The sequence below is a fragment of the Melopsittacus undulatus genome, chromosome 4 (assembly GCF_012275295.1).
Source record: "Melopsittacus undulatus isolate bMelUnd1 chromosome 4, bMelUnd1.mat.Z, whole genome shotgun sequence".
Taxonomy (NCBI): Eukaryota; Metazoa; Chordata; class Aves; order Psittaciformes; family Psittaculidae; genus Melopsittacus; species Melopsittacus undulatus.
Window position 1 is genome coordinate 13960268 of NC_047530.1, and position 72089 is coordinate 14032356.

A 72089-nucleotide genomic window follows, 5' to 3' on the forward strand; every position below is an offset into this window, starting at 1 on the left:
CCAAGTCCTTATCAGTCAATTAATGCATACTAAAACTTTAGTGGCAGTCTCAGTTTAACAGACCTAATAGCTACAGCAAGTCCCAAGCATTAGCCAAACAAAACACACTTTCAGCAGCCTTAATATGAGACTGAAAAAAGGTCAAAATAGACAGGCTTTACAGAATAAATCCTGAAGATCCATTCTAATTTCCACTCAAGGATCTTTTAAGCAGTTCTTGGATGCTCTTTATGGTACTTTGATCCAAGCATAGTTTCATTAAAACTTTGTGGCTTGGTATTTTTAAACCTGACAGCTTCACTAAACTAGTTCTCAAAATGTTAGCTAAGCCGCTATGCATAAAACTACTTTACTGTCATGGTTTCTTCTAATATCACCTAAGTACAGGCTGTTGCAATTTGAAAATGAACCTTTTCTACATTCACTAGATCTCAGCTTGGGAATTTTTGCTTTCACACTTGAAGACTGTTTCTCAGTGTAAAGGGAAGGTGCTGCCTTACCTCCTTCTTCTCCCCCTCCTTGAAACCTAAAACTAAAATTAGCTGCTGTACCTTATTTGTTCTGGAAGCAAGTTACACAGTACTTCTATCCACTGTGGTTTCCAATTGCAGGATTAACACTGGATGCTAAAAAAACACCCTCAAAAAATAACAAAACATTAAATGGTGGTTTAAAATTCAGTTTAATGATGGCAGGATAAATTCCCTAAAGACCTAGGAAAACAAATGTTACTTCCCTACTTCATAACATGGCATGTTAATAAATCTGATTTAACTGCCACAGATAAAAAACCCTGGATCTCCAGAGATTGTCCTTTGCTCCCCTGAAAATGAGGATGGCTGAAAGGTTAGGCGACAATTTTCTTCCCTTCACCTGGTGTTCACAAAAGCCTTGATTTCTCAAGGAGCTTTTGTGGTGAGTTTGCATTACAGTAGTAAAAAGAATTACAGAATGATGGCTCCAGAAGAGGCTGGGCTGAGTTTTTGAGAGAAAATATACACAAAGGATTATTTAAAAAAATAATAATGAAATTGAGGAGATGGGATTCACACAGGCACCCTGTCTAGCCCTGCTCCAATCTGAGCCAAGGGCCAAGATCTCACTAACATTCATGGCAGCAATTCGGCCAGTGCTGGGTCTAAAAAACCCATCAAAACTTGCAAGAGAGTCCCAAAAACTTCTCTGGGCTGTCAGGTGGGAGACTACTTCCACGTGTGCTGGACATTGAAGCCCAAGACGGACATTTAAGACCAAAACAGGAGCTTATTTGTGTAATCACACATGGAAGTAGAAAGTCTCTTATCTGCATAGTCACTTCCTGTCCCACATGGGTGTATCATGCTGATATGGGCCTGATGCCTGTTTTAAAAACAACCCAAAGGTCCTCTAAGGCTACCCTTAGTATCTGAGCCCAGAATCTCATCCTCCATCCTCAATTCTGGCCCCAACACCACCAGCAAAGGAGGCAGAAGTGAACATGAAGCCTTTCAGCATCCAAAACCTCATGAGATATTAGTGGATTGGGAAAACAGCTTGTCCCATTGAATATTTCTTGGACAAGGGTTCCTTCCAGTAGCTAAAGGAGGTCTACAAGAAAGCTGGAGAGGGACTTTTGACAAGGACATGCAGTGACAGGACAGTGGGGAATGGCTTTAAATTGAAAGAGTGTAGATTTAGATATGTAAGAACTACTTCATTGTGAAAGTGGTGAGGCACTAGCACAGGGTGCCCAGAGGAGCTCAGGCTGTCCCATCCCTGGCAGTACTCAAGACCAGGTTGGATTGCTCTTTAAGCAACCTGGTCTAGTGAAAGGTGTCCCTGCCCATGGCAGAGGGTTGGAACTGGATGAGCTTTAAGGTACCTTCCAACCCAAACTATTGTTACACAATACTGTGTTACAGGAAAGGCCACTAAATCTTTACTCTTTAATTCCCTTAGATGCTCTCTCAAAAAAAAAACATGCTAATTACTTATTGTGTGAGCAGCCGCTGTTCAGTGGGTTGGGATGAGACTGTTCCACTTCTTCCTTAGTCCCCATCACCTGGCAGAAATGGTTTGGTGGTTATTCACTGCTTCACACACCTCTGACGGGTCAGCAGAAAATCCTGTCAACTGAATGTCTGACAAAAGCGTCCTGATGTCAGGTATAAAGAATGCCACCTACAGCTTAATGTCTGCAAAAATCTCTCCGACTTCGGGCAAACAATGAACGTTTTTGTCTTCTTAATGCCCGGTATGCAATCGAGTGGAAATGCTACTTCCATCCTTAATCTACAAATGAAATTAAAGTTGTTGAAAGACACATGATAAACCAGGATCCTTTGTTTCTTACAGAAGAGGGGAAAAAATTGAAACCACTAAATATTTTAGCAGATTTACTAAATTTCCAATTAAATCTGGAATTATGGAAGAGCCTGTATCTCTCTCTCACTCCATTTTCTGTTTGAATAAAGTAGGTTAGATGTGGTGCTCCCTCCACCCACCCACCAGAGTAGGAATATTAATGAAGCAGATCCATCTCCAGCACACTGGGCCAGCAAGGATGCTCGGGCATCTCTAGGCCCAAGCATGTGGGAAGGGCTGGTTTACAGGGGAACAGCCTCAGCTACCCGGAGGGAGTGGGATATGCTAGGCAAGAGCACCCTCTGCCCGCTGGCAGAAGGGTCTAGCTCTATTAATATGCCCCCCATCCCTCCCCCTTCTTCCCTTTGCTGAGGAAAGGTCACGGGAAGCAGCTTACACAAGCCAGATGAGGTGGAGACCAAATCAGGACCAAGATTATGCGTCAGGGACTTAAAGGCAGGAGCGGAAGAACAGTACACAATACTGGAGCATGCTTTCTGCCCGTTTCTAGCCCTTCCTCTCATCTAGCAGAATGTTGGCCATGTCACATTAACAATAATGGTGTCCCCTCTCAAGGGTTTCCAGGGCATGTGGCCAAGTTGGCTTGGATTTGGCCAAAAAGGTTTGAGACCTGGACAACTCTTTTAAACTGGTCAGGTTCCATTTGAAGCTAAAGGGAAAAAGGATGCAGTAGTTGGCCCTCATGGGAGACACAACCTCACTGTCCCTTTGTCTACTTAGAGGAAAAATGGAATTTTGGAAAATGTTTCCTGTCACCTGGTGAAACCTGAGCTTCAGAGGAGATTCATGCACCCACTTCCAAGTTTCTCTTCATTGTCCACCAGGACTAATCAGAACATGCCACTCACTTCTCCCAGATATTCTGTTGGGTTGTGTGGCTGCCTGCTCAGCACACACCTTCACTGTAAACTTGGGCAGCTATTTGCACACCAAGCCTTCCTCAGAGGGACCAGAAGACAGTCATGGGGCACAGGAGGGACTCACAGAAACTGCCTTTGCCTCATGACTAGTCACAGATCACTTACTTTCCTTATGCATTAGCTAAGACTTTTACTCACTGGACTCTGTGCTTTGTTTCCTTCTGCTTGGTCTCTGCACTGGTGGCTTGTTGCAGTGCTCAGGGCAGGCACTCCCCTCTTTCTTCTACTCTTATGCACCATCTTGAACAGGAGGAGGTAGCTTCTTGGTACCACTAAAGCAAAATAACAGAGGAAAATTCATTTATTGCCTTGTGTAGCAGCTAAAGTTAGTACAAAGCTTTGCCCTGGCACAGAGCAGTTGAGAGTAAGGCCAAAGAAATCATCAATTTTGCTTATTTTCTCCTCTTAAAAACAGCTCAATTGGTCTATTGCAACTTATTCCTGCTGTCTCTATTCATATCTTTTCTTCTAGGCAGCTGCCAATTGATGCTGCACATTTGTTTTGAGTGGAAAATACCAGCAGGCCTGAGGTCTAGCATGTTTTTTTAGTCATATTTCAATATTTAGCTTATATACACATCTGTATTGGGCTTGTTTTTTCACAACCTTGTATACACCAAGAGAGCTAAACAGTGTTATTTGCTTCTGGTCAGAAAATGCAAATTGCAGCTGCAAAAGGGTTTGCCACCTTGTGTGGGATTTCCTACCCTGCAGGTACCCGTTCCTGAGCAGGCAAACTGGGCTCCCTCCAGTGCTGATAGAGAGAAGGGGACCCCCAGCCATGCAATAATCCAGATCTCCCTGGGATCGCTGCCTTGGGATGGGATGAACCACCCAGTGCTGTGCCAACTGAGATGCAGTCTGGTCCCCTTCCAGGAGATGTTTCCCTGGGCTGCTGGGAAGAAAGAAGGTTGACCTGCAAAGGGGGTCCCGCAAGGGGGGATTTGGAGATCTACCTCATGCTCTTCTGCTCCCACCCTGGAGATATAGTCAGGAGGCAGGTCAGGATATGTTCCATTTTTCTGTAAGACATCAGTAAAGCTGAGGAAGTAGAGACAGCTGTAGGAAATACAAGAGAAACTTGCAGAGATGTTAAGTTACTACTGGAGGGGTGTGCTGGCCTTCCAGAATCAACTTCCAACCTGAGCTGTACATGACTGAAAACCATGGAAGGATTTCCATGCAGTGTACCTCAGGATCAGGGCAGGAATGGGAAAGCAGTGACATGGGGCCTTCCCAACAGATGGGAGCTGTAAGGCAGTCTGGGGCAGTGTGGGCTAGCAATGATAGCTCAGAGACAAGCCATGCTAGCAAAATCCTCATCTTCTCCACCATCTCCCAGCATGATGCTCATGATCTTGGAGGAGACCATAAGGCAAGTAACTGATTTTTATTCTTCCTATAATTAGTATGATTTTATATTTTCAGAATTTAGGTCTGAAAATTCAGGGGTGGGTATTTTTAAAAATAAAAGATACGACTTCTCATTTTGAATAGAATTTTAAAATGGACCATAAGGAAAAAGGCTTTGAAACAGAAAGGCTCAAATAATCCTCCAAATGAGGCAAACCATTTCACTGTTGGCTGAGTGGAGCACCACAAGGAAATGTTTCAAGAGCTGAAAAAATGACCTAGTCTAATCTAAACCAACTGCCCTCCAAACCAAATTCCTAGTGGGAATTTCTCCTTGCCAGTGCTATGAGAGCGGTAGAAATATCCACTACCATCAACATGACCTGAATACCTCAGTGGAAAACGGACAGCCCAAGACACTGGCACATTCACCTTGGCTAATGCTGGAGGAAGAGCTGCAGAGAGAAGGTCTTCAATGAAGGATGCAGACAGGCTAACAAGAGTGCTTTGCCAGAGTAATGTCCTCCGTGCCATGAGCTTGTGGAGGGCAAACAGCCTCTTCTTACCAAGGGAAGGGGACACAAAACCTCTTGTAATGGGTTTAGCCAATCTCCATGGCTTTTACTCTCTACGGGGAAAAGAAACTACCTGCTAGTGGGATAGGGAAGCCACTGCTGCGAATTTCCAACATATTGGATGAAGCTTCAACAAAAGGAAAAGGTCTTCCCTCCTCCTCAGACTCTGTACCTCCAGTTCTGGGGGTCCTGGGTCACTCAACCAGGAGCAGCAGCCATTGCTTTCCTGCCTCATTAGAGTTGTGGGTTCCCACTTCTCGCCAGTCTCAAGCTTGGTAGAAGGTGTAGGAGGCATTGGGGTCTGAGGGACAACCTTGCCAACCCAGCAATGATTGCACAATGTCTTGGGATTATGAGAGTTCTTGCCTGGTTTCTCCTTGTAGAGATCTACAAGTAGATCTTGCACCCTACCAGCCTGGATTGGGGGACTAAGTGATGTCTTTCCCTAAGAACAGAGGCAGCAGATGTCCAGGTCAACTTGCTCCTGAAGGTCTTGTGGGCACTACCTATTCTATGATTCTGTGATTACCATGGGTTATGTGATTAAACAGCAGCATTGAGTTTGCAAAGCTGCCAATCCCATACCTTTCACCAGCACTTAATTCACAAAAAAAAAAAAAAAAAAAAGAAAAAAGAAAAAGTGCTATACCAGCCCTTAAAAGCTTTGGAGTGCATTTCTCATGGCTGCAATAATACTTACTTACAATATGGACTCTAACTGCTTTTTATGTAACTGCTTCTCTTAATCAGCTCAGTGTTAGCAGCTCTAACCTGCTCTTGCTTGATTTATTTTATTTCATTTCTAAAACAAACATAGATTTACAATCTCTCTGATTTCCCAGCTTTTATGCCACTCCACTGAGGCACTTTAAATATCTCATTTATCTCCCATACGTTGCAAAATTACAACCCCCTCCTCTCCAAAACAACCAACCAAGCAAAAAACCTCCAGCTAAAACCTACACAGTTGGAAAGTGTTGATTTAAACAATAACCCTGAAACAAGATAGGGAGAGACTAGAACATGAACACAGACTTCTTTTTTTGTTTTCTTGCACAGATTGAGCTCTGAGGTTGTTTGCATCAAATCTTGACGTGTTCCAAGGCAGCATCCATTTATATGTTGTGAAACTGGAAGGAAGCAGTGTGAAATATATATTTTCAGTCATTTGAGAAAGACTGCACTGTTCAATTTGTTCTAGCACACATTTCCCTCTCCTTCCCTTCCTGCCCACTTTATCCGTACTTGTGCAAAGGGAGCTGGAAGCAGCGGGAATAATCTGAATTATTGGGCTTTCCAAAGGAGGTTTGGGTGGGAAGCATGCTAACATTTTTTTCTGATCTATATCTTCTAAGGAGAAAAATTCTTCCGTAATCAGGCAGATGATTTAAGGGTTATGCTTGTCCCCGGTTGATGTGTTTGGTGAATACAAACAAATTTATCTAAGAAGAATATCTACCATTTAGTACTAGTGAAAGTAATGTCCTACTCTGTTTTCCTAATTGTATAAATAATTGAATGCTATAATAGCAGATTTCAGAAAAAATTCCTTGGTTTAGACTTCTTTTACATCTTTCCCCATCTCTCTCCTGAGAGATTCTTTATGCTACAGAATGTGAAACTAATTGGAACTTTGTCTTTCCAGTTACTATTTTGTTATATGTAAAGAAGTAACTCATATTTTACCATAAATAAGAGATAATATTGCTCTACTTATTATTACCTTCAACCTTTCATTTTTTAATTCTGTAATGATGTTTTTATTTACCCACAGAAACCCATGTGAACATATTGCTGGAAGACTACAGTATTACAACATGCATCACCTCCCTATTAGCAGTCAAGGTTTGAATTTTTAGTTCAAGATATCATCCAAACACCGAACCAGTTCACTGTACTTTAAAGAGCAAACCCAGCAATTTAACAGAAGCGGGCAAAACATCAAAGACTCCTATGTATTGATGGTGCAGGGTGGAATAGTTATAAAGCTAAACTCTCCATTCTAGATCACATCCCCAGATGTAAATAAGCACACAAGCATGTTGCTACATATTTTTACAGAAATAATTACAAACAGCCTTACCAGCGCCTGAGAATTGGGCCCCGCACACATCTTTTATCCGTTGTGCCCTCTGCTGGAAAGAGCACACAAGGCAAGCAATATTATTTCCAATTAATTTTTGGCATCATCACTTGGCATCTGCTTTAGGAATGCAAAGCGTGAAATTTGTAGTAGCAGGTTTAATATTTGATCCAGCCAAAAATATTTTTGCTAAAAGGACTTACCTTTGGTAGTGTTTTCCTCCCCGCTTCCCTCCTCCTCCGCTCCGTGTTGTTTCATTGCCACCGAGCCTTGTTTACGGTCCAAACGAAAAAATCTGCCACCTAATGCCATACATGGCAGGAATAATTTCATGCTGTGCAAAATTTGTTTCATTTCACATCCTGTAAGAATAATTACTTAGCATAATGCCACTTAAGCTGTATTTCTAGCTGCAAACATTAAGGAAATGGTAAAAAGCTAGATCCTGGTTGGGAGAAAAAAAGGTATTTAGGGGTCCCCAGGGTTTCTTAAAACTAGTCACTTTTAACACCAGGAACAACAAGAAGAATTAAAATGTTATAAATGATGTCACTGAATTTAAAATCAAAATAAATTCCAGTATTTTCAATGATATTCAAGGTCACCCGTGTACTGGGGACCTTGATAGGACACTGCTTTCAGAAATAGAGACCAAAACACCTGGCCCGTATTGCCCATGTTTCTCATGGTTTCTGCAATTAAATTTATTTGAAGATGACATTTACCAAAACAGTTTTAAATAAAATGGCAAGGGAAGCAGCTGAATCTTCCTCATGTCACCAACCCTAATTTTTATGTGATGGAAAATGGGACTCAGTAGATTTGCAGGAGAGCCAATGTGATGGATGAGCAGGGTGCATTGCCCAAATATCAGGATAAGTTGTGAAAAAATACCTTAGCACTTGAGGGCTGTGTGACACATCCAGCAAAAAGAGACTCCCACAGGAGAGAAAAAAACACATTCTTATCTAGTCAGAATTATTCATGGTTCACTCTTACCTTCTAGCAAATCAGACCAAAGTCTTCAATCATATGCAAGACTGGAGTGGTCTAATTGAAACAGTTCAATTAAGTTTAAAGATCAAAATTACGATTGTGGATTTAAAAAACCCAAACGCACAGTTTTCCAGATGCCAAACCACAACTTGCAATCAAGTAGCGATTTCTTGATTTTTCTTTTCCAGATGTTGGCAGGAAATAACCACTTACAGAGAACTTCCCTTGAGAAGTACCTTATCCCCCTCATTTTTGAATCAGCAATAGCAATGCTTATGTACAGCCAGTATCCAAGCTGACCTTCATCTTCCTTGAGACTACAGTGTCTCTTCCACCCACACCAGCAAAACCCACTTTTGTTGTAGTTTGATGAACAAGGATTTACTGATAAAATTAACTGATAACCGGTATGTTTGTTTTGGGTTTGTACAACACGACAAAAGGCAAAATCTCAGATTTGTTAGAAGCAGGCTGTGAAGGATTGCTGGAGACTGTCAATCACAGTGTACCATCTCCAACCAGCCCTCCACCGGCACAAATTCTCCCAGCTCCACTCATCTGAATAAAGTTATTCCAATTTATACTCATTCCTTGCTTTCACTGTTTTGAAAAAGCCATTATTGAAATGTCAAGTTTGAATATAACAGGAGTGGCAAGAGGCAGCAGGGGAGACATAATAAATTTGAGGGAAAAAATGGCAACAATTTGGGCATGCAAGTCCTTCTGCTGTCCTGAAATAGGCAGCAGATCCTCCCAGGGGAGGCTTTACGAGCAGGGGAGTTCTTGAAATTCAAGAAAAGAAATTAAAATTCAAGAAATTTTGAAATTCACTTTTCAAAGTGGCTTTGCTGCTAAAGCTAAGGACATGATAAAAACAGGTCACACAAACCATCCAAAACCATGCTCTTCTTAGGTGTTTTTACACCAAACTCCAGCAAGCTGCTGTATCTAACCAGCAGCATTATGCTACAACTCTAAAATACCGAGGAGTGTTCAAACACTCCCGTAGAAGGGACTACACATGGACGAGGTGCTAGTGGTGTCCTCCATCCTCACTTCATGGCACTTCATAGCCATGGAGCAACACCTCACAACCACCTGTGAGGGGCAGATCCAAACCAAACAGCCTTTCAGAGGGTACTGACAATGATGTCTTCATTCCCTACTGCTAGCAGTGCAGGAGCTTTAGCTGCCTGTTTGTTCAAGTAGCACTGTGCCAAGCTCCAGGTGCTGGAAGTCCCTGGAAAGATGGTGAGAGCTCTGGCATGGGTGGATTTTGTCAGGGCACACACATTGGCATCCCAGTGGGAGATGCTATCCTTAATATAGGCACCTTGTCTCATGAGTCCTCCACATGCAGAGGCTGAAGAGTAGATCAATAGGATTTTGTCCTCTAAAATCCCCAGCCTGATGTCTTCCAGGCTGAGGTGGCCCATGACACTGTCACCATATATAAGATGGTTTTGCAAACCAAAAGGTTTTTTTATTGATTTAAAATATGCAGTGAGGGACGGAAAGAAGAGAGCACAGTAAGTACGTTCAAATTAATGTAACATTTACCAAAATCAACATTAAAAACAATTCATAAGAGACCATCTAAGAGTCTCCACACTGAAATAGTTCCCATTAATAAATACCACTAGCAAACCCAGGGATGACTAGAGGGCAACCAGAATTGTCCCCAGGAACATGGAAAGCTCAGCACCACTCTGCTTGAACCTTGAGCGGTGGCAAATTGTCAAGAACAATGGTGCGACCTTACAGATCATCTCCCAGGCTGCTTTTGGGAAGCCTAGCCCATGAGCAGGTTTTGGTAACGCACGTGTACACACATGAAGACATGCGTTTCAACTGCATTTCAGGGTGGGTTGCTCTGAGCCTTCTCTGGCTCCCTGACTCTCTTTTAAAGAGCAAATAAAAGTTGCCAACATCGTCATGCAGGACAAGCCTAGCAATTTAGCAGTTGCATCTTTTGATATTTTCCTAATTTTTTTAAACACTGCATTGAATCCCAACAAGATTTGGGGGTTTTGTTTTAATGGCAAGGCAAAAATTTGCTGATCCTCCCCAAGGCAAAGTTACTTTCAAGTCAGTGAAAGTTCTTGGCCCGTGATGAAAAGTCTTTGCCAATTAGCGCTCAACAACTTCAATTCAACCCTCCTGGTTCAAGATGAGTAGGAACCTAATAAGGCTACGATAAAAGGGCAAAAGGCACCAAGTACCCAAAGGGGATTAATGGGCTCTTCCATTTATTTGTCTTCCTAACAGCTGAACTGTTACAAGTATTGACGGTCTTCAAAGGCTTGGGCGCTGGGGTCTCCAATGGCCATCTCCAGCTCCCTGGCCCCGAGGGGTGAGGGCTTCCCCCTGGGCGATGCCAAAACCAACAAAGCCCCGGGGATCAGGTAATGAAACTTCAGCTTCCCCCCTCCCCTCCATTCTTTGAGATTTATTTACTGGCAGCTGACAAGGGGCAAATTCAGCTGGAATTGTGTAGTCAAGGCCCTGTCAAGCCTTCAGAGGCACCCTTATGTCGAATCACCTTCCTGACTGGCATGTAGCTGAAAAGCCCTCGGCGCTGGTCCTTAACAGCTCCCGACAGCACAAAGGACACTCCAGACAGATGCCTACATGGCATCCTGCAGCATTTTAAAAGAGAATTAGTGGTTTTAATTATGGTCGTCGTATGAAAGGAAACCATGCAAGCTCGGCAGGAGACCTTTGATCAAACCCTTTTGCTAGCACAATGCCGCGGAACTGTGACTATTCCTAGCAAGGGGCCTTTTCTTGCTGAATGACTCACCAGTGATCTTTGAATGCAGACAAGTTCCTTGCCCTCCCTCTTCATTAGCGAGCATTTCTATACAGGCCCTATATAGTACGAGGAGTCTTGGAGCTATACAATGGGGGGGGGAAAAGAATCCCTACAGATTCTGGCCTCTACTTAGGAAGTGCTGAAGGACTCTGAGTGACTTTATTCATTAAAACAGGTTGCTATTAATTAACTGTCATAATAAAATAAAGAACTATTATTTGCATTTGTTAGTGTGCTCCCTTTAGTAATATGTATAAAAGATGCTTGTAACAAAAATGAATTTATAAGGGAGAAAAAATCCTCAGAAGTCTATTCCCCTCCTCACTCTTTCCAATTCTCCTTTATTTATTTTTTTTAAGGTCTAGGCAGCAGGAGCCTGACTAATTATTAGGACCAGTTTTGCAAGAGAACAAATAGAGGTAAAACACAAATATGAAAGTAATTAGGAAAATGCAAAATCCTGTTTACTTGGCAACCGATTCATGCAACTGAGACTAACGAAGAGCAAATCAGCTTTACTTGTTTGATAAACTTCAGGGTGCCACCTAAGAGGAGCTGATAAAAATTAAACTTCTGCCAGCATCCCTCAGCATCGCCTTTTAGTGAACCATCTCAGAAACATCCACACAACCGTTCCGTCTACAAGCCCCAGCAAATCTCATGTGAGCAGATTCAGTGGGAGGAATTCTGTAAATTCTATCATTGTTAAATATTCCACCGCTGTTAAATATTAAACCCTTCGTGAGCAGCTGTCACAGGTATCTTTGAGCTGAACACGTAGCACAGACACCCTTATCCCACGTGTACACAATTCATATAGACATGGCACATGTGAATAGCACAGTTGCAACCACTTCCATTTTGCTCCCTAAAAAAGAGTCACATTCTCACTGCTCTTCACACCTGGGAAGGCTTTTGCTCATGGGAAAGTTCTCATAGTTTGCATCACTGGTTATTACAATACATGATGATACATTACTTGACGCGGGCTGCAGGCTGGAATACCTTTGTCCAGCCCCTCTTTTCTCCCAAGTAGATAGTGGAATCCACAAAAGCTTCCAATTATTTCAAGACTATGCAGCTAAGGAGGAGCATCTAATCAAGATAAAGAAAACCCTTAGCTCAGTATATTTGCTTGAATGGATTTTCAATAATGCAGGTAACAAAAGCATTCAAAAATTGTATTCCTAATGCTTTTCTGCTAGGCTGAAGGACTGACTCTGAGAAAGGAGAAGAAAGCCAGCCCTGAGAAAGCTGCCCTGAGGAATGTATGATATTCCTCTGCTCTGTACAAACACTTGTGTGGGGATTGAGAAAAAGGAAGAGATTTAAGTGAGCATGGTCAACCTGAAATGTAGTCAATTACAACACAAAGAGTTAAAATGACACCCCTGAACTGCTCTTCTTCTTTCCCCTCTGCTTTGTGGCTTTGCAACTCCGAAGCTGTGGTTCTGTTTCTTCTTATTGCTCATTTCTTACCTGCTGTTGTACAGGAATCATTTATAGAAGTAGAAGGGGAATTGCTATGGAAATCAAACTAAGAAAATAAATCAGAATGAGAGGGAGAAAAATAAAGGATGTTATTTTGCAATCAGAGTTAGGAGATTCCTAGACGGAAGCTTCAGTTTTATACAGGCAGCATTCCATGAAAAACAGTTTTGGAAAAATCAGTACTTGGAGACAACAGAAGTAGCCTACTTTTAAAAGGATCTATTAGGGTTAGTATCCATGTGAGCCTAAATCTCAACTACATGAACATCAAATTACAGATCAACAGAGCATCCACATGCAACACCCCTTGCTGCTGCACACATGATAATCTGTTCCTCCAAGCCTATGGGAAGCTTTCCAGAGGTGCCACTTGATAACATGACATGTACGGAAGTGCTTCTTCCTTCTCCTAAAATTTTACTATGAATCCTAAAATGAAATCCTGGCCTGGCAGCAATTTGTCTGCTATAAAACACTGGGCTGAGATCTCATATAACCACAGAACAAAGGATGAAAATTTAGATGAACACAACTTTCCAATAATACTAAAGTTTTGGATCTACTTTAAGCATTTGAAGTATATGTTAACTGACAACATTTTGGAAAACATGCTATTTTATGCCTTTTTTTTGTTGTTGTTTAAGTAGCTGAGCTCTTGTTAACCAAGTTGCTTGACTTTTGTGACAGATTAAAAAGCAGGATGGATTTACACTCAATTCTTCTGGTTAAAGCCCCTGACATCTCTAAAATTGCAGTTCTGGCATCCCCAGTACCTGTGAGGATGTGAGAGAGTAAACAAGCAGTACATGCTTGCAGAAGAAGAGGCCACAGCACAAGCGCCATGAGCTCCGGGGAATGCAGCATCCCAGGGGAGCCACTCTTGTGTCCCCATGCAGGGTGGCAGCATCACAGTTTCTCTGCCCAAGGTGGAGGCAGGCACCGCAGATGCCCCACTGCTGTCTAGAGTCATGGTGCTCTGCAAGGGAAAACACACAAATTGATTTCTCACTAATGGAAAACTAGAGCAGTAAAGTCTATTGCAACATAAAATCCCAGTGCAATAAAAATAACCATTCCTGCAAAGCAAGGGAGGCAGAATGAGCTGAGTTGGTATCTACACACCATCCCATGCCAGGAGGACATCATATCTGTAGCACCCCTGGGCAACAGGCACAGACAGGGGACAAAGCACATCTGAAACAACAAACCATCAGGCTCCCATGAAGGATCCCATCCCACACACTTGTCCTGATGGAAACCTACCTAACCAAACTGCCCCATGAGCATGAAAACACACCTATAGAGCACAGCTAAAGAAAAATGGCTCAGTAGCACTTAAAGGCTAAATACATGTTTTGCATCTACAAAAGATGCCACATCCATCAAAAAATTTAAAAGCTTCACAGTACATCAGACTTACAGGTTTCTTTTAAGAAGAAAACACTCCTTTTTGAAACAGAGTAATTTATTTAGTGATGAGCTGTTTTCCCCACACACAGAACAACACAAACAGTTCATTTGGCAACAGCAACCAAAAGACCAAACAACAGTTCCTGCAGAAGCAATCACACTCGATTTCCTCTTCACTGACACCTCTGGCACTTTTTAAAACCATTCTCATGTTGTCAAGGCCTAATTCAGATTTTAAGTCCTGACTTCAAAATTTTGGCACTTCAGCATCCAGGTGGAGTACCGGGTGCTACCCAGCTCCCCGCCTCACATCTTCTTTCATTTTCCTGAGCCCCTGCAGCTCTTTCTTCAGGTGCTTCACAGCCTGCAGAATATCCTGCCGCTGGGGATCATCCTCCGCTTTCTCAGTGTACAGAAGGAAATGTTTCACAGTTTCAGAGAGCAACACTTCAGGATCCACATCCACCTGATGGAGACGCAACATCCTCTCGCAGGCGATGGCATAGTTTTTGTGCCAGTTCACTGGGTGATTTGGATGAGAGTTGACAATTTCTTTGTACGACTGTTAAAGGGACAAAAAAAAAGCCCAGGGGGGACAAATTAATTGAACGAAGGGGACCAACAGCTCTTAACAGTGCTTTAAAACTGCCTGTAAAGGAACAGATGCTATTTATATGTCCAAGTCCAGAGCTGGAGTGCTTCTGTAACTCACTCTGTGTTTGCCATGCAATGTGCGATAGTGTGAATCAGAAATCCAAGGGGGGCTGAAATGTTTCCCTTCCTACGGCAGCTGTTTGTTTTGAAACATTACAGATGATCATGATAACCCCACCGCACATTATGCACTTCCCCGAGAGAGGCATTACACCAGGCTGCGGAAAAAGACAGATCTAATTGCTGTGCCTGCAAAGACATTTACTCAGTATTTCAGGAGATCAGGATGTCTTCCACAGAACTTAAGCAGTCTGTTCACTTGAGTGGGAATATTCATAAACTCAACAGCGGGCACATGCCCAAGGATTTTCAGAACAGCAAAAATCACAGCAAAATGGGCAAGAGTTGAAAGGAAACTATTTGTTGACTCTTTGCTGGGGTATGAAGCACTCCTTCTCTCTGCTAACACACACTGATCATTTTGTGCATCTGTTGGCATCTCAGGCAGTCCAGTATTTCCAGAGGTACATACATCAGTTCATGGGTGCTGCTCTTTGGTGTGAAATGCAGCAGAATTAATTTGCAGCAAGAAGACTGTCAGATTTTACACTTGCTGGCTCACATGTGTGACTGTGTAATGACAGAGGGGATAAGTGCAAAGAGGGGAGTTCAGGACAAGCAATCTCTTGGCATGGGTTTGAAGCCCAGCACAGACAACATATTTATAGCAAAAGCAGGGTGTTGACTGGTTAGCTTTTGGCATCCTCCGTGACCGAAGGGGCAAGTAGGAATGGATAAAATCCCTGAACAAATCTCTTTGAATCTGCTATGCTCCCACTTTGGATGAACAAGAAGGCAGATTACAGGACCTATATGGAAACACAGTATTTCTATGCAGCTCAGAAATTAAAAAAAAGGGGAGGGGAAAAAAGGATGAAGACTGCAAGGAGCATTCCTAGCCAGAATATAGAACTTACGGTGTATGCAAATGTGTAAAGTTGTGATTTAATTTCTGCAGTGACACTGGCAGTTTCAGCAAGTTCAAATATAAAGAAAGCTGTTTTCATCCTAAGAAAAGAAGCAAAATGTCCATATGATAATTGTTTAACATAACTAGCTCACATTACATGGTTATACACATCTTCAACATGCCCCCATGGGACAGTACACCAGCATTTCTGTTTAAGTTGGCAGTGATACAAATTTTTCTCCACAATGTATTTTTTCACCCTACATCCCAACTACCATTTGTTCACTCAAGATACTTCGAGCAGAACCTTTCAGTGAACAAAACCACCACTTTCCTGAAGGACTTGCTGGAGGCCATGCATGCTTCTTCTCATTCTGTCAACCTTTTCCTTCTAAAGCTTGGCAGGTTTAGATCCAAAAAGGCCATGCACTATCAAGCTACCCACTTTGGTGTGTATTTACATCCCAGTGAGTTGGCATTGCCCACCAGCTGTTGGAAGGGAGCAAAGGAGAATTACCTGGCTTGCCACATCTCCTCATTGGCAACAGCTTCCCAGGAAGAAGGCTTGAAACTAAATGGGAATGAGAATAAAATTCAGCCATCAGATTTAAGCCACTGTGTTTCATCCACCACACAATCAACTTGGCAGCTGCAGACCTCCCAGACAGAAGACAACCTGTCATGAAGCCCACGGCTCTGACAGCAGGGAATTCAGCTGATCCTGTCATTCATAAAACTTTATTCCTTCCTTTTCATAGAAGAAGCCTGATATACCATGTGCTTCACAGCATCCTAGCTATCCTCAAAGTGAGAAATACTTTTTACCATCCATCACTGTTCAACCTATGAGATTTAAAGCATTGAATGTCCCAAATCTTCAATTGTTTTTTGTCTCCTAATGAAGTTTTAAGATTGGAATTGGCTAGAAATGTCCTATTTTTAACACTAATAAAAATACCACATGCAGATTCACTGTATGTTCCAGAACATACAACATTATGGTTATTGCACATGTTTAATTTTTCTAACATTGCAATGGATGTGGTTATGCTGCTGGCAGAAGAATGATGAGCAGGAAGTAGCAGAGTTGCCTCTGCTTTGTACCTGCCATAGTCTTCAGTCCAGTTATAGAGATTTCTTGTAAGATGAATCCATTCTGCTGGGTCAAACACAATATTGGAAGGAACCAACTTCTCACATGTACCCCATGGCCAAAGCGAATAGCTCCTTCTCCAGGTTGAGTCACCTTCATGAAGACCTATGCAGACAAACACTTCTTTACTGCCAAAAAAGAACAACAGAGAGAGCAATCGTGAAGCCAAGTCAGAGACCATGGGCCACCTCACGCGCTTTAGCAAACCACACACACCACATCAAAAAGGGTATGTCTTTGTGTCAGTCTGCAAAACAGCAAGCAAATACCCCCCCTTGTGCAGCTAGCACAGAAGACACATCCCCTTCCCTGTGCTGGACCTCACAAACAACCAGAAGCCATAGGAGAAGCCTGTTTCTTCCTGACAGCACCTGGCAATGCTCTTCTGCCTACCCACACTTGCAAGGCTAACCCTGGCTAGTCTAAATGCAGATGCTACTCTTATTCATGGGAGTACTAATCCTTTCTCCACTCTTACTAAGCTATTTTTATATGATGATTATTCCTGGAATACATTCATTCTATACTAATCAGTTGGCCACAACATTCACAAAGGAGAAGCAGCAGCAATTTGCTCTCCAACCACCATCATTTTGAGTAGACAGGAAAGTTCTGTTTTTTGTGATGAACTGTATCAACAACAACAAAAATAATCAGTAAATATTCTCTTCTGATCACCTTCTTATTTTTCCTTCCTAAAACCCAAACCAACCTTAAAACAACATGCAACATTATATCCGGATGGAGTTACTTCTGCATAGATATTTGCTTTAATTGCAAAAATAATCTCACCACCGGGGAGGAAGTCAGTGGAGAAAACTGGTCTTTTGGATGCAATACCAAGCTGTTCTATAAACAATTTCAAGAAAAAAAAGGCTGAAGATTTTAGGAAAGCTGTTACATATGAGAGAAATGCTTACTGCTTATTTACTTGGAGGAAACGATGGAGATTAAAAGCAAGTGTCCCATCAGGTAATACTCCTTCCACAGGATTCCACCGGTTCCCAGGAAAATAAATGCCAGGTAAATGCTTTGCCAGCTTGGGTAAATACCATTCGTAAGTCATCATCTATCAGCAAAAATATTATAATTAAAACAAGTACCAAAGTTTTCATCCATTTTTACACCCAGAAGAAATGGTTTCTGCAGAAGTAATGACAAGCCAGGATCCACCTGACTAGGAAGCACCTCTATGGAAAGGGACCTGGGGGTCCTGGTGAACCAACCTCAATAGGAGGGAACAGTGCAGCTGCGGCAACAGCAAAGACCAACAGGATGCTGGGTTACACCAACAAGGGCTTCACCAGCAGAGATAAAGATGTCATTGTCCTATCTACTCAGTGCTTGTCAGGCCACACCTGGAACATTGTTCGGTTTTGGTTCCCACTACACAAAAAAAGATGTGGACAGGCTGGAGAGGGTCCAGAGAAGGGCCACAAAGATGATCCAAGAACTGGGAAGCCATATAAAGAAAGGCTGAGAGAGCTGGATTTATTCAGCCTAGAGAAAAGAAGGCTCAAGGAGACCTGATCACCATGTTCCAGTATTTAAAGGATGGCTTCAAAGAAGATGGAAACTCCTTTTTACAAGGAGTCACAGGGAAAAGACAAGGTTACAAGTTACTCCTGGGGATACTCTGGTTGGACACAAGAGGAAATTTTTTCTCGATGAGAACAATCAGTCATTGGAATAATCTCCCCAGGCAAGCGGTACATTCCCCAGTACTGGAGACTGCTAAGATTCAGCTGGCCATGGTGCTGGGGCATGTAGTCTAGGTCACGTTTTGCCTAGAAAGGTTAGGCAACATGACTCTTGAGGTTCCTTCCAACCTGGTATTCTATGATTCTGTGACTCTATTTGCTCAGTAAAGTCACCTGTAATTTCAGTGATGGCCTGGAATCACACCACCAGACTAGGTCATTAGTGTTTTCTGATCAGAAGCACATGGTCCTCACCATGGGCAAAACTATAAGAAAACACAAAATAGCTACTGCTGGTAAGACAGACAAGAGGGCTTTGGCTTGGTTAAATATGAGGCACTGGGTTTTGGGTTTCCCAACGAGTTGTGAACCCTTGTTGAAAAGCCAAGTGCAAGAAGTGATGTGGCAGGGGATATGTAGGGGTCTTCTGTAAGTGGGGTTTTTCTTCTCCTATTTCTCAGGAAAAAAAAGAAAGAGTACAAACACCACCCAGGGACACACAGCAGCTATGTTTTAATATAGGAAACAGAGACAGAAATACGCAAAACCACCTTTGGGGAGCCAAGATAACAGAGGGGACACAGCAAATGAACCTCAGCATGGTAAAGCCCATGAAAGAAATCCCAAAGCTGCATTGCTCATGAGGCAACTGCTGCCCTCCAGGCTGCTCCCAGAAGCCTTCTGCTACCCTAACATCTGTATTTCAGGTCCGCTGCAGAAAACAGCCAGGACAATGCCTCCTCATCAAGGCAAACGTAAGCCCTGTGCCACATCTGCATATCTGCTGTGGTGAAGGATTTGGGCTTCTCCTTTCCTTACCTGCTATTGCCTCCTTGTTGGCTTTTTTGAGCTTGAATGGGACTTGCACATCACGCTCCATCCCAGAGCTACCCACAAATGTTTAAAAAAAAAGCCGTTTTACTTATTTCTATATTATGAGTTTTATTTGAACAAAGAGACACCCTCGAGCTGAGAAAGGAGAAAAGTTGAGAACTTTTGCTTCCTATTTTTACATCTGTCTTTTGCCTCTTTTAATATTACTTTCTGTACCTACCTCTTGGTCCACTAGGATGGTATCTGGCCTCATCCCTTCGCAATAATGCATATAACGGAGAGCATTCCCAGGTAAGTCTCCTCTTAGCAAGATGACAGCACCCGTTGGCATTGAAGACAGCACATTCCTTGCAAACTTATCAACAACGTAGTTGTTGCTCTGATCACAAGTGCTTAAGAGAACAGATAAAAAAATATTATCTTAAAACCCAGCTATTTGCATTTTATGCACTAGGCACCCACAGGGGAAATCCGCCCTGGTCAGATCTAGCTGAAAAGCATCATCTCTCTTTGCAAAGAAACTGAAATATAGAAATGAAGCATTTAAATGACAGTTGCCCATAAACCAGCACCAGAGACATGAGCCACTACAGTTTTATCAAAATACATTCATTGCACACTTTCACCTTAATTATGATCTTTTTTCCTTGGGCTAAACCTAGACTTACTAGATGATGCTAGAAGGTGATACCCATTCTTTTCATGCTTCTAATTTAGCATTAAGAAACTAAGTTTTTGTAGCATCAGGCAGAAGTAGATTCAGATTACCTAAGATTAGATCCTTTTTGATACACAGTTCTGTGCATGTACACACTCCAGGTACAGGCCCAAGAAAAGGACACTCCATGACTCCACTCAGGACGTGAACTGTGATTGTTTCACCTACGGACCAGCCTTTGGGAAAAGATTTGTGTGAAGGAAGGATTGATGGGTATGAAGTATATGCTTTGTTGATGCCCTGGGTTCAGCAGTAGCATTCATTTTTTTTCTCCTTCTTAGTAGTTGGTGCAGTGCTGTGGTTTTGACTTTCAGCCTGGGAACAGCTCTGATAACACCGATGGTTTTAGTTGCTGCTTAGTAATGTTTAGTCTGACCAAGGACTTTCTGAGTCTCATGCTCTGCCAGGGAAGAGGGGAAACCGGGAGGAAGCAGAGACAGGACACCTGACCCAAACTAGCCAAAGAGGTATTCCATACCAACATCATGAGCACTATATAAACTTGGGGCAGTTACCTGGAAGGGTGAGATCACTGCTCGGGTCAGGCTGGGTATCAGTTGGTGGGTGTTGAGCAGTTGTATTCTCTTCCCTTGTTATTTCCCTTATCATTATTATTATTGGTGGCAGCAGTACTGATTTATGTTACACTTTAGTTACTGGACTGTTCTTATCTCAACCTGTGGGAGTTGCATTCCTTCGATTCTCCTCCCCATCCCTCTGGGAGTGGGGGGAAGGAAAGGGGAAGGGGGGAGTGAGCGAGCAAGCTGCATGGCTGACTGGGCATAAACCATGACAGTTGGTTAACCCCTACTTCACTCCTCCTCCTTGGCTCCCAAACCACTGCAGTCTTCAGCATGGTTATGGGATAAGGAAGCCCTTATCTACACTACAGATCAAACTCTTAAAAAAGGAAAAAACTTAAGAAAAAGCCCAAGGTGCAAGGAAACCTGAAGCAAAGCAAAGGAAGGAGAAGGTGTTGCTCAGGTCAAATGAATTCTGCAAATCTCCCTAGGAAATAAAGCACAGACTTACGAGGTTTTTTCATTAGGAGATTATGTATCTACAGTTTTCTTCCTTCAACCTACATCACACCCCCATATACAGCCTGCAACTGGTGCTTGGTGATTTTGAGGGAGATCAAACAAGGGAGTCCTGTACGCTACAACCATGCAAGCTTAGACATGATATGAAAAGTGCTTTTCCCACTTCAAGTCAAGGACAAACACCCCAGGAGTAGGGGGTTTACAGCAGCACCCCAACCACTTGGCACCCCATAGCCCTACAAGGCTGCTCCAAGACACGTGCCCAGGGGATTTGTTACCTGTAATTTGCCCAGACTTGGGAAGTGACAAGAGTGAGAGCGGAAAGCCACTCCAGCCATGGCAGCACACGGCTGTTCTCCACCATGGTGCTTCCGACTGAGGCAAGTGTGGCCAGCCCCAGCCCTGCCAGCACAGCCACCACAGCATTGCTTTGCATCCAGAATCGCTCCACCTAGGACACAAAATCCCAGAGAAACTTTCTGTTTTCTCAGCTATAAGGAAACAGAATAAGCAGCTGTATTTCTGCACCTTAGGCAGCTTCAAGAAATGTCCCAGTTAAGTGGTTTTAAGGCATCTTCCAAAAATTAACACACCAGAGCAGTTTTTGGAGTGCAACTTACCACACCCAGAAACAGAGGTTTCGTAATATCCAGATTTGCTCTCCAAGAGAAGAAAAGGGAATAAAGACAGAGCATTCCAGCAAAGAGCCAGATCACGGGTGATTTCTGCTGCTTTGTCCTATTAAACAAAAATAATAAATAAATAGCATTGTAATGACATGATAAAAAAGGAAACTAAAGTTGTATGTGCTTGAAAACCATTCTCTCTGCATACCTAAATGCACTTAATACAAGGAGCTGATGAGCCTTTCTTTACCTTTGCAATTCACGAAACTTCTGTTTCCAAAGCAGAAAACCACCAGGATTTCAAGATTTTTAAGCTTGTCATCTACAAAGCCACAGGGCTACAAGAAGCAGGGATATTTTGATCTTAATTAACAGATGACCACAGCCAATCACTGAAATTTTTGCACCATCAGAAAGCCAAAGAAAGCTGCCAGCAGAACCAGTAAGAAAGTGCACATTGGAGCATATATTCTCCTCCAACTTACGGCAGTGCTGTGTTCACACAGGCCACAAGTGCCAGGGCAAGGATGGGAAGGGAGAGCTCTGACTTCATCTGTGCCAGCTGAAAACTGAAGAGAAATTAGTGCATAGATGCATCATTCCCAAATCACCCCTTGCACTCAAAGTGTCAAAAGAAGCAGGGAATAAGTACAACAACATATTCCCATTCTGCATATGATCAAGCCTAGCAGAAATAGGAACAAGCTTAGTTTACATGTCAGGATTTTGAATAAAACATCACCAGGAAGGGGGATCCAACTATATTCCTTCAATAAGGAAGACAGACGGACATGCACACTGTCCCAGCACCAGACACACATGGCCCAAGCTCTGCACCAAGCAGAGGGAAGGCAGGACAGGAGCCACTTAGGCCAAAATCACAGCAGTGACAACAGGTTTCTCTCCACTACAATGTATAATTGAGATTTTACTCACGTCAGCATCTCTCTCATACTGGATCCTGTCTCAGACTTGGCCTAGATTATAAAGAGAGAAAACCAATGAGAATCACATATGCTGCTTGCTGAATCACTGGCGGAATGGAAAGTCTCTTCATTTGCTGTATGCTGAGCACAGAAGGCTCCTCAAAACCACCTCAGGTGGTACCCCAAGGTGGTCACAGGGAATGGGAATTGTTTAAACAACAAAAAGACAGCAAACTCTACTCAAACCTTCATTGCAAGATTTTCCTCCCATGTCCTTGTTTTACTTTATGTCACTGTGCAGGTTTACCACCTGGATAAGCATTTTTTTCAAGGCACTAAGAGCCCAATAGCTTGTGACTCAAGCACTTCATATGGTCTCCACTATGTCATAGAACCATTTAGGTTGGAAAAGACCTTTAAGATCATTGAGTCCAACCGTTAACCTAATACTGCCAAATCCACTAAACCATGTCCCTAAGTGCCACATCTACACGTCTTTTGAATACCTCTATGGACGGTGACTCCATCACTTCCCTGGGCAGCCTCTTCCACTGCTTGACAACTCTCCTGGTGAAGACATTTTTCCTGATATCTGATCCAAAGATCCCCTGGTGCAACTTGAGGCCATTTACTCTCATCCTTTATCTGCATGGTGCAATTATTTTCTGGGACATCTCCTCACAGCCTGAGACAAGCATGAGGGCTTCAGCTCCTGCTTGCTTACCAGACTTGCCCATGTCTCCTCTGCCCGACAGAGGCAGAGCAGAGTGAGATTTGTATGACATATATAAGAATTTTCATTGCAGACACCTGCAATCCATGGCACAGGTCTGGGGAAGAAGATATGTTCAGTGGTGAGGAATTACCTTCCTAGGTGCTTGTTGGAAAAGTGGTGGTTACCAGGTAAAATATAAGGTAAATGGATACAGGAGGTCTGGAAGGAATATTTAATAAAATAAAAATGCAATAGTTAATTGCATTTAAAATTTAATTTAAAAATAAAAATGAAAGAGAATGGAGAGCCAGCCCACAGCTCCTGAAGCATCTCTCTGCTTCTTGCAAAGCCTCACCTTGCTGGAGGCTGATGGCTTCTGGCCCCAGACACATACCTTGCAGGAGGAGACATTTCTGATCCTTGGCTTACAGGTGGAGCCTTCTCCCACAATCTCTCTGGTTTGGTTTTTTTTTTTACCCTGCTTGCTCTTAAAATGGAGCCATGGGACACAAGGGGTGTCTGTCCATCCAGACAGAGCTCTGGCATCAGCCCAACTGGCACTGGGAGCAAACGCTTGGATTTTGCTGCACTTACTGCTCCTGCTTCAGACAGTTCATCGTAAATGTGATTTGTGGTATAGGATTACACGCAGTCCATCATCCCTAAGCCTCCTGAACATCAACTTGAATTCATCACATTTGATGGAGAAAGGAGTTAAGGGATTTGCATGCCTTGGTATTGCTCTGCCCAATGGAGTCCCATTCTCAGGAGACGGCTGAGAACAGGGCAACAGAGGAAAACTCAGAAGTCCTTCAGAGGGTGGATTTTACCTCTGCAGGAGTTTTGGAAAGATTAAGGTTGCAGCAGTGGGAATTATCAAGTCTTCTGCCTCACAACCTACAGCCACCCAGCTCTCACAGAAGGCTGCAATGGAACAGCAATGGTATTGGATGTGTCACACTGGCTGAATGCAGGGGCTTAATTTCTGAGGATGTGGGGCTTCAGGACACCAAGGTGTGATACAGTATGAAAACAGTATATTTTTTCTCTTTTTTTCTCCCAGCCCTCTGCACTGACTTTTCTGATACAGGAAGGACAGAACGGGTGCTGGGCACTTGCTTTCCCTGGATAGCCAGAGCCAAACATCTAAGGCAGGGCTGGAGGAGGTAGATATTGACTCTATGCTCTGCAAGCAACCATGCAATATATCCCTCCTCTGGCAAGGGCACAGACCTGTCAATAACTCAAATCAGAGGTTTCTGAGACCCCTCAAACCTACCATTCGTTCAAATTCAGTATTAGTGGCAGGAACTTTTTCAAAGTACAGCAACGAAAACTGCTTGTTAAAATAGCTGAGTTTCAAATTATATAATAAAAAAAGGACAATTATTTGTCTTAAAACAATAAAAACACAAAATTGATGTCACCATCTATCTCTAGCAGTCTGCTCTTTGAGGGCCTAAAAATATGAGACTCCTGTAAAGCTCACATTAAATAAAACAGCTCACCCCATGAAGGCAATTATTTTCCCATATTCCCAGAATTTTTTCCATCCATTTGGGAATGGGAATTCCCATTCCATCTGGGAATGGCTTTTCCATCCATTCCCAGAAAAACTGACTTATCAGAAGGTCAAAAATCAGAAATAAATTTTTAAAAAGAAAACATTTTCCATTTTTTCCCCTGCAAGCCATTAATCATCGTAAAGGTTCTGCTATTGCCTAACCTAAAAGCGAGTAATTTAGAAAATGACCCTTATTTACCAGATTGAATGTCCCATATTCTTCCCTGAGAAAGTGGGTCAGAAATCCTTGAAAAGTCGTCTGGTCTCCCCATGTCCAGCGGGCTTGATTGAGGTAGGACGAAACCGGCAGATAGAGATAAGGCAGCAAACCAGCCAAGAAGCATAAACCCAACTTCAGCAAATGGCCTAGGGACAATTCCTGCACCAAAATATGTCATATTGCATAACAATGTTTATTTTAGTTTAATCATACTGGAACTTCAAGAACAGATAAAGAAAAAACATCAAATATATTTACACAGAGCTGATCTCTCAATTTGTAGTAAGTCCCTACAAAATGCTATGTTAAACCTTACGATTTTGTGGATTACTAGGAAAATGCATCAAACTGATCTCCTTTGCATGGCAGGGTGAAATTTAAGTGAAGCAAATAATATTAGCTAGGACTCATGAGTATCATACTCATTGCATCTTTCACATTTAAATCATGGCATGACATGCATAGATGGCTGAAGCACTGCAAGGCTGAGATAACCCACTTTGCAGTGATTAAGAGTTGGCTGGTATTCCATCTAGTAAAAAAAAATGTTGCTCTAGTTCAACTACACACATCATCACCATCATCAGGAGTCAGGTTTGCCATTTACTTTATCACGATTACACTGGCTAAATTGGATAGGCCAACTTTTGGGGTGAGATTTTGAAGACTGCCTAAGGGGTCAGGAAGACAAGACTTTCAAAGGGACTTCTGTGCCTAACTCTTTTAAGTGCTTTGGAAAATCCCACCCTAGAATATTGCATGCTTGCTTTACCATTAGCCACTGCCCTGTCAATCAAAGCACTTCAGCAGCTGGGGTTATGGGGAAGAGGCACCATTCAGAGTGATGATCTACAGAGCAGAAAAAGTAACTTCACAATGGTGGTGGCCAGAGTTGCTTCAGAAGAAAGCTGGCTCTTTTTTTACTTAAAAAGTCACTGTTACCTATCCATTATCCGTCTTATTAGGTGGTTTTCCACAGCAGGCACTGGGCTGCCTAAAGTATTTCCCAGGAATGTTACACTGGCACAGGACTGTACTTGCTGGAAATCACAGAGGTCTCTCTAGACCTCCATGGTTCAAAAAAAAACCCCAAGAACAAAAAAGAAGCTCTGTTTAAAGAACACAAAAATATATCAGAAGTGAGTCTCCACTGTTAGAGGAAGTACCTAGTCTGAACAAGGTCTGCTGGAGACACTGAAGATATATTTGATCAAGCTTGTCTGAGCTGCATCTTTTCTCCTACAGCTTGCATGCTTCACTTCAGACATAGTTACATCCTGTATAACTTGAGAGCAGGACCTCTGATAGGAGATGAAAGGCATGTATTTGACTACATCAGAGGCTCACTGTTTCACCAAAGGTCAGTTTTCCTTTGGTCTTCTCCAGCTGGCATGAGCCAGGCACTCTTCACCTGAGAGCTGATTTCTTCTAGGACTCTCAAGTCTTGGCTGCATTAGAGACGGAGGCCACCAAGCCTGGCACATCCCAACAACATGCTGAAGAGGAGCTTCCCTAGAGACAAAGCCTCTGCACCCTTCTTGCTGTGTTGCTTATTCTGGCTGCATCTGTTATCAACAGCAGTCACAAGATACTCTGCAACAAGTGGATATGGCTTTTGTTTGTTTACAGCAGGGAACCAACATACAGAAATTCATCTCCAGATGAGCTGGTGGCATGAGAAAGCCACTGCCAGCAGCTAGGAGAAGCAGCGCACATAGACTGCACATGCCTGTGACTTCTCACCAACAGATAATTTGTCTGCTTTCCTGTTTGGACATGCTCTTATTTCCTACATGCTGAGCAGCTGTTAGCTCTAAGTACTGGTCTTGTGCTTGCTCACTGGGTGTTTGCAAGCAGTTGGGGCAGAGTACTCCTGTGACAGGAGACACAAGCAGGTCACAGATTGCTAGTGTGAGCAAATCCCCTAAATTGCAATCAGTGGCACTGGCATCAGACAGAGGGACTGCAACTCAGTAGGTCATGACTGACTTGTTTAGACAGACCCATGACTGTCCCTGTTTGCACATCAACATAGAACTAATGCAACTGCCTGGAAAGAAGCTCTACTCACTCCCTTACAAAAATAGAGGTATAGGTCACCAAAATACATACCATCTTTCTGAAAAGCTGTGAGAGAACCCAAGGCACAATGCAAGCGATATAAAGCACTATTGTGTGCTGATTGCACAAACTGAGCCCACAGCAAAAGGCACCAAATTTAGAGATCTGAAAGAAAAAAAACAAACAACAACCCATCCCATTCACAATTACTCTTCACAGTCTGCAAAAATATTCAGAGACCAAAACAGCTTCAGTATAGCCCATAGCACCCTCACAGGAGAAAAGCTAGTGTATCAGTGAGCACTGGTCAATCATAACACAGACAGTATAGGCTATTTTTTGTTATTTGCAGGGAAATTCATGTGTTTAACAGAAAACATTCTTTAAGAATTGTCCAGCTGAACGGTTATGACTCCACACACACAGAGATCCTAGACGGCACCCTCACATCATAAAAATGCAACAGGGTTCAATTCCTGACCCCCTGCTGCACAGCAGTTAACTCTGAATGAGGCAATTTATTTTTTTCAGAAGCCATACACTAAAATAATGCCATTATGTACAGAGACGTCATTTAATGAAATATGAATGACTTTCCCCTTCTTCAGGCATAGATGGCTGAAGTCAGGTCTACACAAACTTTCTTAGCAAACAGAATTAAATGTGATAAACCTCATTAGTCTAAAAGCTCATATTAGAGTGAGACCACAGAAGAGCATGAAGATGCTCAGAGGGCTGGAGCACCTCTCCTATGGAGATAGGCTGGGGTTGTTCAGCCTGGAGAAAGAAAGGCTCCAGGGAAACCTCAGAAAAAGCTTCCAGCACTAAAGGGGCTACAGAAAACCTGGAGAGGGACTTTTGATATGGGCATGTATAGGAAAGATTTAGATCAGATATTAGGAAAAAATTCTTCCCCGTGAGGGTGCTGAGGCACTGGCACAGGGTGCCCAGAGAAGCTGTGGCTGCCCCATCCCTGGCAGTGTCCAAGGCTGGATGGGGCCTGAAGCAACCTGGTCTATTAGAAGGTGTTGCAGCCCACGGCAGGAGGGTTGGAACAAGACGATCATTAAGGCCCCTTCCAATGCAAGCCATTCTATAATTTTCAAGCACCTCTGAAAGGGTTTTCTGATAAAAAAGGTATTATATCCATACTGTGCAACACAGTGCAGGGTATTTCTGATACTCATTGAGGATTATTCACAGGTTCATTATTGGTACCATGGCCCTCCCTGGCTGATGCTAAGGAAAGCCTCTCTCTGCCCCATTCTGCCACATGCTCTGTCTGTCCCACCACAAGACCAGTGCTGAGTCCTCTTCATTCACAGGAGGAAGACAAAGCTACAAGAGCAACTCCATACAGAAATCTTGGGTCAGTGCCACATACACCCCTGGCCACTACTCCTCCTTTGAATACGCCTTCTCCTCCACAGTCACTGGCCACTTGGTCCATGTTACAACCTGAATTCATGCTCAGGGCAGCTCCTTGGTGGGCTAAAGCCACCAGAGTACCACAGACACTATTGGACCAGAGCTGACAACACATCCTCATCTCCCCAGCCATCCCCAAGGAGGATGGCACTTCCATCTATCATCAGAGCATCACCCCCACTTATTTCACTCACTGGTGAGGATGGTATGTGAGATGCAAACACTTGCCTTAGCATGTTGATGAGATCACCTTGTAATTTTCTAACAACTGCATAGCCTTCAATGTTGGATGCTGCCTTGCTGTGGAAACACCTGCCATAACTTCATAAAAACATTAATGGGCTTCAGAGCTGCCCTGCAGGACTCAGAACCTCAGCAATTTTTCAAGTCTAGTGACAGACTCCAAGCACACCCTTGAAGATGTCTGCATGACCATCTGATTTCTGAAAAGCACTATAAGCTTGATGTTGGCAGCCTGGATTCTTCAAGGCTAAAAACATTTAAACAAGCTCATTAACTGCTTCTGAAAATCTCATCTGAAAATCCCATTGGAAACTGGGCATGTGAAACGTGGGAACAGACTGGAAAATGCCCAATTCCATCTCCATGGAGTTCAGGTATAGAGATCTTGGGACAGTACTCACCAGAAAATAAAAAACATCCAGTGGTGAAACAAGGTCCCTACAACCACCAATTAAACATGGTCTTTGAGAACTCACAAAGCTGAGTAAAATACCACTGTGGAGTCCAGAAATTCTAGCCTGGCCTGACAGAAATCCTTTCATTCACACAATTTACAGGAGTCACAGCCGGCAAGCCTGTTGAAGAAGAGATCAGATGCTCAGGCAAAGAAAAGTTGAAAGAATAAGACTGCTGAGTAAACATGCCATTTGGTTGCGTAGCCTGTACAACAATAGAGAATACAGCATGAAATTTAAAGTCTCTGTATTTAATAATGCCATTATTTTAGGGGCACATTTAATTTCAAAAGAAGAACTCATTGAAAAGTTGGTCATTTCTGTTTTTCAGTAGAAACCTGGGTTTCTGACTGCATGAAGCTTTCTGTAAAATATGTTTATTTATCCTCCCCCCAAAAAAATCAGTTCTGAAAACAAACATTTGAACACCCACAGCCTAGTCTGAGTCTTTGATGCAGGAAATCAAACTTTGCATTAAAACATTTAGATGAAAGCAATTCTGATTTTCCTGTTTCCAACCTGTGTGTATTATGTGAACCAATCCCAAACCCACTCAACAGGTCCCAGCTCAACCTTTAAGCCAAGTGGATAGGTTTTACAATATTTGGCACTTCTGAACAGCCAGGTAGGTCAAAGGATAGACACCACCCAAGCACAGGTGCTGATACAAGTCCCAAAATTTGGCCTTTTTTATTTAAACAAAACTAAATGAGCATTAAATAAATAGGAAGTTAAACAGACATGTGACAACTAATTAAAAAAAAAAGAATTATTCACTTTGCTTGAGATGTTTTACCTTTGATCTCTCTCTTGCAGTGGATGCCTCCTCAAAATGAGCGGTGAGAGCCATCAGCAGCCCCACAAACAGATTGTTTAAGCTAAAAACCTCTGCTGTGATGGACCACTGCCATGTTAGACGAGAAAATGAAAACACCCCCGCAGCAAGGATTCCTCCAGCATATGAGCCAGAAAGCCTGCAAACACAGATAACATGAAATCTTCTTTTCCAACAAAAAAGCCTACTTTATTGTCCTTTTTTTAAATTTCTTTTTTAAAAACATACCATAGAAGCAGAAATGATGACTGCCACCCAGCACCCTGCCAAAACATTATATGGTTAATATCTTCCTAATAATTTCTTTGCAAAGAATTGCAATTAAGAAGAGGAGGCATTAGCCAACCTCTCTATTTGTAAGCTACCCAACACTAAAGAGTCAGCTTCCTCCACAAATGCCATGAAAACTTTGAATTTGGTTCAGAAACCTCAACGAGTGATGGCCCAGAGGGTCATGGTATGCCGAGCCAGGGAGTCACGCCTATAATGGGATACTCTCTGCTGGAGGAGATGCCAGCAAGGGTGCAGCCTTAAATTCATCAAGGCGATGAATAAAGAATGGATTAGAGCTATTCATGATGGACAGCATTAGCAGAGCTGTCCTACGGGGGTATTTAGTGTCTCAGGGGTGGGTGAGGATTGTGATACCTATAGTCCCAGCAGGGAGAGGTGCCTGCCGGGGTCACACACAGGGAAAATGGGTGTCAGCTCCAGCAAGCAGGAGGGAGCAGAGGAGCAGGTGAAGTTTCTGCCATTGGGATGGCTGTGAAAGCTGGGCACCTCTGTGACCCCTGGATGGGATTATGGCACACACTCCCCACAGAGCCACTTGCCGAACTTGGCTGGATGCTGCAGCTGGCGCAGGGAGCCCACAGGGTGGGACTTTGCCCAGGAAACATATTATGCCCATTTTGAATACTGGCTCTGCCTGTTTGGAAGGTCTCCCGTTCAGGAAGTCACCCTGAAAAGATGCCTCTTAGGGCACCAGAACCAGCTCAATTAAGTGTTAACCGAAGACAGAAATAGCTGTGGCTATGGCCAAAGCTCCTCTCCAGAAATTCACTATCCAACCGTAAGACTAAGCTAGGCTGTACTGCAAATTGAGTATTTTTTCTGGTTCTAGTATCCAGGCACACACACTTCCATTTAGACCTGACATTTCCAGCAGGTTTAAACCAAAAATTATAAATCAGCCAACTTCATCAAGCTACATGTGTAATTTACTCCTAAATACTGTCCATATCCTCTAGCACAGACAAGGTCCCCAGGTGGATTGTTCTGTCCATTAGGGATCAGAGAGTGGATGTTCACATAGGACTTATTTATTGGATTCCTCATGTAACTCTCAGATAAACAGCGACCAAAGAAACAAAACCTTCAGGCCCTACAGAGATGAGGGAGCTGCTTGCAGAGTACTCTCCAGCAAGGGTTCCTCTTACTGGTTATACTTTCTTTCCACCTTCCCAAAATGACCTCAGTACAACCAACCTGTTTCTGTAGATGTCAAAAAAAAAAGACTTGTGCTGTCAGAACAGGAATTTTTAATCCATTAAAAATGGGAAGCAGGGTCCATGGGGAGAAGAGGACAGCGATAAGGATTCAGGAAGACTATGTCTCTATTCATCCTTCTGCCACTGATATCAGACAGTCTGGGGCAAGCCACATCACTGCTGCTGCCCTAGGCATCTGCAAAATGGGACTAAGGATTTTTATCTCCTTTGTAAAGCATTTTGAGATGTGCAGCTGCAGGAGAAGGTAGCTAGAGGGCAAGAAGTAATGTTGTTCAGTTAACACTGGAAAAAAAGAAAACCACCCTCAGGTGTCCAAGGCCAGACAGAGACAAGCACAGAATGACACAGAGCTTCAGCATCTAGATGGTAGGAAAGTGTCTTGAAAAATCAGTGGAAGGGGAAAATCAGTCTGAAAATTCCCAACTGACAGAAGGTGGAACTATTTCAGACTGAATCTGTGTCTGCAAAGTACCCTATAAGCTTTTGAAGAAAGGTGATGTGGAACCTCTTCTGTAGGAAATCAGGCAAACCACTAGAATCTGTCATTGTGCTCACTGATGCATGTCACCGTGGGAGAGTCTTCCAGCCTCTAAACTTCACTGTGGTTCAACACAGGTCCAGGTATTTGGCACAAAATTCTCCATGGCAAGACCTGACCCTCACTGCATTAATATAATGTTTCAAAACCCACACAATTGCCTATAGAAAAGGCATTTGCAGGTATGAATGCTGCTCCATTGCTTTTGCCACCAAGCCAGCTTTGAGTCTGTATCCTCCAAGGGAGAGATAGGACACATATGACCTGTCTGGCAAGGTTCTCAAGCCTCAAGGGCTATGATTGTGCTCTCCTCCTCTCTGTTGTGAGAAAGATGTGGTATCTAAGCAGGAAAAAGGAAAGATGCAATGGAGTTTGCAGGAATTAAGTCAGAAGTGGTTTCTGCTCCTAAATTAAAAAAAAGCAGGAAAGGGCAGGATGGCCATGTGTATTTAAAAACCAAGAGATCCCCTGACACACAAACCCCACTACACAACATCCCCATTTGACTAAACCCTTTTAGACAGCATGAACTTTTAGTTATAATGAAACAACTTTGTAAATCCCTTTGAAATTCTTGCAAGGAAATAAGGTAAAAAAAAAGGTAAAACAACCTTCCCAAAAACCTTCAGATGAAAAGCAGCATTTTAGGCAAACATCCCAATCATTTACCAGTTCTCCTTGTCTTTCCCAGAAAAGACTGTAGCATATCATTAGGGTTCAAATGAGATGAAAGAAATACCATCCTCTCAATAAAAATGTCTCAAACCTGCGATTCAAGTTCTATGAAATAAGGCTTAAGCAAAAGCTACTAAACCCAAAGCTTAAAGCCTTATCCCAGCTATGTGGCATAGAGGACACCTCCACTCACTGAGCAGTGAGGGTCGGGATCCAGCACTAAGAACAATCCACAGATCTGTTTGTCAACAGAGCTGGCACTGCCTTTGGTTTCCTGTGAAACCTGTGGGAAAGCCAGGCTGCTAGGGTTACTTTGTTAAAGCATGTTGCATGCATGGAGCATTAAGCTCCTAAAGTATCCTAGATGTTAAAAAACCAAATGGAAATGTGTTGCATTCTTGAAGAACATCAAGACAGTAGCTTTGGAAATACAAGCTGGAGACCAAGAGATTTTTGCAGATTCTGCGACCAGCAATGGAAAGTATGAGTTTATGAGTTTGCTGATTCAGAAAGAAACACTCTTTGAAGTGATGGGAAAAGGTATATCCAGATAAGGATGAAGATTAGCTGGCAAAAAAAACCTCACATCCATCAGGTTCATCCAATGCAACAGCTCACAGTGTAAAGTAACACTGGCAGGAAAAGAAAAAACGAATCCTATGCAATGACGTCAACGTCATGCTGCAGCTAAATTAAATCTACTCTACCTTGGAGCTGCGCTAACATGTTTATACTGCTCATTTTGATGGACATGAGGATCTCCATGCACTACTGAACTCTGATACCTGTCTGCTTCTTGGATTTCTCCAGCAGTCACACCATGCTGCATCTCTCTTGCCTTAGCATCAAAATGGCACAAACGTACACAGTCCAAGGAGATGACAGCAACTCAGGCATGGACAACAGAGGTTACCCTCCTATAACACTTCATCTATACTACAACATCTAGGAGGGCTTTATTCCATTGCTTCTGGGGAGCAGGAAGAGTAGCATGCTCCCTTCAGTCTTGGAACTGGTATGAGAAACAGGGGTTGCCAACAATGAAGCCATGGCAGTGGTAATAACCATACAGTGTTCATCTGTCAATACAGTGTAGGCACAAAGCTACCCTGCAGTGACTCCCTCAAAACCAGAGCCTTTACAAAGAGCAAAACGTTGGCAAAACCCTGCTATAAGGCTCCGTCCAGTGGAGGGAGGATCCTGGGAAAGTGGGGTCACCTAGAAGAAAGCACTCAAAATAGTACCCTGCCCTTGGAACAGCTTCAGGATGCAGAAATCGGCTCATGAAAGAAAATAACTGCAGCCAATGCAACAATGGAAAAGTCTTCCTAACTTCTCCCAGGGTATTACAGGTACCACCAGCATGCCCACTTCGAGAAGGACTGAAGCACCGAGCTTGAATAAAAGCTGCCTTGCAGGCTTGTTTATCTTAAAATACAAACCAAGGGAACAGGTTGTTTGCAAAATCATTAGTTTGGGACAAGATCTGCTCAAAGCATGTGGAGCACTTTATCAAGCAGAAAGAAGGTCCCTTACTATCAGTCAGCCAGCTTCTGAACATAAGCAGAAATCCCCATCATCTTAAAATGCACTCAGAAGGGATAGAAACAGCAAAGGAAAGGCCACACAGTCACAGAATCACAGAATCCCAAGGGCTGGAAGGGACCTCGAAAGATCATCTAGTCCAACCCCCTTGCAAGAGCAGGGTAACCTAGAGTACATCACATAGGAACTTGTTCAGGCGGGACTTGAATATCTCCAATGCCTTTGTGAGGAATATTTTCCCATGGCATCCCTAAACATAACAGGAAAAGACATAAAAAAAATAAAATTATTTTGCTTTCCTTTTCAGACACCCAAGTAGAAAAAATGTGTGGCTGGGCCTGAGCTCCAAAGACACAAGCATTTGAAACTTGCCTTAATCAGAAATATTTTAGCTGCAGGCTTTTATTAAGAGTTTACAGGAATAATCAGGAAAACTGAAATTAGGTATTTTAATCTGGTTTTGCAATTACAGCTTTTAGCTTCTTATTGCTGGCATCATAGAATTATAGAATAGTTAGGGTTAGAAAGGACCTTAAGATCATCTAATTCCAACCCCCCTGCCATGGGCAGGGACACTAAACCACACTAAATCACTAAAACACGTCAGTTTGCGATCTACAATTTATCCTCTCCTTAAGTCTGGTAAAACTATCTGTTAGCTCAGAGCACAGGTTATATCTATATGTATTTAACAAATAACTTGATCAGCATTTTTACTTTTTATTTAGAAAATCATGGCAGACATTTATATTTAATAATTTGCAAAATTGTTGGTATAAAGCTAAAAATGGCTTGAAATTGGAATTTAGTTAGGATGTTTTCATTAAATGCAGTATTTGATGCACTGGATTCATAAAGTAATAAGGTAACTGTAACTCTTTATATTTGAAGCTGATGTATTAAACACTGGAAACATCTATCTGTACCTAGTGAAATAAGCTGGTTATTTCTGCCTTCTGTTCTCTCAAAAACTTTACTGCTAGCTGATCTCAGACTCACATCTTTTATTTTTAGTCAGTGGAATAAGAAAAAACTCTCCTGCTATTTAAAATCTCCTCTAATATACTAACTAATGGAGTCTTTTAATTTAAGTCTCTCCCTGCACCTGCAGATAATGACCCTGATGTTGGCAGCTCCCTGTACAAGTGCACAGGCTCCAGTGACATAACCAACAACTTCTGCTTCTGTCATGCTGGGACTTCCCTTTGCAGTAGCAAAGATATATTCCTTCAATGCATTTTTATTCCATGCTGTAAAAGACTAGCGCATTAAAGATATAACACTTTGAATTTAGCTTAAGAGGTTTCACTTACTTGATCTATAAAAACCACCAGATTTTTGACGTACACTTAAGAAGAATGGGACTCAGAAGATTCAACAGCTTTCTACAGATAAATTTTAAGTGTGCATGTGGATTGGTGGTGAAATAGAATTACTATTTAAAAAATAAAACACAAAAATCCAAACATGAGTTTAGGACCTAAGTAATAACAATTATCCCCCAAAACCTCAATTCCTCTAGGTTTGCCTGCCTCTTAGTCACACTCAATGGACAAAAGTTCTCTTACTGTCAGTGCTGAAGAGCCTGACACAGTACAGGTACTATGAGGAATAGCAAACCAGATTTTATTCTTCATCAAGGACCTAGAGCTGAATAGCCACTGAAGCCCTGCATGCAGCCTCCACTCCAGAGCTGGAGGAGGAGGTAGGAGAGCATAGCTTGGTTCACTGGTGCCAGCTGAGTCTTCAAAGCTATAAGGAAAAAATAGAAACCAAGCAAATGGGCAGGACCTTCACATCAAACAAGACTTCAGTATCACGCAACTTCAGCATTCCCATGGACCTGCAATACCTCGGGGTGGGAGTGAGCAGGTAACATCCTCACTACTCACCACATTCACCAAATGTTACTTTTGCTCAATACACTCTCATATCCAACTAGGGACTGACACAACTTATTCACCTTTTTCAACTTCTAGTTATTTTAATGAAACACCATAACTTCAAGAGGGGATGGTTCAGCCTGGTTAAGGAGTCATGAACTAGTGAGGAGTTTGGCTAAGGGGAGCTGGTTGCACCCACTTGCATATGTCCTGCTGGAATGGACATATCCAGTAAGGACACCACCTCTGTAGGACACTATTGAGTCCCTGCCTGTCCCATTGTAAATACGGGCCTGTGAATGTCACCAAGATGTGCAGAAGGCATCCTGCACGCCACCTCTTGTGTCCTCCTGCTGCAAGAATCAAGCTGCCCCTGCAGCAAGGTGCCCTGGGATGGCACTGGGGACCTTAGTAGGTCTGGACACCTGGGATAGGAAGAGCCCCCCTGTGAGGGCTCAGAAGGAGAATGAGGAACAGGCCTTCCCAACCTCAAACCTTGCATGCTCCTGGATTCCTACCACCACCACGTCAGAGCAGAGCCTGCCTGCAGCAGCCTCTTCCCAATAAAGTCTGGTAATTAAATTCAATGCCTCCCTGTCAAGCTATTCCAAAGCAGTTCAATGAGTGGAACAACTCATGACAGATTGATAAAATGCATAAACTGCTGCGCTGCTGTAATAAGTATCACTGCATACTCACACCTTTCTAAATAGTGAGTTGTAAAAACTGTGCTTCCAGCCATTAAAAAATGAGAACTTCTCTCCCGGTGTCATTGCAAGCAGAAAGGATATATTAGTTAGACCCATTATTTGATTCACAATCCTTAGAAAATAGGTACGCCTTTATCCCGGGTGCCTGTAATAACCAGTGCCTACTTCCAGCAGCCAAAAAACCCTAACCCTCAGAAGGAACTGAATTTAGCTATTTAAATGTTTTATAAGTTTTTTTTTTTTGTAATTGCAGAAACTTTTCCTAATCTGACATTTGTTAAAACCCCTTATTAGAAATTATACAGCTGCAGAAAAAAAAAAAGGAAAAAAATAGAATATAAAATAAAATAAAAATGAGCTGGCTTCACAATTACCAAGTCAGCCCATGCAGCCCTTCGCTATTGTACGGAGTGGCATAAACCCCCCGGCGGCCTATCAGCTCCCTGGCAGGCAGGGGGCTGCGCTATTCAAAGCGAGAGATACAAGCTGCAGGGCAAAAACCTGGCAGCTCCCATCTGACCCCCCAATCCCCGGCTGGTGACAGCTCCAAGCTCCATGGCAAATTAGCCCTTCTCACATTACAATTGCAGGAGACAGATTCCATTAGCGGTATCTGAAATTGAGTGGAGAGCTGCTCCGTTATCAGACTTGACTCATAAGCGCCACTATTAATCAGAGCTATGATAGCATTTATATATTTCAAGCTATCTGCCGCCACTGTGATATTCTGCTACAAAGGGTTGATGGGACTTAGGGAAGGGAACAATGGAGCTTTCTGGGAAAAGCAGAGTAAATCAAGAAAGTCTGTGACTTCCGCACATTCTGAAGGGATTGCGGTTTACATAAATTTTCTCCCAATTGGAGATTGAGCTCTTCCTCATCTTACACATGGGATTTAGTTGTCACTCAATGGTAACAGCTGTGAAAAGGTGAAGCGGCCCACCGCTCAGAATATTGCCTCCGCTTTTAAAGCAATTAACCCATGAACAGGAGGATACCTGGTGATATCAAAGGGATTAAGCCAGGCAGTGCATTATTAACATTTCCTTGAACTAATTCTAACTCTGACTAGCTGTCAGAAAAGACTCTTCAGTCTTTAAAAAAAAAAAGAGTTTTTTTGCCCTGCTTTCCCCCCCTTCAAAATGAAGAGTTATTGCAGCCTAATGTGCCTCCTTTAGAGCAAAATGCAAATTAACAGATTTGGTAACGTCTTCAAACAGACTGAACTCAGTGCCAGTTTATTATGGGGACAAGGGGGGAAAAATATAAAATATATACAATCAGTTATCCAGAGATCACGGTAGATATTCTTCTAACAGGAAATTAACACTTGAGTACCTTCCTTTCTTTTCTTCCTCCTAAAACTTGGGAACTACTTGTTACTAAGCACAGCTGCTTCTGAAACAGCCGAGATCTTCACACTGCTACAGAGCTGATAATCTGTAATCAGGAAAAATCCAAATATGTCCTGTAAGGATATTCCTCCTTCCCCAAAGCCTGACTTGAAATTTCTCGCTACAGTCAAGTGGGCACCATCATGCCAGGCAGGAGCGCTCCTCTCTCATCCCTCCATATTCCCCAAACCGTCACCCAAAAAAAGGTGCCAAACTGTTTGGGGATGGCTCCTGCTCCAACAAACTCACAAACCCCACAGAATACGGAATACTCCTCCACCTGCTGCAGGCAGCAGACCCACTGGGGAAGGTCATGAAGGTGACACATCCTCCCGGTGCCCCAACATGCCTGGTCCTTCTAAGGGACCTTCCCATGAGAGCTCCAGGACACACATCACTGGAGCAAGAAACTTCAGAGCCATCAGAATGGTCAATTGCTGTTTCCAAAACATTTTGATGACTTCAAAATTATTAAGTCATTTTAACGATTTCGTTACACAACACACTTAACATTTGCTTTTGTTGGCACTGGGAGAAGAGTTGGCACTAGTCTTCACATACATCCACAGTGTGTTGCTTGGAAGGTCTGGGGGGACAGGGAATATATACATATATAAATATATATATATTAGTCCAAAACTCCACATGATACCCAGAACAGCAACCGAAGAGATATGAACAGCTTAACTTAGTGCAACAACTTCCTCCCTCTCAAAACCCCATGTGCAACTCAGCCAGAATAAAGCTGGCAAAAACTTACTGCAAGTATGAGCAATGACACTACTGCCCCTGCAATAAATTAGCTTTGTGTATTTAGATACGGCAAAACAGCCAAGCTACAAAAGGTATACATTGAGAAAAAACCCCAGCACATTAAAGATGGGGAAAACGTCCTAGTTCTCTTTGCAACGGAGAATGCGAAGAATGCATCTGTGCAGAAAATGACACCTTGGCAATCATATTACAAGTAGATAATTGGTTTACTTTGTAAACTTGCTATGCTTTGCCTCCCACAGTAAAACAAATAAATAGTTGTTTAAAGAAACAATCCTATAGCAGCACTTGCTGTGTCCTAAAAACATAAAGCAGCTTCCCCCTCTCTCAAAGCAAAGATGAGTTATTTGCCTCAGTTACAAGCAGTCCGAGAAAACTCTTTGTAAATGCCATTTTACGATAATTACAAGCAATTTATTAAGACTGGGTGGAGGGGGGGGGGGGGAAACCCATATCTGAGAACTAATTCAAAGAAGTAAATCGCTCGTTCAGTGATAGTCTGGATTACTGATAAAAGGGCTTTTTGCATCAATGCCGTTAGACATAACTTTGTTTTAAGAAGCACAATCCAGGCTTAAAAAATAATATAATGAAATCAATAATATAATAAAATTAATAAACAAATAAGATACTGGGGTTGTTTCCTATCAACTCCAGCAGTGCCTATACAGAGCATCCCACCAGCGATCACCTGGCAGAGAAGAAATCTGTTTAAGGAATAAATTTGATCCTAATCTCACACACACACCATAACATCCCAAACATCACCCAGCCTTGGAGGAAACTGCGACTTTTTCCTTACACAGCAAAGAAATTGTCCTGACCTACCAAGGAATAAACTCAGGAAATGCCTCTTAAACAAAAAGAGTCAAAGGGGGGGGAAAAAGGGGAAGAGATTTACTGTACGGGGATGCTGGGATGCCCAGAAAAAGCCTTGAGAGGGTAAACAGCAACCCTACCCGGCTGGTGGGGAGAAAAGAAAGGTTTTAGAGGTTAAGTTCAGGTCAGACGACAAATGAAATTGTAACAACCTAACTGACATTGTACAATGTCTTCTTCCACTAGATCAATAGGGCAGCGTCAGCCCCATTACCATAGAGATGGCTTCCTCCCGGCTGAAGGGTGGCTATTGTTTGAAGAGAAAGATTTGCCACTTGAACCGTGTTGCTCCCAAAGGATGTGTACTTCATCAATTATTTGTATTCCTAACATCTACATATTTTCATATTAGCATCCACATTTCATATGGCAAGAGGAGCAGGTGCTTATTTTTCCTTTGGTACCTCGTGAGAGTCATCCCATCAGCTAAATTTTAATTAAAACACAAAAATGTAGGGGAGATTTCACAGACCAGTTTAGATTCTTTGCGAGTACGCACAAGCCCGGTTAAAATCAAAACATATCGTTTTCAGACAGTTGCAGCTTTCACACAGACGGTGCCAAGTAAGGACTTTCGGAGAGATTTTTTTTTTTAAGTAGACGGCAATAGAAAGAGAATATTTTTTTCTGCATGAAGTGACACAAAAATCAATTTTAAGGTGTATAAAAGAATAAAATAAGGTGTAAAAAAAGAATAAAATTGTAATTTGGAAATAAAACCGGCCCACAATAACTTACAATTTATTTAAAAAAAATAAAATAAATTGCTGCTAGGCTGATCTTGTCACTGCCTTCTATCTATGAAATAATTTTCTGTAAGTCCTAATAGTTTCTATCATCTCTCAGCTCCCAGTTTTCCGCTCTTTCGTGCATGTTTCAAATTTGACGGAAGTCACATCTTCCAAATCCAATTAAACAATAACAAAAAAAACCCCTGAACCTCTGGAAGTGTAAAAATAATTCCCCAACTTAGCCCATCATTTCTCTCCTGTATTCTTGTTTCTCTAATGCGATGACTGCTTAATTTCACAGGCACAAAATGGGCATGTAACGAACAGTCACACACACTGCAGCTAAATCTAAAAAGCAGGGAAGATCTTCACGGTAACTGTAATAACGTGAATAACTATCATTAAAAAAAATTAATAAACAGAACACAATATTCAAAACCTTTAGCAATTCCTTGAGGGAGTTTTTAATATAATCAAAAGGAGTTGTGATCCGAAGCTGCGCCTGGCACTGTGAATGGGAGGGCAGCACCACTTCCCGCTCCCCAAACACACTGTAAAATACAGGATATTAAATTAAATAACACTGACTTAATTACATGTATTACCCAACAGTAAAAGCAATCACTTTAAATGCCTATAGAAATATCTAGGAATTAAGTAATTCCAATAGGTGTGCTTTGGAGCTGATGTAGTGCTACGTGAAAGGAGATGAGCAAAAAGCAACTTCTCATCAGTAGAGAAAAATGCACCCAGACGGATGCACACTGTGAACCAAGTGTTCACAGTGAACACCCTGAGTGAGCTCAGGGTTCTCAGGCTGGGCAGGATCTGGCCCCCCAATTTGTTCCTGCTTTTATTTCCAGGTTGCTCTCACTCTCTCAGAAGCTTTCCCCAATGGGTGATGCAGCTCTGGAAACGGGTGGGAGAAAAGGGCTTCTGTCAAAATAATCTCAGTAAGGAAGCGTCCCGTCTCATCCCAAAGCACCCTGATAACATTTCAGATTTCACTGTTTGCTGCTTCAAAATGTGCACTATTTTCCCTGCAAAAGAACATCAGAAATTGTTTTTACGGGTTGTGATAATCCTCTCAAATATGGGTCAGGCTGAGGTTAAGAGCAGCCAGAACTTGCACATCAAAGACAAGCGGGGTTAACAAAACCCCCAACCACGTGCACATCCCGATTGTTCCCTTTTTTCCCAAGGTTAGAGGTCCGGAGAATACAGATGGGCTCTGGCCAGTCCCCTACTATGCTGCACCTATGCCAGAGGAAAGCGGCTGGCACTGATACTCGCCCTGGTCCTTGGGTACCACTGGCAGGCAACTGCCCATCCACTTCCGCCAGGAGCTGCAATTAAACCAAGTTCACAGTATCCCGATAGGTGAAGTTCATCCTGTTAATTTAAACAGACCATCTGCATCTTTCGAGAACGACAAACTTCATTAGTTCTGGTTAGTTAAACCGAGCGGTGATTTGTGATAATGAGCCTGAACAACCTGTCATGTCTGTGTAAGGGAAAGGGCGCACTTTTTATTATTACTATTATTATTATTTAACAGAAAGAAAAGAAAGAGGGACCTTTTGTGAAGGAAAGAAGGTCAGATTCAGATTAAACTGCTGTTAGGTTGATCAGAGGAACCAATTGCAGCTGGAAAGGGAGGAGGGGAAATGCTAGTCTGAAGACCAGAGGGGAACACAGGGAGCCTTTGGAAACATCCCGAGCCGACTGGAAAGCACCCTGACAGCATCACACCAACAAATAAACATCCTCAATGACTTTACCTGAAAACCGTGTAAAAAAGCAAAGAGGCGGCAGCTGCTCCCAACAAGCTGCAGAGGAGATTGACTTGGAAGGCAGAGGAGCCGACAGGCAGCAGCCCCATCGCCAGCTTGGCTAGCAGCGTGAACAGGGGGTAGCCGGGAGGGTGGGCGACCTATGGACAGATCGGACAAAGGGTTGAAAAGGGGTGAAATGCCACGAAATCAAAAGGAGAGCAGCACACTGGGGTCCAGCGGCAGGAGCTAGGGATCTCCGAGTGCTGTCTCTCCCTGACCCATCCTCTTGTACCAATTTTACTCCACAAATATTTTTCCTTAGTGGATTTGGCTCCACGCCTCACCCATAATAATGAGGAAGCGAGAAAAGGAGGTGCCACGTTTCATTAGCGTGCCTTAAAGGGCTCCTTGTTTGGGTTCACAGTATATTAGGGTCATTCAAAAGGCAGCTGTTTTTTTCCCTTTTTTCTTATTTTTTCTTTTTTTTTTTCCTCTTCAAAAAAAGCAGCTTCTCAACTATTTTATTGGTTAGCAAGTTGAAAGACCACACTGCTATCGGATTACCACCACACTGACAGTCCTAAGGTCTTGCCTAAAGGGATCATGCACCATAATAAAGTTTATTAAATAATAAAACTTATTAAAATTGTTAACCCGATTTATTTTATTCTCCCCAGCTTATACAAAATTTGGGTTGATAATAAGCCAGCTACTGTATATACAGTAAAGCCTTTGCTTTATAATTTAGTTTAATTGGATTTAAAACTTGAAGTAAATTGTCGCGTGCTGTACTTATAAGTTAGTAAAAACTGTGGTTTGAAAATAAATTAATCTACTTTACTCCATGCTTAATTAAACTTCCTTAATTCCTAAAACTGTTAATGAGAGCATTGATTAAACAATAAAACTAATACTTACTCCAAGCTCATATGCGGCTGTGATCAGCTCCCCTGTGAAAAAATAATGTAAAACCAATAATTACTATTAGGAAATGACACTCCTCCAAAGTTTTCAAAATCCAAATGCTTGCATTGGGGTTTTGCATTAATTTGACTGGATAAAACTGTAAATCTGTAGAGATTTAACAGCATGAAATTTTCTAAGAATATTTTCTCCCTCTGATGTCATTGCACAAAATATCTTTTGTATGTTTTCGCGAGACTTTCATGAACAGATAAGTGAACGTATAGGTAGGCTTGGGTAAAGAATGGCCTGAGATACTCAAAAGGCAGACATTTGTGCGTATGTATTTTTTAAATTAAAACCAATTGACTCAGTAACTTTCAAGCACTACAGTTTGCAACGCTTAAGAAAACCCCCACAGCTTTATAGTTTCCAAGAGGGAAAATGTCATCATTGATCGTGTAAATCTGCATCTGTGTATTTGGGAACGCTGCTTTCCCTTGATGCTAAAAGCAATTCTTGCAGCTTCTGCTTCACAAGTAACTCTTTTACCTGTCAGTAGCTACTGCATCCAGCAGCTGCTCCCATTAGAAACACCACTGAGGTTTTGCATTTCGTTTGTATTTTATAGCAAGACAGATAATTGCTACAAAAAGACCTATGACAGCATAACAGTTAATAATACTTGGCATTTTTAGAGCACTTGACATTGAAGCATTTTGCAACACTCCTGAACAGCGTATATGAAATATATTCAATAAGCACAACACATTCAGGGATGAACCAAAAGGCAAAAAAAAAAATTACTGCTGGTTTTGCTACTTTCCCTCACATTTCATGATCCTATTTTGCAGAGCCTGGCCTTACTGGTCCTGCCAATTTTGCAAGTGTCAAGGTTGTGGTAGCTCTGTCCCATTGTCAGGTAGTAAATATACAAAGCGAAGGGTGCCTTGGCTTTAAATGCTAAATTAAAAATACTTTAAATTTGTACACATTATTATGTCATTACCATCCAACGAAAAGGAGGAGGATTGTACAAATGGCAGCTTTAAATCTTGGCATTACAGCAAACATATTTTAGAAAGAAGATGCAAGTCAACCTTCTACTGCTGTTGGCAAATTACAGCTACTGCCCCGCACAATGCCCTGCAGCGTTCTGCACAAAAGCCTTTCGGATGTGGATTTTACCACACTTCTAAATGCCACCTATTTTTATTGCTACTTTATTTGAGGAAACTTTCAACCTACTGCAAGATGGCCCTGAAAAAGTGAATGCAACGGAAAAAACATCCATCCCTAACTGAGCCTTTTAGTGTTCAGCAATTCCAATGTTCCTAGGGCATGGTGAGGTTGGGAAGCCATCAATACCCCTGCACACAGCAGAAGATGATGCTAGCAAAGGAAACCCTAAACTCAGCATTGTTGGGTTTTCCTGGCATGCCAGCATGCACTACTCTGTGAGCAGCTCATGGTGTATGTCATCACATTGTGAGGATGCTGCTCCCAAGCTAGGCATGGCTTCACCTTCATTTAAGTCCTCCTGGGATATAGCTGCATGTACAGCTAAAATGGATAAAGAGTAAATTCAACTTCATGCATGTTGCTATGATATTGGCTCATATCACAGGCAAGAATAACTCCAAAGCAACACATACCAACCAGAAAGCTGCAGGAAAAAAGCAATACTGGTGGATGCCATTGCCAGGTTTTGAAAGCCAACAGCACAATTTTGCCTCCCAAGCATTAAGGGGAAAAAAGTAAGAAAGCCTGAAAAAATAAGCTCCCAGACTGTAAGCCTGTTGAATTCCACTGGGAAAACCAAAAGGAGCTCAACACCCACCACTTCAGATAAGGTTAATTCTTCATATCCCACCCACATACCTGGGTATCACTTACAGCCTCCACAGGCTGTGTAAGTACAGAGTGCTATTATTAAATGACAAAAATAAATTAAATTATTAAATTGCTCAGAGAAGCTGCGGCTGCCCCATCCCTGGCAGTGTTGAAGGCCAGGCTGAATGGAGCTTGGAGCAACCCTGGTCTAGTGGAAGATGTCTCTGCCCATGGCAGGGGGTTGGAACTGGATGGTCTTTAAGGTCCTGTCCAACCCAAACCATTCTATGATTGTATGACAAAACACACAGAGGAAGACTACAGCATCCACAAATTTGATTTCAGTGTATTTCTTGTGAGAGAAAATGACTGTCAGCATCTTTACATGCCGGTTTAAATTGGAGAGTTTATTCCTGCATAATCTTGGTGTAACTACGTTTCAGACTGTCCAGCTTGACTCCACAATAAAGGTGTTCAACAGGCCCAACACTGCCTGAAAACTGATTTAACCTCAGCAAGGTTGGCAGCTGATGTCTAAAACATCAGAGAGAAATTTTAGCCTTTTTTTTCTTTTATTTGATCCCTCTATAAGCTGTTTAAACACCTGCAGATGTTTCTGAACTAGAATTCATTCTCTCGTTTCTTTGTTACAACACTAAGATGAGAAAGCTGCCAATGAAAATATCTATTGCCTTTACACTTTTGGATTACTGCAAACTTCAGGAACAATTAAAAAGATAGCTTAAAAAGAAAATAAAATAATAGGCTCCTTGCCTGAAAGCTGATAGACCAAATCCTTAAGCACCTCTTTACTCACACAAGTAGCTTCAGGGCTTTTGAAGGTGCAAGTTTGAGCTCCATGCTCAGGCACAGGCAAGTTAATCACCTTGAGCAGGGCTGCGCAGAGTACTTCCAGGGGACTCCAGCCAGGTAGCAGTGCTGGAGCATCCCATGGACGATGAGGAACCAGGGGAAAAAAAAACGAAAAAAGCCTTAACACAATTCAACAGGGTGGCTGCTGGCTGAGACAAGCACAGGAGGACAGTGGGGATGAGTCTGTCTGTTCAGCTCCAGTAAAGACATAAACTCAGGCAGCTGAATTAGGAGAAAATGTGGAGGAAAAAAAAACCTACAAAAATAAGGAGAGACAGAGAGTGAGGTCATGGGGCTAACTGGGGACACCATCCTGAGAAGTTTCCTTTAATATAATTCCCAATAACATGAGTTGCTGGAAGCCTGTGAAAGCATCCAGTCCCCAGTCTGGGCACTCCCAGGGCATCTCTCTGCTGTGCCCGTTTGCAGCACACATCTAGTCTGTGTCCTTGATACCTCTGACAAAAGTTAGTAACAGAGGGGTACAGCAAGCTGCACATATATACACTGCTTTCTATACATACGGCTGCTGTGTGAGGAAGAACCAGGATGCCTTCGGAAATAAGGGAAAGAGCCATCCTCGTTCTGCCTCCAAAATGAGATAAAATAACCACAATAAACTAGGGAAAGCAGGGTGAACCCATGCCTGCCCTGCTTGGCTGCTCACTGTATATACCAGGACAACTCACATTAACCAAGGCACAAATCCTAGCATTGATTCATCACCTCATAAGGAGAACCCACATCTCACTTTGTAAAGGGTGCTAATGGTTATTTGCATCCTGGAGGCAAAACCCAAGCTCAAGGACAATTAAAACCAAGGTTCCCGAGGCTTCACAAAGCACAAACAGTTCAGAGCACTCACACCCTGCACATTCATAAACACGGCTTTCCCATCAGAGAGTACTTTAAAAGATAAAATGAAACTAACTGTAAATATATTCATCATTGCATATTAACCGATAAAAGCAGGAGGATTAAAGCCAGCCCTTTTACAAACTCAGGAGCTGAAATAAAAGCCATTGGGGTGCATACCAGCCAGACTAAGCAACTGTGCTTGCACACCGCATCTGGAACACGGGACACAAGCTCTGTGGAGAAAAGCTTTAGAAATAAATTCTTTTAACACAGCTCTGACAACAGGGTCCCTCTGATCCAAACACGGGAACAGGGAAAATGGATAAGGCTGCACCTTCAAGAGCCAAATAACCAGGACAAGCTTGGTGTAATGCAAACACAGCCCTGTTACCCTTAAGTCAAATAACCCCCAATTGAATCACTGCTCAAATTTACATGTGTTTAAAGAGCTACGCTGAATACACACTGCCTTAAACCTAGCTAGACAAAACCACTCTGTGCTTACCATGTAGTAGTGTCTTCCATATAGCTCTAAACAAAAACTAACAGCAGATTTTAAAAGCTGCAGTTAAAATATGGGCTCTCTCTCTCTTCACACATACCAAAGCTGTAAAATATATGCAGCCAGTAAAAGCCCACTTATTTATATGGAATTTTATGTGCAGCTTGGGTCTGAAATCAGTGCTGGCCAAGAGGCAAGAGTTAAACCAGGCCCACTCAGTGCTCTTCTGGGATACAAAACAAAAGTACCAGGTACCTACTCCATTAAAAAGAGAAAGCTGCAGCCTGAGCAGAGATAGATCTGGCAGGATGGCACATGTGCCTTCTGACACCACCAGCTGTGCCCAGGGCCCTGACTCTAACGCCTTTGCTGTAAGGCTCAAATTCATCTAACTATTTGCTGCAAATGGCGAGGTCTACATGGGGTGGCCAGAGAGCACCAGTCCCCCAGGGTGTGCCCCCCGAAGTGTGACTGCGATGCACCAGCCTCGGTGGGAGGTGCACCCCATGAGGGAAGTGGCAATGCCTCAGCCCCTAGGGCTGTGCCCTCCACTATAGGGTGCCCATAATGCACCAGCCCCTGTAGTGCATCCTGGCTCAAATGCACCAACCCTCATAGGCTAAGCACCCCACAGAGTGACTGCAACTGACCAGTGCCTATGAGGGGATGCAACCTTATAGGATGAACAATCCTATGGGGTGACGACACAGCAGCCCCCATGGTGAGAAACCCTACGGAATGACAGCAACCCTATATGCTAACAGCGATGCACCAGCCCCTGTGGAGTGACCAACCCTATGTGTTGACAGCGATGCGCTAGCCCCTAAGAGCTCAGGCCTCCCATACATCCAAAGCGTGACCGCGATGCACCAGCCCCTATGGGGGCGAGGGTCCCCATGGCGCCACCTCCCCGCTGGGTACGTTACCCGCATCCCCGCCGGGCAGGGCAGGCGGCAGCGTGGCCATGTAGAGAGCAGCCACAGCAGCGCCCAGCGCACCGGCGGCAGCACCGCCTGCCCCGGCACCGACCCCCATGTGCACCACAGAGCCTTCCGGGTTCAGCGGCGCGGGACTGGCGGGCCATGCCATTCCACCGACCCGCGGGGGGAGCAGCCCCGCCCCGCTCGCCTTCCCACTCCTCTCGGGCTGCTTCCCGGGAGCTCCCGCCATCAATGACGCTCAGATAGGGCCGTGGGCTCGATGGGGCGATTCAACGCCACCTCTCGCCCTGTCCCTGCACTCCCTCCGCTGTGAGCAGTTGGTACAGCCGAAGAAGGCGAGGCGGAGGAGTGCACCCCTCGGTAACTGCAGCCGGGCGGGACCACTGCGCGGGGTGGGTCGGGGCGAAACCACCGCGCAGCGGCGGGGGAGCGGGTTTCCCCGCCTGTCCGAGGTAGTCTCTCCAGCGGGACCTGGGGATGATGTCTCTTCTGAGCCTTCTTTTCTCCAGGCTGAACAAACCCAGCCCTCTCAGCCTTTCTTCACATGGCTTCCCAGTCCTTGGGTCATCTTCGTGGTCTGGACTCTCTCCAGCCTGTCCTCACCTTTTTATATAGTGGGGACCAAAACTGAACACAATGTTCCATGTGTGTCCAGAAAAGCACTGAGTAGATGGGACAGTGACGTCTTTATCTCTGCTGGTGAAGCCCTTGTTGATGTAACCCAACATCCTGCTAGATTTCTTTGCCACAGCTGCACACTGTGCACTCTTACTGAGTTTGTTGTCTATCAGGACCCCCAGGTACCTTTTCACAGAGCTGTTCCCCAGCTGGCTAGATCCCAGCGTGTGCTGCACTCCTGGATTATGTTTACCCGGGTGCAAGATTTACACTTGTCCTTGTTGAACTTCATAAGGTTCTTGTTAGCCCACTCTTCCAACCTGCCCAGGTTGTCTTGCTGGGTGAAACTCCCTTCCAAAGCATCAATTTCCCACTTAGTTTGGTATCATTTGCAAACTTCATCCAGAGTACATTTGATCCCATCATCCAGATCACTTATGAAGACATAGAATCATAGAAGCATAGAATAGTTAGGGTTGGAAAGGACCTTGAGATCATCTAGTTCCAACCCCCCTGCCATGGGCAGGGACACCTCACACTAAACCGTATTACCCAAGGCTTCGTCCAACCTGGCCTTGAACACTGCCAGGGATGGAACATTCACAATTTCCCTGGGCAACCCATTCCAGTACCTCACCACCCTCACAATAAAGAACTTCTTCCTTATATCCAATCTAAACTTCCCCTGTTTAAGTTTTAACCCATTACCCCTTGTCCTGTCATTACAGTGCCTGATGAAGAGTCCCTCCCCAGCATCCCTGTAGGCCCCCTTCAGATACTGGAAGGCTGCTATGAGGTCTCCACACAGCCTTCTCTTCACCAGGCTGAACAGCCCCAACTTTCTCAGCCTGTCTTCATACAGGAGGTGCTCCAGTCCCCTGATCATCCTCGTGGCCTCCTCTGGACTTGTTCTAACAGTTCCATGTCCTTTTTATGTTGAGGACACCAGAACTGCACACAATAGTCCAAGTGAGGTCTCACAAGAGCAGAATAGAGGGGCAGGATCACCTCCTTCAACCTGCTGGTCACGATCCTCTTGATGCAGCCAGGATACAGTTGGCTTTCTGGGCTGCAAGCACACACTGCTGGCTCATGTTCGTTTTCTCATCGACCAACACCCCCAAGTCCTTCCCCACAGGGCTGCTCTGAATCTCTTCTCTGTCCAACCTGTAGCTGTGCCTGGGATTGCTCCAACCCATGCAATGTTGTGAAATGTATTTTAACTACGATTCTCCCAACTGGGCTTAGTGCCTTTTGCTCGCTCTCGGCCAGGTGAGCAGCTCCTTTTCAGCTGCTGGAGCCAGTGCCAGCAGGGTGGGCGCTGTGTGGGGTGCAAGGCCCACCCAAGGGCACAGGCTGCAGCCACCTCGACATGCTCTGCTGCCTCACAGCTCCATGTGCAGACGTGGCAGTACACAGATAATACAGGTTAATGCCCTGAAAGGGGTTACACAAGATGCTGGGGAGAAAAAGGATTGAAGGTGTCAGTGTTTAGAATATTAAAAGCGGCGATTCCCGCTGTGGGAGTAGTTAAGGAAGGCAAATAGCATCCTGAGACCTATCGATAGAAGACTAAAACACTTCCATGGAAATCATTATGGGATTGTACAAAAGAGCGGAGAGGCCGTACCTGGAGAATTGAGACAGATTATAGAAAGGCTTTTGAATACAAATGAAAAAGGTATAGAAGAGGGTAACTAGGATAATAAACAGCCTTATGGATTAGATCTAAGTGGAGACGTTAGAAAATTAGGTTTGCATTTATTAAAAAAAGAGCACGATTAAGGGTTGAGATGACTGAAAAAGTGCACATCATATAGTGGGGACTGGAGAAGCTGGTGCTGAAGGAACATTTTGAAACAGCTGGCACAAAAATCCTGACAGACCATGAGCCAAACCCAAGAAAGGTATTAAGGGAATTTAGGGAAGGTCTTTTTACATGCTCCAGCCAGTATGTACAGAGACGGTAAAAGAAGCTGAAGTTGCGACCCGCTCAGAAGTTAAGCGGGTTGCTTGAAGGAACTGGTGTTTGAGGGTATAAACACCGGCTGAATACCAGCTGGGTGCACGTGGCTGCCTTCCATCCAGAAGGCAACCACTTGGCTCTGTGGTGATCAACTGAGCTTCAATGACTTCAACTCATTGGCAGGTTTCTGCCGTTACTGGCTGAGGTTCATTGGGGAGAAGAAAAAGATATGTTGCAATCCTCCTCCAGCCATTGTCACTATGGTAATGAGAGGGGTCATTGTTCCCTGCACCCATTGGGGATGGTAAAATGTAATTTTAGCAGCAAAGTGCGCAGTCTGTATGTGAAAGCAGGCTGGGGGCAAGGCTCTTTATCCGACGTGTGGCTTTCTTCTTTGCAGTATTTTTCTTTCTTTGTATTTAACTTGGAAAAAGCATCCAAAGACAAATGTTAACCATGACTAATTACAATTATATTGATGGGGGAGGTAGCGATTTAAAGGCAAATATCGAAATGTGGAAGAATGGCTGGTAATAATATGGTGAGGACAAACTGTTCTTTAGTTGTCCTGCAAGTTGTTTTATATCTTTGTCATGCAGAAACTGAAACTTTTAGGGTGCCAGTGACAAAGTACTTTTCTGTAATATGGTAGGGCAGGCTCACAACAGCCTTTATATTACTGAATAACTACCACTGGTTTCAAAGGCCAGGATTACAGACACACTTTATGTCAGCACAAATGCTTTGGAGAGTGTATTTACATTTTTCTTCCATAAGCAGAAATCTATTAATTCATGAGATTTGACTCCCCTTTCTTCTCCAGCCATGACCTGGGGGTCTGACCAACACAAGAAGGACATGTAGAACCTCTTATTTTGGTTTTACCATAGCCAGGCAGATATTTTTTTCACTGTTTTCATTCCTGCTCTGAAAGTTTATAGTGGTCTGAACCCAAGTTAGATTCACCTCACCACAGAGCAATGCACAGTGACCCTCTGGATTCTCTCAAAACCTTCAGGAGGGGCTCAATAGTAATAAAGTATTGCTTAGTAAGGATGAAAACACACTAGGGCAAGTGGAAGGTGTTTGAAAGATGGCCTTGTGCTACACATTGATTTACTGAAAAAAATCATATCTGGAACTGGTAGCACGAGAGCATACTCTAGTGGCAACTGAGCAAAGAAAGTGCTCATGGTTTGTGCAATGTTTGGCTGGTGAGACGCCTCCCACCTTTCAACGGGAGGCTTATTCTCTCCTATCTCCTCCGACTCCATGCCCTACGCTCAGCCTGACAGGAAATACCCAAGGCAGGTAGAGAAAATAAACAGGAACTTCTAAAGTAATTTAAAAAACACAGCTTGAGAACATATCTCTCCAAAATGGCTGTGTACTCAGAGTCGTCTTTTCACCAGGCTCTCTTGCAGATTTTCTCCTGAGAGACACAGTTTAGAGGAGGCAGGAGATAGGAAAAAGGAGAATAATACTTAAAGCAAATTCTATTCACCCATGGCAGTGTCATTACAAACTTGAATGAGCACAGTTATTGCAAATAAATAAAAACAATAGACCAGAACCAGTTTTACATAAGAAAATACTGAAATACTGTTCAATTAGTCCTAAGCTTCAGTTAAACCTTTTCTTTTGCCCATCAGGTGATAAGGTTAATACAGAAAGCACTCAACTGCTGTACTTGTGTAACAACAGTCAGCATCCATTTAATGAACTTACATGTATACACATTTAGCAAAGCTTCAATATTGTCAGCTTTGGGCTGGCACAGAATTTTAATGGCAAAGTAGCCAGCCCAGTCTTCTCATAAACAATATCCCCATGTAAAGAAAGGAGGTCTTTGTGGGGATCATTAACAATACAAATAAGCACCACTTCTATATTTAAATAAGAACTTTGGCAGTATTTCCACTGACAATATATGCCTGCCTGTGAAGCATAGAAAGGAAGATTACACTACTTTTATTTGTTCTTAAGTGGCTTGAATAAGCTGCATTTTATGACTTCTAGAGGGTTTTTTCTGGGGGGAAAGGGGGAAGACCAAGCTTATATCTCACATTTACAGCAACATAAGTGCAGTACCTAGACATGGTACAGGGGGAATTTCCAGGTGGGATAAAGTGCACTTGGTCTAGCAAGCATCCTTCTGCCCATGGTCATGGGGCTCTCACTGCCTACCCTATGAATGCAGAGCTTCAGGTGATTGAACTGTATGTTTGCTGTGATAACCCAGCACCTTGTAAATCATCAAAATTCAAAAGACAGGTAAAGGTCTCCCAGTGTTATCACAGTCATGGCCATTTTGTGCAAAACAGGACTGAGGGGAGAAGCCCAAATCAGACTGTGCAGTGGGAGGAAGGAGGAACATGCTAGCTATTGTCTAGTGTGGGAAAGGGGCCCCAGGGGTGGTTGTGGTCGGAGTGCTGGGAGAATCTGGGGGCTCAGGTTCATAGGAAAATAGGCTCGATTCCACTGCTTACAGGACAACTTGTTCATTAATGCAAAAATCAGTTTCATTTTCTTCCCCAAATAAGAAAATAGACGGAACTAATCTCCCCATTAGATCTTGTTTCCCACGATTTTGTAACTTTCTAAGACAGATTTTAATGTCTTTCAGAAGACCTCCAGTCGCTGCCTCCACCAGTCTTAGCAGCCTTCCAGCTGATTTTCTGACACACTGAGCAGCCACAGATCCCATTTGTCTCAGCTGTTTTTTCCAGAACTCTGTCAATAAACTGTATGTTTTCACACCTGATTTCCTCAAGCTAATATTATTTATCTGCATGCCTTACTGGTGGACTCAGGTCTGGTGTCTAATCCACATCGTGACTCCATAGTTCTGTTAGACTATCTTCTCATGAGTGCAGCTGATGCACCACAGGAGGGCCCTGTTCCCTTCATCCACAAACTGCTGCATTGCTCTTACATTAGGATTCACAAGAAGGGAACCCTTTTTGCTGCCTCAAAACACATTTAAATGTTTTCCCTCCTTGTTTTAATTATAGGTGTAGGACACCGATTGCCATCTTGTGCCTTAGAGGCCAAACTCACAGCCTGACCTGAGAAATGCCCAAACATGGCTTGTAGCTGAAGACCTGCAACAGCAGACAGTGCTGAAGCAGTGTCCAGTGGTTCAAACTCTGCTTTCTTCATCTACACTTGCAGTTCCAGTAAAACTCAAATAACTTGTTTAGGAAAGAAGCTTTCACATTATATCCAGTCCTCTCTGTTTCATTTCCATTTTTCAAGCTGTGATCAGATTGTATCAGCTGTGGGTCATGTTCAAGGAATTTGCACAAAGGATGAATATGAAGCAGGACAAGAATTGCAGCCTCTAAAATTGCTCTCTTTACCTGGAGAAGGTGTCTTCCTACCTGGACGTGCTATCTTCACTGCATTCTTATACTAAACAAATCCCCAGTGCTGCTACTGGTGATTAAGCTGCCACAGGTTGTCTTTTATTCTAGTTGAAAACTGATGGAGATTCATGTGTTCTTTCATAAGGCTGTTGTATTAGTTTCATCATTAAAATGATTTGATTAGATTCATTGGTAAGATTATAGTAGGAAGCTTTTCTCCTCCAAACTACTCTGTGTGGATGAGGTTACTGGCCAGGACTGATGTGTTGATATATGGCCAAAATTAACTTGTGAAGATGCTCAACAACATCAGGTAGTATAGAACAGCAGCAGAGAAGGTGATGTAGGGTAAACTTCAGCCAAGGACTCCCTTCTTTTCGTCAATAGACTGCTCCACAAAGAAGAGGTTCATGTCTCATTGCCAGGCATGTGCTTCCTAGGAGGAAGGCAGTGAGAAGCCTTATATATATATAGGGCAGAGCTAGGACTGTGCTTATAACCCATTTTTGGAGGCATATAGCCCTGACTGCTCCTACAATTGCAAGTTAGGTCTGCTGCAGTTTTGAACTCTGGGGAGATAATGCTGCTAAATCTTCAAGAGAATGGTCCTGCAAGGGACCCTCATTTACCCATATACAAGCAGACCTGCTGATGTAAGGTCTGTTAGAGGTGTGTTAGCATACAGGACATGCCATTTCTGAGATAGTTCACGTTACCTGGAGAGCTGTAACGTAATAAACCCAGATTGGGAGATGGAGGCTTAGCTTCAAAAAGCAAAATTTTGCCAAACCTCACCCATGTTTCCTTCAACATGCCGATGGCCGAGTGGAGTATGTCCAAACTCAGCAGCTACATATCTGTGGGTGGCAGCAGCATCTGCAAGCCCAGATGGACCTCTACCCTCTCCTGATCATGCTCCACTTGTTTAGGGTCCTTTCAGATCCTGCACTTGCTCTCCTTAGAAGCCAGGAAGCACAAAAACAGAATCAAGATATTTTGGTTCTGTCACATTTCCTGTAGAAGGCCAGGCTAGGAAACAGATTAAATGGATTACATTAAATCCAGATTAAATCCTGGCATATACCCAGACCTGATTTGCCCATCACATCACCAGTTTCTCAGCACCCATGTGGCCAGAGCATTACATGACCACTGCATTCAAGCTAGGTGCCTTATGGAAGATGTTGTAGGAAGGACCCCAAATACAACTGTGGGATATCACCACAAGAAGCTGTGGCCCAATAGTAAGATATTAGGTGAAGGAAGCACACTCTGCCCAAGCTGTCTACATCACAAGGAAGGGCACAACTGAACACATGTTAAAACACAGCCAGGTCTCTCCTGGTGTGCCCCAAAGCTTGCTCAAGCTTGCATCTGAGCATCAGCTGGTAACCTTATATGATGGCCAAAAAGTATTCTGGGCTATGGGCCCAGGTTTCAAACACAACCTAGATCACAAGTGCAATCAGAGCTTTTCCTGCTGAGGTGGAAGCAGACGAACACAGCAGTTACTGTATGTCAAGCTCTCAAGAGAAATAAATGAGGGAAAATTTTCATAATCAAAAGAAACTAATGAAGATGCTGGGGGCTCTAAGGTGGGTGAGGCAAGGGGCTACAGACTATAACAAATGAAAGCGGAACAAAGGCAGCATCCCAGTAAATTGTCATGTGAATAAGGCTTTCCAGGGAGCAAAGTGGGAGATTGGACTAGTCCCATTAAGACAGAAAACTTCCAGTCTGGCACTGCCCTAATCTTGGATTTGAGGTAGAGTGATCTTACCCTGAGCATCTAATGTCAAATAGGTGTTGACCATATCACGAAAACACCATTTAACATAAAGCAAGAGGCCAAGGTCTTTGCAGTGTAATGATGTTACCTATAATTGTTATTTCAAGGGTAAATAGAAAACAATATATATGTAGGGCAGTTCTTGAGACCTTCAAAATCTTCATGTTACATTAACTGAAGGGGAACAGTTTCCACAGCTGCCTCCTCCCCTCTCTTGCATCTAAGAGCCCAGGACAGGTGACTGTTATGTGGTCACTAGCCACTGCAATAACCTGCTTTTATGTTAACGTGTCTGATGTTGCAACTGCTTATAGTTCAGAAACCTCAGACTTCTCTTCCTTTGCTTTCTGTGGCCTGGTATTTTCAGGCTTCTCACAAGTCAGAATGAGAAAAATGCATCCAATTTTTCAAAGGCCAGAACTGCTGGTGCAGAAAATATCCATGTGCTAGGGACTGAGCTCTGCTTCTGCCTTCACTGGGATAAATCCAGCATCCTGCACTGCCTGCAGCTGCTTTACTCCCCGTTTGGTGTAACCAAAAGCAGAGTTTACCTCTTGCTGTTTTTCTATGGCATTAAGGCCTGTAAAGAAAATCCTACAAAAAGATTTAAGTGCAAACAAAATCTCCTGCTTTCCACAAATCTGGCTGAACTTACACTGCAAAGGGAAACACGGAGGAATTGAAGCCTCTTGCAGGGGATGGGGGACTCTCTAGCAGGGTCAGCTGTGCATATATTTACACATTATATTAGCAGGAGAAAAGACAAAATGGGTGCATCGTGACCCAAGGTGGTCCAAATGTTCTGCACTATCATTACTGCTGGGGTCAAAGGCATTGCCAGTTGGTGAGTTGATAAGCGTGAGCTAATGAGCGACAGCTTAATCAGCACAGATAATTCTTCTGCAATATATGAGATAATGGTACCCTCTTTTCTGATTTTTAGGAACCTTGTGGATTTTTTCACTCGTAAATATGAGATAACACTGTAGAACTTGACCTTACCAAACAAAGCTTTTGCAGAAAGCAGTGTTATATTCACCAGTTGTCCAGGAATATGGCTATCAGCTTATCTAGGCTGGGGTTTTATCCACTGCAGCTGACCAACTGGAAAGAACACAAGGAAAACTACAAGAAAAGCTTTAGAATTCATTTAATTTCTGTAGACATGGATTAAACCCATCAGGTTCTGAGTTCAGGGCATTGCTCCTGTTATTTTCTGAGGGACACAAAGGGCAAGAGGGAGGCATCTGCAGGCTCCCATCTTTCATCTTCTGAGAAAGGACCCAGCTCCACAGCACTTCTGGGGAATGAGGCTGTCTGCTAAACATCAAAAGCCTTGTATGACCCATCCCTTCACCTGGCACTTCCTTTCTCTGCTCTGGCCAAACTCACACCTCTGAGAGGCTGCCAGTAGGGTCCCCTGAAACAGGCATTCTGCCTATGGGCTGGAGATGAAGAGACACCTTTCAGACAGCCCCTCAGTGTTAAAAAGGGCCATAGCAGAGCAGGAGGAAGGCAGGACAGTCTGTGGACTCCAGGGTGGCCTCCTTGAGCTGCTGTGTTATTCCTACACTCCAGACAAGATACGTCAGGAGTCCAGATTGGAGGGTGGGGAATATCCTGTCTCCCACCTCCTTTGGCTTGCTTGGAATTCTCCCTTCATGGGCCGGCTGGAATTAAAATAAGAAGTCAGCACCACGCGCTGCCAAATTCCCTCGGTTGTGGTCAAACAAGAGTGGCTGCCCATCTCCGCCTCTCGCTCATTTGTCTGGGCCTGTAATAACTGGATTTCCCAGCTGGTCTCCCAGCCCAGGACCTGCTTAACTCCAGTCAGCAAACACGAGTAGGGGAATTCAGTCCAAGCAGGCAGGTGCAGTGGCTGGATAGCTTGTGGATTTCCCTTCTGCCACAAAACAACAGTTACTGCACACATGTTGCAAAGATAAGCATTGTTTGCCATCAATAGAGAAAAAGCCAGAGGCTCACTGCAATTTGGTAGTCTTGCTGTCAAAGAGATGCGAGAGCAAAAACTGCATGTGAAAATAAGGGAGGATGTGCTCACAGCAGCTGAAGAATAAAAGATGAAGCATTTCGGCTTCAGCTTCTTGCAAACAGGGAATGCATCTCCCCTGGAGATAGTGGGTGTGGAGTTACATCTGTGGCCAACACTGACAGGAGCATTTCTGGAGTATTAGACTCAGGTTAGGCTTCCCAAGGAGACTTCTTAAAACATAGGAGAGATCTACAATTGCTGTAAGCACCAGTAGGGGTACAAAAAAACCCTTCAAAGTTCCATTTAGCAATCTACAGCTTAGCAGAGAGGAGGGTAGGCAGTAACTTGACTGTGGTCTGTAAGTACCCCATGAGGAGAAGATTTCTGACACTGGAAGCCTGATTAATTGAGCGGACAAAACTGTAGTGAGCCTGAAGTGCTAAAAGCTGCAATTAGATGAACTACACCTAGAAGTAAGGTGAATGGTCCTGGTTGAAGGAAATTAAATGCTGGAGAAATATGCTGGGGGTGGCATCCACAGAGTGGATGGCCATACAGACCACATTCTTCTCTTCACGTTCGCCATTTCTTTTCAAAGCTCCCTTTTGTTTTTCCCAGGGGATACAGAAGACATTAGGGATTGAGATGATTTAAATGTTCCCTCAAAACATGGATAGAGACAAAGACAATAACAAGAGAGCCCAAAAGAAGGTGCAGGCCAGCACAATTCAGTGTTTACCTGCCAGGATACCCCAATTCCCTGACCAGCGGGGATCACTTGGCTTTCCATTAAAACATTTGCTTCAGTGGAGGAGACTCCAGATTTCTTCCCCTATCCCATGCAATGTTTTTGAAGGACTAAGAGAGAGTGGCCCAGCCCCATGTATAATAGATGGTCAGTATGTATGAACAGTACCACCAGCAGAACTGTCCTTATTCCACCCCATAAAGCAGCACCCATTCCTGAACTCCGTGAAGTTCCAGGAGGCCAAGGCTGGGAGGAGAATAAGACCTCCTGTTTCTAACAGCTTCTAATCCCTGCCCTCCATAATCAGTTTTAAAATGGCCATCAAATCTTCCCTCTGCCTCTAATTGAAAAAGTGATGTCAGTAATCTGCTGCCCCAATTTATCCCCATGTATTTGGGCAGTTTGAGCTAATGCATTGTTTCATAAACATTTGTTTTAATGTAGTTGTGCGCTTGCGCACACAAGCAGAAAGCTCTGAGCACGCTGCACTGGTTACAGAGACTAATGCCTTAAATATTACTTTTAATACTAATGTCAGATTATTAAAAACATAATCCATTCTCCTGATTGGACCTAATGTAAGCAAGAGGATAAGAGGGCTTCTATCCATGCATTAACACATTTCATGGAGTGTAAAGCCACTTTCTTCCTCTTAAAACATAAGGTCAGGAACTAATAGAATATGTACTTCAAGTGGGTTTTAAAAACGTATTACATAGAAAGTTTAGTGAAAGTTAATCTGTTGATAGGTGTTGGCTGGAGCTGTGTGGGTAAACAAGAAATAAATGTAATTCACATGCATTTTTTTCCTGTTAAAAACCTATCTGTGCACTTTAAAACATTTATGTTTAAATAGAGCAGAGACCAGCACTAAGAAGCACTCAGCCCAAAGCAGCTTTATGTAAATGTGTTGTAAAGGACTAAAATAAAGTAAGCTACCCAAATCTCCCAAAGATAAAGGGAGAAGGGCTCTGTCCCTCTGTGAATTCTCTCCTCATCCTAACCATGTGCCATTCCTGAGCCTCATTCCTATTGCATACCTCTCCATGGCAGCATTCCCTGTCTCCCTCCAGGCTCCCCCACAAATCTGCTTCATGCCTGGACAGCGCTGGCGCTTGGGGACAGTTTGGCAGTGACAACATGACATTCCTGGCACCCTACTCCTCATCAGTGGGTCTGTCACCTCTCCATCATGTTTTGCCAGCTTCCTCCTTGCCAACTGTAGGACCTCCTCTGCCACACATTCCCACTGTGGTGGACTGTGTTGTTTTCAAACCCAGCCCCCTTTGCCCATTTCCTTTGCCCAGCCTCCGGAGAGCAGTTTGGAAAGCCCAAGCCAGGGGCTGAAGCAGACAATATCCACAAGAGGCTGACCTTTGCACAGGACCTGCAAATTTGGCAAAACCATAATTTTTAAGCAGCCTCAGCTCACTGACATTGGTGGAGGCCAGGTGGCTGACTCGGCTGCAACTGAATTTATTGCTTATCTGGAGGTGCTAGAGGACTGGCAGGCAATTCAGAAAGCAGGCTTTGGAGCACAGAGCCAGGGTGATGGTCCTCCCTGGGGGGAAGCATGCAGCCAGATGCCCAGCTCTACCTCTTCTTTGCTCAACCAGCACATCTTCTGGGCTGCTCCACCACCACCCTGTTTAAAGCAGAAACCATTTGGTTCCCCTGAAATGGAACTAAGAGTTGCTGCAAGGGGTGCTGGCTGCCAAGGGAGGGAGATGAGAAGGCAGTGAGAAAAGGGAGATGCAAGCTTGAGCTGGCAGGCACTGGGACTTGGCCCCTGTGCTCCCAGCCACATGCCAGAGATTTAAGCTTCATAAACAGTCTCCAGTCGCCAGCAAGAGAATGATGACATATGGATTTCATACATTCATTACATTCAAATGAAAAAAAAGCTTCTTATGACTGCATGCAATTAGCAGAATTTATGTGCTGTTACTTATACAGGGGTCCTGGAGGAGATGAGATGACAGCAAGGGAGCGCATTCAAATCCTTGCAACATCACTATGAGTAATCTATGGCCATGCTCATCTTGATGACACTGGAGAGGGCACACTCCTTCAAAGTGCCAGGCAAGAGACCTAGGAAGGGCGTTGTATGACTGGGGCCACCCATGGGAAAGCAACAGGTATAGGACCTAGAGCGAATTCACATCCAGGTGGGCCCAGACCCTCCTATAGTGGAGACAAGAAATTCCCCTCCTTCTCTGTCTTTTCAGTGGCACATGTTGCGACAAGTCTTTTAGGCAGCTGCCCAAAGATGGCATGGGTCCCTTACTACAACTACAGGAATACTTGCACCCTAAGGGTTATCTGACACTCCATTGCCAATATGAAGGTGACACCTTGTTAGTAAAGGCAGAGCGTTTACTTGTGTGGCTGCAAGCTGTGCTGGGACTCAGGGGATTCAGGGTATCCCACTGACTCTCTCCTTCATAGGATCCTGCTGTCCCATCCCTACTTAGCATCACACAAAAGCATAGGGAGGTGGCTATCCATGCACGTGGGTGGGGCTAGAATCTGTGTGGTTGAAGCAAAGAGAGGAAGTCCACCCAGTCTGGCACAGACTGCTCCACTGAGGGCTTAGAGACACTCCATAAAGCCTAGAGAAGAAATAGTTGTGCAGAGTATTGGAGGAAAGGACAGATAAGTGTCAAAAGTTTGCCTATCATCAGTTCCAGGGAAATGTGAAACAATGATTTGGCATTTCCCATGCTGTCATACAATACATGGGCAACATAGGCAACACTTGCCAGTGTAGAAATAAGTTGCTGATGCTGTCTTCAATCCAGAAACCTTGTACTGCTACAAATCCTTTGTCCAGTTAGTCTAGGATCATCAAAATACCTTAGGAGAGCAGATAATGGCTTTATGTCTCATTTGGTTTGGCAAGAGTTTCACAGCAAAGGGATGAAGTGGGGGCATGGTGAGACTTGGCATCCTTGCAACAGAGCATTCTTTCCCTAGGCAGGCAGGGGGGAACATACGAGGGAACATATTGCCCACCTGAAGGGAATGTAAGGGGTTTTATGAATAAAACCATGCCTGGCTCCTGAGCAGCAAAGGGTATAGGAGTGGGTATGTAGAAGGAAAAACTCAGCACTTGACCCTTCAGGGAAGACCAGCAACAGCTTGGCCATGTTTGAGCCCTTTAATCTATGTCATTTTAATTTACAGGCCATAGAGAGAAGCTGATTAAAATATGTTTTCATTGAAATGTAGCTAGGTGCATTGAAATGTTACTCTCTTACTCAAGGACCAGTTCCTGAATTCTTCATTTAGTTTGTGTTTAGCCTTTCTTTGCTTGCCTCTGGTTTGGTTTGCTCCCTGGCTGTTGCATCAATTAATGTGTAGAATCCTGTAAAGACTTGGCTAAAGCATTAATCAGGGTAGCCTGGATGGAAATGGTAGCTGAAAGATGAATGACTTACAGGAGGCCAAGGTGGGATGGAAAGAAGGGAGGTGAGGGCAGGGTGAGCCCATGCCCTGTGCAAGAAGGTGGTGTAAAGTAATACACCTTTGTTTTGAGCTCTGTATAAAAGGAGAGCAGCGAACCGTGTAAGCCTTGTACTGACCCAGCAAGGTCTGCATGTCCTTGTACAGAAGCAGAGCTGTAAACATCTTGTCCTGTGGGTAAGTAGGGTGCCAGGTCCAGGTCCTGTAAAGAGGGAGGCTGGCTGCGTGGCTGCCATCCCACAAGGTGTGTGGCTGGTGTTTAGGAGGCAATTAGACTTGCATTGGGTTCATTGGTGCATTCATCAACCTGGAGGTCTCTGAGGTGGCACCAGTGGAACCTACCACAGAAGCAGCCCTGTGACTGTACTGTACCTCCCAGGATTGTGGCAATGGCCCCAGCCACTGTGTTGTCCCCAGGGCCAATTCACTTTTTGCTTGTGGTCCTTCAGAAGTGTCCTCACCATGTCTCTTTTCCTTCCATGACCTCCGCCAGCAGACATCTAGATCTTACCAGCTTTCATGACCCAGCTCCCTAACGTACCTTTTCTGCATGGAAGGTCTTCCCCACCTGCCCCTATCACAGTAGGAATGAAAAGAAGAGAAGCAAAGACTCTATCCATGAGAGGAGGCATTTTTTTAAGATTATCAGGTGGGTCAGAAGGTGAATTTTGCATTGAGTGTTCTGTGTGACCATAACACAACTAAATTATGCCAACTTGTTTGTACGTGGCATAGGGAAGGAGGGCAATCAAGCATGGGAGCAGCATGCTGGCCAATACAAGAAGAAGAGGCTAAAAATCACCTGAAAATAGGCAGCTGAAGTTTAAAACAGTAACAAACTTGGTAACGTCTCCTGTATAGAAGATGAGTGAGTACTGAAACAAAATGGGGCCACAAGCTAATAATACGGAAATATTTCTATTTGCACATTTTACTGGAAGGCAAAGCATAGAGTATAACTAATATATCCCCACAACTGACAGGAATATTAAGTTTTCTGTAATTTTGCTACCACAGCTACCTTTCTCAGCATGCATTCTGTCCTAGTTCCTATTAAGGTGAGAGCAGAATCAAATTCATTAATTGTCTGCATTTTAGATATGATAAGAATTTAGTGGTTGGTGCTAATTAAACTACAAAACAACTCTTCTTGCTGCGGTGTGCATTCCAAGTTGGAGCAATTAATTCACTCACTTAAACTGATCAAGATTTAATTACCATCACTCTGTGCAATTACTCCATAATTAAAGTAATTTGGTTCATTCGACTTGCTGACAGTGTCATTGAACAGCCATTCATAGTACCAAAAGAAGTGATAATTAACTTAAAGAACAGCTCAAGGCAGTTTTACACAGACTTTTAGTTATTCCTGAACATACCTATGTGGAAGAAAGCAGACTATCACATAATACAGGTGCTTCCCTAGTAAAGAGTTTCAGATGTTTTGTGTTTCTTCTTTTTTTTTCAGCCAGTGAACTGCAGCAAACCAAATTTTGGATAAAGTTCTGTAGTTGTCACACAATGCCATTTTGTACAGGCAAGCACAATAAAAACTGGATCCCTCCAGCAGCACAGATGTTCCCTGCCTGTTCCTGGAGACTCCTCATTAGGAAAAAAACAAAATTCCTCAATAAAAAGCTCTCTCCATTCAGATAACACTGCCAGCAATTGGATCTTACCAAGTATCTTGTGACAGAGCAAGTCCCTGGTTGCTGGAATCGGGAAGGCAGAGTAGTCCCAGGGGTTTTAACAGTCAGTGTTCTTGATGCCCAGGTTTGTTGACAATAGCTTGAAAGCTTGATGCAAACACGCTGCAAAAACTGAGACAAGTGGAGACAAGATAAAACAAAACAAAATAAAATAAAATGCAATTAAAATAAAATAGCATGTGATTCTGAAGCTAATCTCATGTTTGGAGAGTGGTGGGGTCTGGTTCAAGAGGGTTTTCTTAACTTGGAGGGTTGAAGACACTACAAATAAAGCGTGATGGCTTTAATGCTCTCCAAGAGCATTTCCACAAAACCTGACCTATCACTGTTACCATCTATCATCCCACTTGCTTCCCCCTCTGTCTGTGCAGCATTATTACCTTCCATAGCGTGTCAGTACTTACAGCAGCTACAAGCACAGGCTGTAGGGGTGCTTCACTGGCTGCCCTTGGTCCTGTTGTGGGAAAACTGATGGTGGATATAATGGCTAAATCACTTAACATATTTTCAATGGAAACTACAGTCGATGCTTTCTTTACCTTTTGTAAGGCACTGAACTTAGAACAGATGAAAGGCTGGAAACCTCAGGAATATTTTTGTATATACCAATGTCGTGTTTAAAATCAAAGAATCATAGAATCATAGAATAGTTAGGGATGGAAAGGACCTTAAGATCATCTAGTTCCACCCCCCCTGCCATGGGCAGGGACACCTCACACTAAACGCTTTGCACAAGTCCAGGTAGATGACATCGGCTGCTCTACCCCTGTCCATCAGCTCCATAGCCCCATCATAGAAGGCCACCAAATTGATCAGGCAGGATCTCCCCTTAGTGAAGCCATGCTGGCTGCCACAAAGCACCTTGTTGTTTTTCATGTGCCTTACCATGCCTTCTAGGAGAATCTGCTCCAAGATTTTGCCAGGCGCAGTGTTGAGACTGGCTGGTCTGTAGTTCCCTGAGAAGCTGTTAAATATCTGGTTTTGGTGTTCATGGCACATTTATTCAGAATTCACTTTTGTTAAAGAAAATTATTTTGCTGGTCAAATTATCACTCAAGGATTGAAAGTAAATATTGCTCTACAGGATGGACAGAGAAAGAGGCAGACATATCCATCTGTTATGTCTTTTGAAGGATGTTGGGCCTGGAGGGGCAAAGAAGACCTTCAACAGATTGTCCACCCATTTCAAAGTTAAGCCTTCTCAAGCTCTCACACAGAAATTCGAAACATGAGCTGTCACAACCATTTGGACATGAAGTGTGCAATGTTTGTGCTGATTTTTTTTTTCTGACTGCCAAAGAGATACTGTTCTAGGGAATCATCTCAAATAAGTGGAAGAAGCCTACTAGCTATCCAGGGAATCATTCATGAGTATCAAATCAGTTGCTAAAATCAACTTTTGCCAGATTCTGTATCATCTCCATCCAGGCAGACATAGAGGATGGATATAAGTTAATTTGAGCTTTATAGGAATTAGGGTCCAGTTTTTTGTTAAAAGTACAGATTTCATCTCCTGGAAAGAGTGATACACCTCTGGACAGCATCTCCTGCTGTTCTGAGTGAGGCTTACGGGTAGCTGGGATGTGTTATCTCCTTGAAGAGCCCATCTTTCCTCACCAGCATCACAGGGAAGCCAGGAAAGCTTGAACTGGCCAAGACAAATCCACCCCAAGCTTCAATAGGATTGTCCATGCTTAGCTTAATCCTACAACAAACACATCCTCCTGGGTGCCCTTCACTGAGTGCAGGGATTGGTGTTGAGGTGAATGGGTTTTGTGGTGCTATGAGATGTGCATCACAAGAAACATGACCAGCAGGTGAAGGGAGGTGATTCATCCCCTCTACTCTGCTCTCATGAGACCTCCTCAAAAGGCTGAGCTGTGCCATGAATTATTCCTACACCTGCAGCATCCATAAAGTGTAGCCTTTTGGTTGGGCTCCCAAATGCTTGTTAGCCTTCTGTGACTCAGCAGTGGCTAAGTTAATGTCAGCTCTACCCAGGGGAAAATCTTCAATATTTCTTTTTACTTAAGAAAGAAAAAAACCCCAATCCCAAACGTTATTTTTAAGCTCCTAAAACAGCATTACAAAAGAATGAAGAGGAAGAAAAAAGACTGTGTAAAGATTGCTTACCAGAGTCCTTTTACAATAGTCAGCCACACAACAGAAATAGGTGGACATTAATTCATGCTAACCTTGCACACCTAAATACCATTAATTCATCAAAACTAATAACATTAATTCCTTCAAAAATGAGATTAAAGACAGGCACCCCTGGCAGTCATAATCTGTGGCTGATGACACTAAAATGAAACCTCCAATATACAAAGCTACCAACAGAGCTTGCAGATCTCATAAATTGCAGCTCGCAACACATAAATCCTCAAGACAATATACATTATTTTTCAGGATGTTTGCATGCCAGTCACCAGGCAAAAAGGAAAGCAAAGCTGTATAACTTCTCTCCCAACACAGGAGTTGCTGTCAGAGAAGCATGATGCTGTTTGGAGCAATGCTTACCTAAATCTGTCAGGCTACAGCAGGATTTAGGACATGTATCTTGGGAACAACATTTGTTTTAAATTTGCAAACCCAGCTTGCATAAACAAAGTGTAACTAAGAGCTGGATGTGCCCTGATCTTCTAGCAGTGGCTATTTGACTTTGGGTACATCATCTACCCTTACTGGGGGATATTGGAAGACCTGGAAAAGGTCTTCAGGGGAACCTGCTGATGCCTCTAATGGGTGTTTAGATGGTGCTAAGGTGTATAAGGGTTCAACTAGACATTGCTTTCTCCCTGGAGTTGCATCCAAAGGCAACTGTAAGTCAGCTAAAAGCTTTCCTTTTGATTTTGGTGGGTTCAGAGTTTCAGCTCCTATAATCAGGGTTAAAGGTAACACCAGGATTGCCTCTGCTTGCTTTCCATGTCTTGTCCTCTGCTTCATCCTGTCCCCAGAGGCATGGAGAAATTAATATGCTCTGCAGGCAGCAGCCATGTCCTGCCTGTCCCTTTCTCCCTCCTTTTCTTACTCCTTGGTGGAGACATCCCTTTGTTTTTCAAGGGAAGTGCTGACCAGAGCTTAATAAGGACTTCAGAGATGGGAGAACCCCTCATCTGTTCCTGAAACATTCTTTTGTTACTTCTACTATCCATATTTCAAGTGTACGTATCTGATCCTGGTATCTTTCTGAGCTCTGTTTAGTTGGCTGTGGTCTGTCACCCATCCTTCCTATTCTCCCTGTTGTACTCATCACATTTCTATTTTCTTCCAGATTTGGGCAGAGGATTTTACCTACATCCAGCAACATGGGCTACTAGATCATAGCCTTTCCCCAGGGCTGCATTTGCCTGTGACAGCAATGTGATCTGCTGCCAAGAGAGGAACCCTGTCAGTCAGCATGTGCCATGTCCAGCACACCTCTTGGTGCTACACCCACAGCTGTGTGGTACTACAGCTGCATCTGCATTGCTTTAGGACTTTCACTGACTCCACCTGGAAATAACAGAATTATGAGCAGGCCTGGGAGGTGTTCACAAACTTGCAAAGCCACAAATTCCTGTGTATTGCACTCAGAGGTCTCCAGCCTACAGATCACAGCCAGGTGGGAAAAAAATATCACCTACTATTGCTGGTGGCCATAGAGATTCAGAGATGTTTGTAGGAGTCAGCAGGATGCTGCTTGCACACCAGCTTGCCGAGCCCCACTATTGAGGGCTTGTGAAGGACAGTGGCTGTTACCATTGACCCTTTGAGGCAGTGCCTATGCATCCAAAACACCGGAGGTATTATTTCAGATTAAGCCCAGATAAGACCCATTTAATTTTAACTCAGATTAAACCCCTATTTAGAACCTGGCCCTGTTTCTGATGCAGCTGGGCTAACCTCTCCCCCCCCCCCCCCACAAGGGCTGTGAATCACTACGACAGGGTGTTGGGTACCACCCAGCCTCTCCCCCCACTTAATACAGACAAGGTAAAACATTGAGTTACCAAAATAAGGCTCAGCTTGTGAAAACTCATTTTAAAGATAGAGTCACACATGGCTTTTGGGATGGGGTTTAATGCTGCATGGCTTCAGGAGGGACCCTAAAGCCTGCTACAGCCCACAGGGGCTTTGGGCATACGTGAGCACCAAGGAGCTGTGTCGGTTTAATCTCTAAATAACGATGGAAGTGCCAGTGTATGTATTACTCCAAATGAATATATCACCCATACATGCTACACTCTCTGCATATTTAATTACACAACACTTTCTTCTGCCCTGCTTTTTAAGAAATACTCCACAATCCATCAGTGCCTTTCAAAGAATAACTCATTTCAATGAAATCTAGGGAAAGAAGAGTTTTGAACCCATTCAGACTAGCTGGAAAAGAGCAGTAGGGAGAACATAATCAGTCTCAATCATTTTTAATTCCTATTTGTGTTACCAGGGTATCTGAAGGGTCCTAGTCCAGACCAGACCTGGCTGTGTGAGGAGATACACAACCCACAAGGTGAGAAAAAAATGTGTTTCTGAGATGTAACCGTGAAGCAGAGCACACGAGGGATGCACACAAGCATGCACAGATTAAAAAAAGATGCTTTTCCTTTGCTTGAGAGTAACAAGTCTTCAAGATTTCTTAAAATTAGGTGCCACATCAGGCACTTGGTTTTTATGTGACAGATTTCTGGAGTAGCTTTTATTCTAACTTGCCCAACACAGCCTTCATCCTAACCCTAACACAGCCTAATATCACTGGGCTGTGATATTAGGTGACTGTGTGGTGTGTTTTCACTTCCTATTGACTGGTTGTGTACTTCCCTCATGCTAATCCCTTGTTAATGGACACTTTCTTTGAACCAGCTGAAATCTGAGTTATGTTGTTTTTGTGCTTCTTGCAGATTTTATTATTACTTGGATATCTTTGTTTTCATTATTTTGAGATTTGGGGACTTTGTCTCTTTCCTTCAGACTGATTCACTTGGTCAGAGACGGGCTGGCTTCCCACAGCTTCTGTTTGCATTTGATACAGGAGCGGAGGAAGAGCAGCTTCTCTGCTGCAAATAGTGCAGTCCCACACTTCAGCCACCAAAGCCAAGGGAAAACCCACTTTTGGCATTCACTGGAAAGTACCTCTTGTTTGCAAAACAAAAATCAAAGCAATTCTGCTGGTCCCCTGATGCACTGGTTTTATCTGGGCTCTGCTTGGAGGTTCACAAAGTAAAATCCACCTGAAGCAGCAGGGAGGTGGCAGCTTGAGCAAGCAGGAGGGGGGACCCCACAACTGTGGCCCCAGGATGCCAGTGGGAGCTTCCAAAATGTGGAGTCCAGTGCTGACAGAGCATGCCTGGGTACAAGCTGTCATGATGTGAAGAAGCCAGTGGGGACATCCCTGAACATGGCACACATGGCAGTGTAACCATGCACAGCAGATTCAAGGACACTACTCTGACCTGCAGAGGAGGGAATAAACACAGCCCACGGGGCAGCAAGGAATGATGGAGAGCACAGACAGCAGGATGAAGCAGGGTCCCCCTTCAAGGAGGCATGTGAGATCCTCTGGGTACATCCAGGTTTGCACTGGAAGGCAAGAACATGTTCCAATAGGAAAGCAGGGAGATGGAGATCCAGCAAAATCTCCAGCAAAGTCACTGGCAGAAGGGAGACATGCAATTAAAGACTGTCTTCCCAATCAACTTTTCTCCTTCTGACACAGCCCTGGGCAAGGAGTAGAGCTATATAACCAATCTTTCATATATATAGTTTAGCCCCATTATCCTCAGGATGAGCACTGGGGGGATCTGTGAAGCTGGTCTGGGAAGGAAGGGCAGAGCAGTCGGTATTGGCATAGCTTGTGCAGTATGGAGAAATGAGGTTGCTCGTGGGGACCAGACAGGCCACCAAGGGCAGGTGGGAACCGAAGCAAAGTCGCATCTTTCAAGACAAGTCAGGAAGGTGTTTTCTGGTGCAGAAATCAGAAACCTGCCCACAGCTTCAGGAGATGAGAGAAAAAGAAAAACCCTAAGAGTCCACCCAAAGGGATGTGGTTTGTGGGTGAGTTTCTTAGCCAGGGCACCAAGGACTGGTGGAGCTGTGGCCACACCATTCCTGGAGCTGAGGACCTTCTGTTGGCAGACAAGGAGCTGCTTCCAGCCAAATTCCAGAGCCTGGAAAAGTCCTGGGATGTTCACCATCCCTACTTTGTCTTCTTAGTGCACTTTCCTCAAAAAATCAAAACCGAATCCAGTATTTTGATTCTTCCTGATAAAAGCTATGCCTGTCAAAATGACCTTTTGGTTAAACAGCAATAGCTGGCATTAATCCTATTATTGCATCATGATTATTATTTTTTTAATCAATCCAACTCAGCTGCCATTTCATCTTGCACTAAGTGAATTGAAGTTCTCAGCTGGGGCACGCCGTGCTCTCAGATGTGTGAAACACTGATAGCCGCAACATGAATCACCCTTTCTTTTCCCTCCTGGGACCCCACACTTGAGTCCAAGTCTACATTGAAGTGGTCAGAAAAGTCAGCTCAGCATCAAGAAAAATAATCTCTTCCCAGATTACAGACACATCAGATGAAATTCATCTTTTGTGGTGCTCACGGCTTCTCGCAGCTGGGCAATGCGAGAACATTCATTAACTCCTGCAAAAGGAAGAAATGTGACAGAACTGCCAATGTCTTAAAAGAAATAGCAAATGAATATGACAGCCCTATTCCAAGACTGATATTAAGGCAGATAAAGATGAGGGCTAAAGCATTTCAAATCCAATCCAACAAAGTCCTTAAGCGCGTGCTTTAAGACAAGCAGAGGAATAATGCCATCAACTCAAAGGGGTTGTTTGTCTGGTTATATTTATGAGTGCACTTAAGTGCTTTGCTGGATCATGGTGTCAAGTTTGAGAAGCAAAATACCCTGCTCACCGGCCCGTAATGACCTCGGCACACACAACCATGCTGGTGTGAGCTGCTCACAAGCTTCACAGGGAGATGCACCCAAAGGAAGGTATGGCTGTGTCAGAGTTAGCTGTGGACAGCAAATCCTGAATAGATGGCCTGGGAAGGTGGTGCATTCTTGTAGGAGGTCTTTATGAGCTATGAGACAAATATGTGTCTGGTTTAGAGATAGCTGATTGTACCTGAGGGCCAGGTATTGATTAGGTGGCCTTTTGAGATCCCTGCTAGCCTTAGTTTTTGGTTTCTGGTCGAGGGAAGGGTTGAATTCACAGGAGGTGGTCATGCTGAGCTGGTCCTGCTGAGCCCTGCACTGACCATGGATAGACATGAGAATGGGCATGGGTGTAAGCATAGAAATGGACAAGGACGTGGTCATGGGCATGAACATGGACACGAGCAATGAAGTTAGGTCTGAATCACCCTAAGGACCCTCTGGAACACACCTTATAGCAGGTGCTTGGTGGCTGTGGGAGCCTACTCTGGGAATGTCCCAGCTCATGCAGTGAAGAAGTGACAGTTCCTCAGGGCTTTCCAAGAACGTCATCTCTAGAAAGTTCAGTCAATGCAGCAAGACCCTTCTTTTGCAATCCTGCACTTGGGCTCCAGATGAACTGAGGCTGAAATCCTCTCCCAGGACCAGGGTGACAATCCCAGAAGAGGATGAGCCTCAGAGGATCCCTCTGTATTTAGGACACGATGTCAGATGGTGTCTACTTCATCTGCAACTCTTCATTTGTCCTTTACAAGGTTCTGTGATTTAAGAACGTGTGTTAAATCTTCTGCAACAATCAATTCAAATATACAAGTTTGGCTATTCAAATTACTTTTCCAAAAGTACTTTAAAATGCATTAAGTTATTAATTGCCTGCTGGCACTTTAATCAAATGGGAAAATTGACATAGCCAGAGGCGTGTATTTTTGTGGAAAGGAAATTTATTTAAGAAGAAACAGCAGCTCTTACTGCTTAATTTAAACTGAGAAAACTGTGGAAAATCAACTGCTATGGAAAATTA

General features: G+C 43.5%; 1 protein-coding gene across 5 annotated transcripts; it reads right to left on the minus strand.

Moving 5' to 3' along the window:
* Positions 1-14044: 14044 nt before the first annotated feature.
* TMEM260 (transmembrane protein 260) lies at positions 14045-48670 on the minus strand. 5 transcript variants are annotated; one of them, XM_013129872.3, is made up of 16 exons: positions 48463-48669; positions 43486-43517; positions 42574-42725; positions 30114-30291; positions 27243-27356; positions 25110-25289; positions 22642-22682; positions 22191-22274; positions 21700-21817; positions 21358-21530; positions 19539-19710; positions 17705-17853; positions 16736-16912; positions 16149-16202; positions 15639-15729; positions 14045-14569 (listed from the first exon to the last, which is right to left on the minus strand). In XM_013129872.3, exons 1-16 carry the CDS (start codon positions 48623-48625, stop codon positions 14297-14299), a joined length of 2151 nt encoding a protein of 716 aa, XP_012985326.2. In that variant the 5' UTR covers positions 48626-48669; the 3' UTR covers positions 14045-14296. The 5 variants fall into 5 exon arrangements, with proteins under 5 accessions (XP_012985326.2, XP_030907827.1, XP_030907826.1 ...); XM_031051967.2 differs by lacking the exon at positions 48463-48669 and adding an exon at positions 48331-48454 and having other exon boundaries at positions 14297-14569; XM_031051966.2 differs by lacking the exon at positions 48463-48669 and adding an exon at positions 47212-47495 and having other exon boundaries at positions 14297-14569.
* Between the last annotated feature and the right edge of the window lie 23419 nt (positions 48671-72089).

Bases quoted from the DNA above. Each gene is read 5' to 3' on its own strand.
- TMEM260 (XM_013129872.3), bottom strand. From the start codon at position 48,625: ATGGCATGGCCCGCCAGTCCCGCGCCGCTGAACCCGGAAGGCTCTGTG. The intron at 43,518-48,462 runs GTAACGTACCCA...ATTTTTTCACAG, and splicing joins CCTGCCCGGCGGGGATGCGG to GGGAGCTGATCACAGCCGCA. The intron at 17,854-19,538 runs GTAGGTACAGAA...TTTTGCTGATAG, and splicing joins CCATCCTAGTGGACCAAGAG to ATGATGACTTACGAATGGTA.